The 53,357-nt window shown below is 37.3% G+C and overlaps 1 protein-coding gene across 1 annotated transcript; it reads right to left on the bottom strand.

Moving 5' to 3' along the window:
- Window positions 1–5,832: 5,832 nt before the first annotated feature.
- On the bottom strand, window positions 5,833–52,654 carry LOC5577560 (carcinine transporter). Its single transcript, XM_021846265.1, has 6 exons — window positions 51,796–52,654; window positions 31,219–31,443; window positions 17,524–17,697; window positions 16,619–17,469; window positions 16,337–16,556; window positions 5,833–7,587 (listed from the first exon to the last, which is right to left on the bottom strand). Exons 1-6 carry the CDS (start codon window positions 51,853–51,855, stop codon window positions 7,129–7,131), a joined length of 1,989 nt encoding a protein of 662 aa, XP_021701957.1. The 5' UTR covers window positions 51,856–52,654; the 3' UTR covers window positions 5,833–7,128.
- Between the last annotated feature and the right edge of the window lie 703 nt (window positions 52,655–53,357).

The raw sequence follows: 53,357 nt of genomic DNA, 5'->3' as shown, positions 1-53,357 counted from the left end.
AAAAAATAGCAAATTTTTACGGAATTCGGTGACCCACTACATCGGTTTTTCATGGAATGGCTGATGTGCTCATATATCAAGTATGAAGTGACTTTTTCAGAGTAAAACCAATGGATTTTCATTACTTCAAAATCATGAGATGTAATCTTGTAATAGGGTCCTAAAGCTATGTCCCAAATAAAGTGCCAAACGCTCAAATTTAGGCCAAAAACACAAGTTTACTCAATTTTTAAATGTTTTTCGTTGGTTCAAATCTAAAAAAAAACTTTTTTTCTGGTTCTTGAGATTTTGTTACACCCCTTGGTTTAAACTCAAATTTTGGATGTATTCTGTTTTCCCTGTCTTCCCTGGCGGGAGTATTTTCCATCAGCAAATTTGGCTAGTATTTGTGATAGCGCTCGGCGAAAGCTCAATTGAAAAGGTTTTTAATAGTTTCGGAGTTGATTTTCACTGGTGAATCTGAAAATGAAATAATCTCAGTACCTTTGTTTTTACTCAATATCACGATGGAGGAAATATTTTAGCATTTTTTTTCGCTTAAATAACGGATGATTCATGAAGACAAAATACTGGATCAAAATTTCAACCTTGACGTTAATTTCATCGACATAACCCTCAATGGACCTTTGCACGAATTCACTCGTTGGCGTTTTAGCGGTGCCGTGTTATTTACGTGACTATGGCAACGAGTGAATTTGGCACTGCTCAAAGGTCAGATTAGTGAACTCGTGCATCGGTCCATGGACAATGCCCGAGTTCACCAATTTGACGTTTAAGCTAAGTATGCTGTTTCGCTCAAGAAAAGTAAAGAAATTCCTTGACTGAAAGGGTCAAGAAATTTCCTACAGAAAGCCCCCTTTGAAGTGACATTTCGTCTCAACTGCGTACTGCGATCAGAAAAAAAGTGATTTTCTTGACCATTTCTTGGGAGAAATTTTTCACGCATCGAGATAGGCGATTCCTTTACTTGTCAGTAGCAAACCGGCCTTTAAGCGGTGCCGGATTCACTCGTTGCCATAGTCACGTAAATAACACGGCACCGCTCAAACGTCAAATAATGAACTCATGCAACGGTTCATGGGGTTTAAGCCGTCATTCATTTTGGCAGCCATGATAACTTTGCAGCTCACAGTTTCAAAGTAATGAAACTAAATCCACGTAGTTGCTCACATACAGAAGATATGCTGATACTTTATAGAATTTTTATTACTTTCAGCGGCAAAACACCCTTTATTGCGATCCATTTTTACAAAAAATAAACGATTTCGTTATAAATTCATCCACTCAATGCTCATCCGGAGAACATTCGTGCACTGGATGTTGATCTGGATGTCATTTTATGGCCCGCATTCAGAGCGTAAAAGAAAAAGAAAGTTGACAATAGAGGTCTACAAGCAACATACACAAGTCGATTCCCTCAGAATGAAAACGTATCGATGTTTGTTTGACGTCATTTAAGCTTTCGGTCAACGGCAGTCCAACAAGGAAGTGAATGCTCGGCAGCAATTCTGTTTCTCACAGCAAACAGAAGCAATGTTGTGACAGTCTCACAGCAAACAAAGAAAAATTTGTTCACATTGCACTACTACGCAGGCAATTGGATTGGTCTATAAAACGAGGTCGTGGATAAGTCCATATGTCATTTCAAATAGTACACGGAAAACAAAATTCCGCCAGAATTTGAGTCTAGAAAGAATAATATGTTTCATGGACTAGAAACAATGAAGAACGTTTGGAAATTGACTTAGAATTCGTTTTTCTGGTCAATTTTCCAGCGTAAGCTGAAGCATTTGGTACAGAAACTACGACATTTCTTTAGTACCTTACATGCTAAACTCATTTTACAGATATCGACGAGAGTAACCTTAAAATGTTCAAGATTCCGCTGATTTTTTCATCGAGATCTGTTACCTTTTTCTGTATCTCATCAATCCATATTACCTTTCAGCTGTTGAGATTTTGGTAAGCTTCGTCAGAATCCATAAAATTAGTGAAGCGCGTATTACAGTAAACTAATATGGTCAATTTAAAGCTTTTTCATAAGAAACACTTCCTCATTTTTCTGGTTAACCCTTCTACCGGGAGCTTCACTTTTTCACCACTAACAAATTTTCAAACAGCGATAACTTTTTTTGGTTTTTTGATGTCTTCGCATCATGGCCCTTAAAAAACTCTTCTATTTCACAAGCCCTTAAAAAAACCCTTCTATTTCACTGCGGAACACGTTTTTGTCTCAAGCACCAAAATACCGCTATCTACTAAATTAAGTTAAGAGTCCATTGCCGTTTTCAGAAATATCATGGCACGTCCTGTTTTAGAGATATTGATTGTTCAAAATACAAAATTAGACTGTTTCAGCCAACTTGCATGCAAGTTTTCCAGCTTGAACGGCAATTTATTTGCTTAATTTGTCACAGAATTCGAACTTCATGTGTAAAACATTAATTATCAACAAAGTTCATAATATTTTCGATGGTAAAGTGATATTTTTTGGTGTTTGAGAAAATTATTGTATATTGCCATATAAGAGAAACAAAGAATTCTATATGAAGACTGCAAGCATGTTGAAAAATTCGATTTAAACTAAATTTTATCGTGAAATTTCAACTATATTGCATCTTGATTGAAAGTTCAAGTCCTATTTAGCATGTTTGGTAGATTATATCACAAAAATATTTGATGAATCATACTTTAAATTTCATTTATCAATAAAACCTTTGGTGACCTGAACCTAAAAATTGTGACGTGCGGAAAAATTTCCGAGAATGGCATCAGATTCAGCGACCCAAAATCTAATAGAGACACAAAATTTGATCCTTGAGACACGTAAAAATGTCATTTTTGTTACGCTGTGTTTTCAGAATCTGTGATGGTATTGATCATTGGTTATCTGGTTCAGGAGATATTCCAACATTTCTTGGGGGACCGACGTTTTTCCATAACCCACGTAAATATCTCAGGCTATAGAATTTTTCTCATGTTGGATCATTCGCTTCTCGTAACAATACTTCAATGATAGTCTGCTGTGAAAAAATGAAGCTAATTGGTGCAACAGTTTTGGAGCAATGAACATGTTTGTTGCTGGTACCAATTTGGCCATATAAAGATCTTGAAATCTTAAAATTACATCATATCTCGAAGACAACTCAACCGATTATCATGTTTTTTTTTTTCAGAAAAGCTCTTTAAACCTGACATTGTATAGACCACATTTTAGTTTTTTGGCAAATTTACTGAAAAACAAAGATTTTTTATATGAGGAAAGTATTTAAATATCTTCAAAACTATATGACCAACGATCAATATTGACACAGATTCTAAAAATAGAAGAGATTTTTGAGGGCTTGTGGAAAAATGGTGCATATATCGAAAAACAAAACAGTTATTGCTGTTTGAATTTTTTTTTTTGGTAAAAAAATGAAGCTGCCGGTAGAGGGGTTAAAAGCTGGACATTGAGCAAATTTCAACCCATCAATATTGAGAAAAGAGTTCAAAAACTAAATAAACAAAAATTGTTTTCATATTTCCATGGTAACCACTCACTGTTCCACCGCTGACATCCACCATCAGAACCGTTTTTTGAGGTTAAGCACTAAGCATTCGTTAATTGTTTCTCCTCCAACTATTAGAATAAGACAGATGAAACAAACCAGCTCCCGTGAAACATTTCGTTTAATTTTGCCTGTCCATCTATTCCGTCGAATCCCAACCTTGCACACAAACCAGAGACAAACGGACGGAATACTTTCGGAAGTATTTGATAAAATCTATAAAGTGGTCATGTTCCATGAAAAACTGTTTTGTAAAACAACTCCTGAAGATGGCACTATTTCGTGAGTATTGCGTCTGAGTGTCTGTGCACAAACTATAAGAATGAGTAAGTCGTCGTTAAATGAAATAAATTCAGAATACTCTTTAAGACTTCACGTTAAGAATGTAAATAGTAACGTAAGCATTTAATGAGTAAGCAACAAACAGATCATGTCTCTATTGATAAGATGTATTTATGAACCAGACAGAAATGATGTGTGCAAAAGTAAGTGCGGAGATTTGTATAGTAACAAAAATACATTTGTAAACTCCTTCTTATTAATTTCATACACAAAGCTGACGATGAAGCAACGAAAGTGCTTATCAAACAAAGTGGACGTAAAGAATGAGGCAACGAATCGTAACAAAAAAAAAATAAATGAGAGGATTGAGAACTGGTAGTACAAATTTTAAAATAAATACAAAAAAAAAATCATTAAATCGATTCTTTTGTGTGCAAAACACACGAGGGAAGCGATTGTAAACAGACACCCGTACTTTCATACACCTAGAAGATTGTGACGATGAAATTTTTAGGTTAAGTTCAATGGACGTTCAAAAACCCCTGTATTTAGTTCCCTTATTACCGATGTAAGAAACGTTTTAACGTAAGAAAAAATGCACTTCCCCCTGTACATGTGGATTCCCCGATATATAACTAGAAAAAAAGAAGGAAGAACATTGCGATATTTTTATGCTAGTCCATTATGTGTTAAACGAGAATCATTTGACGGAATATATATTCGATTGGATTGCTTGGATGGATGTCCATCAACTCGTGTAAATTGTTTTGAACCTTCCTCCTCCCCATATGGATGCAGAGCGAGTTTTTCCAGTAATAGCGACGAAAAGAATACTCAAACACCAGTGAGCACAAATTTTCTACTTGCCAGTTAGCTTCTAAGTTCGTCTTCTGTTAGTTCTATTTGTAAGAATAACAAATTTTACGTTACCAGAACTTGCCATTGATCTTATTTTGTTAAACGATATTATATATGTATTACGTTTTTGTTTTGTTTGATTTTAATAAGGAGTAATCGCGTACTTACCTTCTATAAGTAATAGATGTATACAATCACACGAACAGAAACAAACGTCGAAACAATGATAAATAAAACCAAAATGACGACAGAATAGAGAAAAAAAATACATGCTTGAACTGCCATTTCAATCTAAACCTGTAGTTAGATGGCACCACTTTCAACCAGCCCCAGTCTCCACTATAGTGAACAAAAGTATACAGACGTCACATCGATCCATTTTGTTGTGTAAACAGAACAGAAACGACACTCGTGCCTATAGAAACCAAACAATGTAAATGAATACCGTCCGGTCGCCTACTGCGATTGGTTAGCATCTCCTCTGTCCTTCGAACGCTTGACAACCCCCGAAAATACCCGGACCAACAGCCCACTGCGATGGGATTATGATAGCATTTTTAAGCAGCACAATAGAACAGAGGTCCCCTCCCCGGGCGCCTATTTGTATGTGACCCGCCTTCTCCCCCTTTATCTATGACAGCCGTGCAAATATGCACGGTAATACAAACCTACCTGAAAGTGCCATTCGAATCCAGAACAGAAGATTTTACCCAAACAAAATTTGGAGTTGACTTTTTTAGAGAGAGAACCGAGAGACAAGGGAAAAGAGCAGGAAATTTTTAAAGGAACGGTATGCCTTTTAGATAAAACTAAAACTCATTAAACAACAACAAATCAGTGACATTAATCTGAGGAGTATGACTCTCTTTCCGGTTGCAACAACCGGCAACGCATTTTGGAAAAGATTTTTTCCATTTGATCGAAATTTCTAGATTTTCGGAAAACAAACGAAACCAAGCTTAAGTTCTTTTTCGGACATCGAAATTTTAGTAGTGATAACAAGTTTCCTTCTTTACTGTGTAGGGTACATTTGTGATATAACATTAGAAATTTAGTTCCAACCTTTTCCGAAATTCTCAGTGTGACTTCGAACGACAATTTGCGTTGGAATGTGATCATATTAGTATACAGAACAAATCTATCCTGCTGATCTTTTCATAGTTTATTTTCAACAAATTTACAATCGGATATTTACAATAACGGAATTTTAATCTATAGACTATTAACTATACACTGATGACTCTAGTAATGAACGATTAGGCTCTCTAGATAAGCATGAATCCAACTATGTTATCAATCGACTTACATCGTTTTTGTGTATCACAGAACGGCCAATTCGGTTCGATAGGAATATAAACACAAACAGAAAAAAAAGAAACATAAAAAGAGCAAGATTCGATCCATCACTTGCCAAATAATCTAATTCAAACATCAACATAAAAGACATTTTAACTAACAACACTTTGTGTCATCTATCTAACCTAGAAATACGCGAATGAGTAAACAGACACACATACACACTTTGAGAGATAACGAAGACAACTGATCGCCGTCCCAACAAGATAACGAAATCTCTCGAAAAAAAAACTATGGCGTAAAAAGCGAACCCAATCGTACTTATTTTGATTTCTTCCTAGGATTTTACAACATCGTTTTTTATCCCTGTCAACCGACATGCACTATCCTAACCATTTTACGCAAACAACTAGAGACATACAAATAAACGGTAACTTATTTAGCTAGAGTAATTTGATTCCTTAGTACAAAGTAGTTGAAAGCGAGAGACATTTTGATTTCCCAAACTAGAACCGTCACCCACACAACGATTACCAATCTGTACTCGTACAATCGTCAAACCTTCTTTCCTATAATTATAACAAACCAAGCATAGCAAAATGTGCACGTGAATGAGAAACTCTTAAGAAACATATCCTTAGAAATGCCTATACATCATGAGAATGCTTCTCGCGACGAAACACAAGCATGGAAGTAGTTTAAGTTCAATGATTCGCCATCGAAATGATGGAGAATGACAGAAATACAATCGATTGTTTCATGTAACCTACCAGAAATCTGTTTAAGAAAAATCTCGAGACAAATACTTGCAAATACTGTAAAGAACAAATATGTTAAATGATAAAATCAACTCCATCGTGAATGAAACAACCAATCTATCCCTTAAAACAGAAAAAAGTAAGAAAAACAACTAGAATACGTTGAAGCTAAATACAACCAGAAAACTTTAGTTTTATATAAGTGAATGTTGTCAATGCACATTATTATTATAGAAAATGCAGAACAAATCAGAAAAGGAACCGAAAATATACATATACGTATTTCTTTATTGTTAAAATATGTTCAAAAAATAAAAACCGCTCGTTTTCATTTTCCGAAACACACAATACTGACTGTGACTGCGTCCCCAACTCACCCCCCCTCAGAACCAATACGTCAACTGCATGGCTCCGTCCGCCGTTTTCTGGGTGTCCATGGTGCTGGCCTGCCTGACCAGCCGTTTCATCGACTGCCGCCTCAATCGCGCAATCTCCAGCGGTGTCTTCTCCGTCGAGCTGGGCCCTTCATAACCCGCGCCGGACCCAGCAGCGCCGCCACCCGAACCTCGACAGCCGTTCACAAGCGGTACGGCACTGTTCAGCTCCAGGGCCGTGTCCGATGGTTGATGCGAGAGGTTTTCGTACGATCCGGCGGGCGACTTCTTCACCGGAATGCACCGGAAGCAATCGTCGAAGGTCCAGTCCTGGCCGAACAGTTCGCCCTCTTCCAGCGTTTGCGGCAGTCGGTTGTGGAGGGTTTCCGGCAGGCGCAGACCGGTGAAGCCGCCGGCCACCGACACGCAGCCCATGATGACCAGCGGGAGGACGAGGTTCTCCTTGCCCTGGAATGGAAGGCGAATGGATCAGAATCTATTTCCCAGGAACGTTATAATAACAACTTATCCAGCCAAAATTTACTTAATGATTTGTTCAATATCAGCAACTTATCAAGATATTTTGTGGAAAAATCTTTTGGTATTTTTGTTAGATTGTGTCATGAATTTCACCAACAATTTTGATATTAACATATCCAGAGATTCCTCCGAAATTTTGTTCGGAAACACCGAAAACACCTTGGAAAACTTTTCCAGAGATTCTCTCAGAAATTCTCGCAGGCATTTCTGCAGGAATTTCTACAAATTTCCCAAAACAAAATCACCAGAATGTTTTCAAGTTGGATTTTTGCAGGGGTTTTGATGAATTAACCTAATTTTGAGTTAATGCGGTTGAAGTTGTTTTCGATTAAAGCCATGCGAAAAACATACCTATTGGCTAAGTTCTTTTCACTCAATAGGCAGATCAAATCACTCAACTTTTAGTGCCATGCCACTTACTCCAATTTGAAGTAACCTAACGTACTAAGGTTCGGTTTTTGGGTTGGTTTGCTCTTCGCTCTCTGGCAACAATAGAAGCAACAAATGAACCAGTGAAAGAAAAATAACTCAAATATAAATTAAAAAAATACTTGAATATTAAATATTCATTTTATCCGTGTAGATTCGGTTTCAAATCAAGTACTGGAATTTGTCATAGTGGAGGGGGCTTTCTTAGCCTAGTGGTTAGAGTCTGCGGCTACAAAGCAAAGCCATGCTGAAGGTGTCTGGTTCGATTCCCGGTCGGTTCAGTGTCTTTTCGTAAAAGGAAATTTCCTTGACTTCGCTGGGCATAGAGTATCATCGAATGCAAAAAATGGCAACATTGGCAAAGATAGCTCTCAGTTAATATTGTGGAAGTGCTCATTAGAACACTGAGCTGAGGTGCAGGCTCAGTCCCAATGAGGACGTAATGTCAAGAAGAAGAATCTGTTGGAGTCCTGTTCAAAATTTCACAAGAATCCTCCTCCAAATTCTGTTGAATGTCCTCCTGGAATGATGCAAAATTTCTGACTATCTAGGGTTTTGTAAAAAAAATGTCCCAGTTCCAGATTCCACATATTTTGTGAAAGTTCTGCTCAGAATGTTGTCTATTTATTTTGTTAAAATCATTTCTGAGATACTGCGAGAATTCCGCTTAGGAATCTGAAATAGAATTTGAATTTGGGCTGCTCGTAAACACTTTTTTAAGCATAATTTGAATTCTGTGTTGTTTATCAAATTGTTTTTATTTTATTTATGTCAGAGTTATTTTTCATGTTATTCCACTTAAATTAATCTTAGCATTGATATAACACGATTTATTCTTATTCTGAATCAAGAACAGATCGTCGCAATTTAGATTTACTTATAGGTAAAACAATCCAAACGACTATTCAAACTCTAAATAAAGAGATACCAATTCAATAAATAGTCTTGGTGTAATCTATTCCTAAATTGGCAAACGGGCCAGATATGAGAAGATTCTTCAAACCGTACGTTTGGCAGTCCTGCTCTGCCATTCTACGCCTACTATTCCCATGTTCTATGAAGCTTATAGACCGCGGGACAAATATGCGTAGAACGGCAGTGCTGCAAGTAGACAAAAAGAACAGACGCACAAGTTCAATGTAAAAACTGAATAAGGAATTAGGGTAACGGTCGTATTTTGGACCCCCTAAGGAAGTGATTTTAGTTTTGTGTCCCAAATAATCAATTGCACAGCGTACCCAAGTCAAAGAACACGTCAAAATGTAGAGAAAAACTTCCTCTACGAGATAAAAATGCCCAAACGGTCATGTAGGATCCAAAAAAACGTCGAAAATAATTAAATTGTGATGCACTGTTTTTCATTATTTTGGACACACCAATACATTTTGGACCCTCATGGTATATATTTTGGACCCCCGGCATTTTTTATCGTTTGGCGACAAAGTGCATGACACTGGATGTATAATATGCTTGCCCATAGTCTAATCAATCGATCGACAATGGAAAACCGAACAAATTCTACGCTTTTTGTCCAGAAATTTGAAAAAAGTTTTTGTTTACATTTGAAAAATTTCTGACGGCTTCAATTTATGTGTGTAACGTGTTGTAACGGTTGCATGGATGCACCAATTAAATTAAATTAATTTCAGATAGAATAAACACATTTTCTTTGTAAAAACGGTTGATGCAAGTGCGGAATAGTCCTATCTTTCCAAATGGCATGCAAATTGAGTTGGTCTTTCGATTTAAACTGGGAAATTTGCAGGAAAATGGCCATGGGGGTCCAAAATATATTGGTTACCCTAAACAGTCATTTCTCTTTTGCGTGACGACTCGACTTCCGAGTTTCTGTATTTTTCCAATAACCCCAGCAAACACAAAATCATACATGATAGTGCATAAAAGTACAGATGTGGAGGCGATATACGAGCATACGCCATAAGGCTGCATGCAATATGTACGTATATCGCCTCCACTTTTGTACTTAGATACATCATAAACGATCTTGTGTTTACTGGGAGGTCATCGAGCATAGATATACATGTAGTGGATGAATTAACGAATTTCATGAAAAATATCTAGAGTAACGCATGGGGGCACCATTGATGAAGTTTTCGATCAAAATTTCAAAGAAACCTTTGAAAAAATTCTTGAGAATTAATCGAAGAAAAAAACAATTATATGTTCAGAAAATTCGAAACGAACGAGGTCAGAACGACAACAATAACACTGCGGAACACGTTTTCGTCTCCAGCACCAAAATACCGCTACTAACTTAATTAAGGGTTGCTGAATCCATTGCCATTTTCAGAAATATCATAGCACGTCTAGTTTTTGAGATATTGGCTGTTGAAAATGCAACAAATGACTGTTTCAGCCAACTTGCATGAAAGTTTGCCAGCTTGTTTTTTTTGGCTAAATTTGCCACAGAATTCAAACTTTATGTGTATAACAGCACTTATCATCAAAGTTTGTAATACTTTCGATGCGGAAATAGTAGTTTACGGAACAAGTTGCAGAATGATGATTCTCGTTGCAGAATGGCAAGCCTCGTAGGATAATTTTACGACTCGTGCTGTAAAAATCGAGTTCTGCAACGAGTTACGTACAACATTTTTTGCAATTTCGTAAAAGACCACTTGAGGGTATCAGAAATTATGTCGGAATGCATTCACCATTATTTCACAATTTCTGAAAAATTGTTGTGTTATGATTCATTACGCAACCCAAAACAGTTACGTAATGAGAAAGCGTTGCGTAATGAATCATTACAGCACTGGTTTCAGTTAGGTAATGACTATTCCCGCACTGCTACTTCAGTGCAGGAAAGTAGGCCGTTTCATGACAAATTGGCGTGATGAAAAACAGCCTATTACGATGAGAAATTGCAAAAAGTTATTTTTTTATTTAGAGAATTGTTGTATTTTGTCATATAGAGGAAACGAAGAATTTAGTATTGAAAAAATCGGTTTAATCGAAATTTAATAATGCAATTTCAATCAAATTATATCTGAAATGAAAGTTCAAGTTCTATTTTGCATGTTTGGTGGATTAGATTACAAAAAAGTTTGATAAATGTTACTTCAAATTTCATGTAAACATGAATAAAACCAGTGTTTGATACAACTTTAGCGACCTGTAGCCAAAAATTGTGACGTGCTGGAACATTTCTGAGAATGGCACCAGATTCAGCAACCCCAAATCTACTAGAGACACATAAATTAATCCTTGAGACACGCAGAAATGTCATTTTTGTTACGCTGTGTAAGTATCAATTTAATAAGGTTAACGACACTTCAATATAAATTTGTATCTGAAGATGTTGAATGTATATAAGGATAAGTTATCGACTAAAAAATATGGTGAAGCCCAAATTTACAAGGTTTTGGTGGCAATGAATTAGTTGAGTTATGAAGCAAAAATTCAGGTTTTTGGACATATGCAGCTTTCATGCAGGGCAATATTTTTATTTTAAAGTCTTGTATGTATTTTTTCTGCTTTAACCTACTATATCAGGTGAATGTTTGACTTTTTTCAACTAAAAATTTAGTTTGGAAATTGGGCATTTGCCAGCTATTTGAAAATCTGGACCTACGTACAGTGGGGCAAAAGTCCATTTAAGTCAATTTAAATATTTTGATACAAGCTGGTTCCCTGCGTGATATTTATTTATTTTTGACTGTTATAGTTTTTCTGGAAATATCTATTAGTCCAGTAAGGTCAAATTTTTCCCCCACCTTACTCTATACCTAACATCATAAAATTAGATTCCCGTAGCTATAACTTATTTTTAAAAAATCATTGAAAGAAACTTGAAAATAAGGGCTTTTTATATTGTCACTTTTAAGGAGTGGATAAATACTATTTTGAAATCTCACATTTGTGTCCAACATATCAATTATTATTGGAAAACTCTAGAAAACTTTAGCGTAAGAAGATTGTATTGATTTATTTTCATTGCGTATCATTTCTAGTTCGTTTGACCCAATGGGGAAGGGAATTTGGCTAATTTTCATACGTTTCCCAATGAAAAAAAATGAACTTTTTTTCAATTGCTTGTTTTTACATGACGTAATATCACATTCAGTAGAACATTTTAGGTTAAATTGAAAAAGTTGTATAAAAACAAAACAGGACTTTCTTACCTATCCCGTTTGGCATAATGAGTGATTTAAAATGAACAGATTCAAATACAATATATGGATCATATATAATTAGTGATTTCTTTTGCACCTTTGAAATACAGTCCTAAAGCCCTGTCTCAATTTCAGTACCAAACGTTTAAGTTTAGGCCAGAAACACATGTATACTCAATTTTTGAAAGTTTTTCGTTGGTTTTACAGCCATAAAACATTTTTTACTGATTTTTTAGATTTTGTCACACCCCTTGGTTTAAACTGTTGGTTGGGTGTATTTTGTTTTCTGTGCCCCTTCCGAAATGTCAAATAGGAACAATCCCAGTGTTAAAAATTTGAGCCCCTGTGGCCTTTTGTCGACTGAATGTCAAACATGATCAAAAGTGCTATGGTTCAAATTTGAAGCTATATTTTGAATTATATTTTGAATGTGATAAAGCCGTTTTTGGAATAGGAAAATATGCTAAAGTGGTTAAAACACTGATTTATTATTTTTTTTTTAGTATCGGAATCTATTGAAGCTTTTTACCGAGATTGGCACCACCGACCACATAGCAAAAATGTCTGACTAGGGTGTTTTATGTATCTTGGAGAGAGCGTTACGCGTATATAATTTGGCCACCTACATTTGATTTTGCCGTAAATGGCCAAATTATAAACGCGAAACGGTCTGTCCAAATTACTTTGATCACCATCATCCAAATTGCTTTAATCACCATCATTTTATTTCCTTAAAATATTGTAACAATAATTCTAACAAGGATACATTAGAGAACACTTCCAAAAATTTTGCGGGACTTCATCCTATGTTTCCTTCGGTTATTACTTTTATAATTTATTTATGAATATCATCAAGAACACTACCAGATAAATTTCTCAAGATATTACTTCTTGGATTCCAAAAATGGCTGCAAGGGATACTCTTGAATAAAACATTCTAGATAAATCCTTAAAGAAATTCGTAATGATTCTCCTGGGTGATTTTGTTCAGAAATTATTGGGAAAATTTATACAGAAATTTCTGAATAAAATTCTAGTGGAAATAATTAAATAGGAGGAAATGAAAAAAAACCATACACGCTTTGACAACTTGCCAATTATGCTATAGTCTCTGTGCTATATGCTATAGGGTATCCTCAAGCGAAAATTTTGCAAACACCATAGTAAAATTACCATGATATGGGAAGGCAAGGCAGTATGGTCATACGGGTTATGGGTATTGAGCTCAAAAACCCGATTTAGATCCCGATAACCTTAAGACCTCATAAAGTATGCTTCAATTAGCTACCACCGTAAAAACCGTGCAAAAATCTTATTTTATACGTCATTTATTCATGAAAGTCTGAAATGTTTATGCTACTACGAAAATCTTGTAAGATTTTGGATGTAAAAATAAGCTTTGCATAAAGTTTTATCTATTGTTTTCAATTTTTTTCACAGCAGTTCATTCTTCCACTTCACTATCTATAGGCATGATGTTCACGAAATTGTATAGATTCTTAAATACATTTTCAATGAAGACAGAACAAATATAAAACATATAGGAACGGGACAATATAGTCATAGCCAGTCAAAGCAATCTTAAAGACAATCAATACATGCCATTTTTTGCAGTTTCCTTGTAATATTATATAACCGCTCGTGATTTTGAATAAAATTAGAATTTTCAACTGGTTAAACTTGTTTGAACAACAATGTTTGAAAAATGAAAGTCTTAGAACCGTAATTTATTGAACTGTCAGCAAAACATACAATTTCATGATTCAAATCAGACTTTAACCCAGTTTTTGTACAAAACCCTTTTATACATATTGTCTTTATCTACATTATGTCTTGGACACGACATTGCACTATGGTCCAGGAATCAGTTTTACGCGGAAAGATGCATTTTGAGCTTTAGAATGAAACATTAGACAAAAACGGTCTTCTACAAAGTTGTTTGTATTAGTTGAGCCCTTTGTTTGGTTTTATTGAAAATTAGGGTGGACCACATTTTCATAGAAATTGTGTAACTAACTTTCTTATTTGTAGAAATTTTATTATACATGCTTGAGCAAAGTTGTAGACCATTCAATTTCAAGCAACTTTGCAAAAAAAAGTTTTTTTGTATCTCTTAAATTGACCGATTTAGAGCTTTTTTCCTACGGTGACATAGGGTGGTCCGAACAAAACTGGTTTTCTGGCTCTACAGTTTTCAATTCAAATTTCTCATCAAAGTAGTCTATGAAACACTTTTAGAGCTATGAAAAATGCGTAATTTGGTGAGTGAAGATACTCGCTATCTCCTTCCGTTTAGGAGTTATTGTTGTTTTTCTCTCAAAAACATGCCTACTTTGATTGTGAATATCTCTGATTGGGGCAAACATAAAAAAATATCTTTTGATAGCGTTCAAAAGACAAAATAAAATTGTATATTATATCAAAAAATCCCGTCTTGAAAGTCAAATATTTTTTATCACAAAAACTTTAATAACTTTTGAAATAAAATAGATATCAACAATCTTTTTGCATGAAAATTTGCGTTTTGTTAAGTTCTTAAAGTCGTTCATAGACCGCTTTGACGAGAAATCTGAAATAAGAAAGATAGGGCTCTAAAACTATTTTGAAGATTTTCATAGTATGTATTTCGTTATTATTTTGCATTTTGAGCATGAAAATAAAATTTTTGGTTTTCTACAAAATTGTTTCTAAAAATGTAAGCTTTCATACTGTGTCATTTTAAACTAGGGTGGACCACAATATCACTTATATCATAAAATCTACTTTTTTATTTGAAAAAATACTGATATATGCTCTTAGGCAAAGCGGTGGAACTTGAAATTTTGATCAGCTTTGCCAAAAAAGTTTTTCTGTAGCTCAAAATTTGACCAATCTAGAGCATTTTTTCCTAATCATCGAAGGGTGGTCCAACAAAAATAAGTTTTTCAACTCTAGTTTTTTTAAATATTATTTTCTCGTCAAAGTCGTCTATGAACGACTTTTAGAACTTAACAAAACGCAAATTTTCATGCAAAAAGATTGTTGATATCTATTTTAGTTCAAAAGTTATTAAAGTTTTTATGATAAAAAATATTTGACTTTCAAGACGTTTTATTAGAGTTACAAAAATAACACATCTTTATTTTTTTGATATAATATACAATTTTATTTTGTCTTTTGAACGCCGTCAAAAGATATTTTTTATGTTTGCCCCAATCAGAGATATTCACAATCAAAGTAGGCATGTTTTTGAGAGAAAAACAACAATAACTTTCAAACGGAAGGAGATAGCGAGTTTCTTCACTTACCAAATTACGCATTTTTTAAAACTCTAAAAGTGTTTAATAGACTAATTTGATGAGAAATTTGAATTGAAAACTGTAGAGCCAGAAAACCAGTTTTGTTCGGACCACCCTATGTCACTGCAGGAAAAAAGCTCTAAATCGGTCAATTTAAGAGATACAAAAAAACTTTTTTTTGCAAAGTTGCTTGAATTTGAATGGTCTACAACTTTGCTGAAGTATGTATAATAACATTTCTACAAATAAGAAAGTTAGTTACACAATTTCTATGAAAATGTGGTCCACCCTAATTTTCAATAAAACCAAACAAAGGGCTTAATTCATTCTAAAGCTCAAAATGCAACTTTCCGCGTAAAACTGATTCCTGGACCACTGTGCATTGTTCATTGTAACTCAAATTAATGGATAGGGAGCCGGATCCTATTCTTGGGACTTTTGATTCACTTTGGCAGAGGTTTTTTTTTATAGCTACTGAGCTCATTTTTGGCCACAATATGCGTCGTATGGAAGTGTTCCTTATTGTTTCATACGATTCGGCCAAGAAAAAAACCCCATGCCAAAGTGAATCACGGAAGTTCCATGCCCGGCGACGATTTCAGAAAGACTATTTAGTTCAAAAAATCTGAATAAGATCACCTAAGAAACGGAGGTCTTGGCTGCTCTTAAAGAGCAGTGAGACATCGAAAACGAAGACTGACGAAGCGGTGTGTCAACCATACTTAATTTGTTTGTAATTTACTTCTAACAAAACTAATAGTTCAAATTGCTATGACCACAACTATTCAAAACTATTTTTAGGAAGCGCAACTTTAACAACAATGTTTAACTCACCAAATACGTGATGAATGGAATAACAATAAGTCCCAAGCCGCCGATGTAGCTTGACGTACCAATTCCAACTCCTCGCACCTGTGTCGGGTACAACTCTCCCGCGAACGGGTAGATTATAAGGAATGACGCCGAGATCATTGATTTTGACAAGAGGTATAGGAACAACGTTTCCATCACTGCATCATCCGGTAGGACCACCGTCGCCACGCAACTAATACCGCTGAAATACACAAGCATAAGATTAACATAAAGGGTTTTGCTAAGATCGTGTGGAAACTGTACCCAAGAATCATCAGCATACACATGGGCCACCGCCGGCCATACCGATCCATTATAATCCAACACACCACATAGCTGGGAATCTCCACCAGCGACGATAGGAAGAAGCTTAGATATTGGTTCTCCCCGAGAGATGGCCCGTAGTAGCTCAGGCCCAAGTAGACCGTCTCGTTGACGAACCAATTCAGCGTAATAAGTATTGTTTTCAGTCTCATGTTTGGCGTCCGGCAGAGATCGAACGCCCCGATTGTAACTTCCTCCCGTTTCACGGTTCTGTCCTTCTCGGCTTGGACCCGCTTCTGAAGCTTGTTCTTGAACGCCACTGGAAACTGCTTACCATTGACTTTGGCCATTTTTTCGAGGACTTGTAGCGCTTCTTCGAGTTTACCCTTCATCAGAAGCCATCGTGGCGATTCGGGCATTATGAACAGGTACAGGAAATACAACAGGAAAGGTACCGAGGTGTAGAGAGTAAGTTCCACCCAGTCCCGTATCAGGTAAGTTACTCCAGCGAGCATCATCAGGCCAAACGTGTAGAACGTGCAGGTCATTACGGTAACGAACGATCGGTAGTTCGGTCCAACCAGTTCCAGTGCGATGATAAATGGAATTTGGTACACTGCTGGGATGGTGAGACCCACGATCACTCTACTGAAGGCCCACATCCAGAAGCTGCTGCTGGCCGCAGTGATAAAACTGCCGAAAAGCAGTGTTGCCAAACAGCAGAAGTAGGCCATTCGTCGACCGGCGCGATCATTGAGCATCCCGAATAGATACACACCGATCGGCCCCCCGGTGTTCAGAGCTACCAGTCCCAATGTGGGATAAATGTCGTACTCGCAGACTAGATTGTACTAGAATCGAAAAGAATATTAAATTTAGACGCATAACAACCGGTTCGTACTTACATCAATCACAATAGAAGACATCACGATCGAACTGTTGTAGTCCCAGCCATCGCGACAGAGCTCCACAGGCCAGGAGCTATTGGGGGCAATCGTTGACGGGTCGTTTTCGGCCAGTAACGCTTTCCAGTCTACCGCATAGCGGGTACACTTGCTGAACTCTTCCGCTCCGTCTCGCTGCAAGATGAATAAGATGAAGAAAACCTTGTTTATTTAGAGAAATTTTAACACATCTGATTATCATATTCTTTGAAACCTTTGTTTAGTGATTCAAATATTGAGTGTTTGTGGATGACCCTAAGAGGGAGTATCATAACCACTTCTATGAGATTTCGTAGCAGTTACGTTGTCGAGGTAACCTTCTAAATGCGATTTCCGTACTTGTGGATACTCCGACGCCAATCCAACTTGAATAGTTTATCTAATCATAAGTAACCCTGTTCCACCTGATTCAATATGCTCGCCAATGTGGCCTTTTGGGTAATCCGATTAAAATATTTATTGCTTTCATTACGAAATCGTGAAGCAATGCGTGCTTTGCATAATGTGACTTGTCAGTTATGTGTACTGAGTGTCTCTGAGAAACCGGAAGTATGCTATAGGTGCCATGAGTACGGTCATCTTGCTCGATTCTGCAAGGGGCCTGACCTGCGTTAACGGCGAGAGTAACAACCACATTTCAGGAGGCATGCAATGCCCAGCCTTCATAAAGGCGACTGCAACTAAAACACAGTGGAGGTAATGCAAATTAACCTCAACCACTGTGACACAACACAGCACTTGCTGTGGCGGAGTCCAAGTGCGATGTGGCTATCATATCGGAGCCATGCCGTGTGCCGGTCGGTGAAGGGAACTGGATAGCAAACAACGCAAAATCAGTGGCGATATGGACTGTAGGAAGATATCCTTTCCAAGAAGTGGTACATCGGGCAGATGAATGCATTGTTATAGCCAAAATTAACGGAGTCTTCTTCTGTAGCAGCTACGCACCTCCACGATGGACTATTGATCAATTCAACGAGATGCCCAATATGCTGACTGAAGAGCTCACGGGCCATAGAATGGGGCAGTCGCTTCACCAACCCAAGAGGGAGCAGTTTACTGGAGGCCTTAGCAAGGCTTAACGTAGATGTTGCCAATGATGGTACCACCAGCACATACCGTGGGAATGACTGAGAATCAATTATTGATGCCCTAGGCTGTCAGAAAGTTTCAATTGGGGAATGAGTGAGGAGTATACCCGCAGCGGAGCGTTAATGATTAATCATAAATTTAATCACAATTTGTGATTAAAAATTGTGATTAATTTGCTGCAAAGAAGTCCAGAAGCTTTCTTTGTGAGATTTTTCGTTAATCATGAGTAATATTCATCATATTCTAGTATATAACCTATTCGTTGCATACTTCAAGGCGTTCAGTGCATATTTTTGGGCATTTAATCACTGGCCAATGAATGATTAATCATTAATCATTGATTCATCATAAAAGCAGTGATTAAATGACTTTGGAGATGCCCTGAACGCCTTGAAGTATGCAACAAATGTGTCATACAGTTGAAAATTATTAGCTTTACCCATGATTAAAGAAAAAAATCCAAATGATAAAGCTTTTTGCATGATTAACCGTTTAATCATCAAATTTTTAATCGTGATTAATTTAACGCTCTGACCCGCAGTGACCACCAAGCGGCTCGGTACAGTATTGGTAGCGGACGGCAGTTGGAAGCGTATGTGACTCAATCAAAGGAGCGGAGGTGGAAAACGTCGCAGTTTGTCAAGAATGTGTTCATTGAGGCGTTGAGATTTTAGCGCAATTCTCAGCAGTTTACTGCAAACGAGTTGATAGCGGCAGGCGTGCGAGGAAGGGTCGCCGAGACATAGTCGCCACCCAGCATACTGGTGCAACTCGACGATAGCCAATCAGCGTACAAGTTGTCTTCGAGCTAGGAGAAGGATACAGAGAGCCCGCAACGACGCAGAAAGGTCAGATCAAAGACTGTAGGGTAACGTCTACAGAGTTGCAATGGCGAAGTTAAGGGACCCAGCTGATCCACCCGATAGGCGTCCGGAGAAGATGAAGACTATCATTGAAGCGGTATTCACGCAGCGCGAACTGATAAGCTGGCCGTCTATACCATATGGAGCTCAGGATCGCGATTAAGAAGAAGCTTAAGTAACGAACGAACAGTTGATCGCGGTAGCGAAACCAGGAAGGCTCCGAAACCAGACGGAATCCCCAACGTAGACAAGCCTCGAACCTTAAGATCACTAATCATCCACGCTACTACAGCACTACGCAATCTTTGTTGCAGGAATTGGTCTTTTAGCAAATATAAATGGAACACTGTAGAGCACTATGTTTAAATGTTACCGAACTTAGTTGTCAATTGTCATTTGGCAAATGAGCAAGCCCGTGCAACACTGAAGGTTTTATGTTTTTATCAAATTAACATGTGCTGTTGAAACGAAGTGCAGCAATTCATTAAAGACATCGTACGAAAATACTTATGCAAAGTGATGACATTGTGTTTCTGTTGAACGGTGATGGTCTTTTAACCGGTAAGTTAATATGTTCGTGATTTCCACTTCGGCGGTCTTGCCCTGTCTGATTTCATATATACATCAGATGGACTCATATGTAATCTCAAATTGATGATTATAATAGAGTCAGCCCAGATAGCCGTAGCGGTAAACGCGCAGCTATTCAGCATGACCAAGCTGAGGGTCGTGGGTTCGAATCCCACCGGTCGAGGATCTTTTCGGGTTGGAAATTTTCTCGACTTCCCAGGGCATAGAGTATCTTCGTACCTGCCACACGATATACACATGCAAAAATGGTCATTGGCATAGTAAGCTCTCAGTTAATAACTGTGGAAGTGCTCATAAGAACACTAAGCTGAGAAGCAGGCTCTGTCCCAGTGGGGACGTAACGCCTGAAAGAAGAAGAAGAATAGAGTCATACCAAGTGAAAAGAAATCGTAATGCAATGACAGTTCGAAGTTACATATTTGGTCAAAACAAATTCCAACGGAAATTGTACATTTATACAATTTGAAATGAACATCCTTACATGATCTCTGGTTTGCTGGGTGAGCTTCAAAAGCCATGTCGCCATGTGAGAAAGCCGTGAAGGTGATATCAGCTCTATCCTGGATCATGCACAACAACTCAGCGATCAGCAGCAGCAAGAAGCGACAACTGGCGAACGTGTCAACATCGATACTTAGATACGCTGGCCCCGTGTGGGTTACAGCACTGCAGACGAAGAGAAACCGCTACCGGCTGAACAGTACGTTCAGACTGATGGCCATGCGTGTGTCGAGTGCGTATCGTACGATATCATCGGAAGCAGGCTATGTGATAGCAAGATTGATCCATATAAGCCTTCAACTCGAAGAGAACAGTGGGTGCACACGGGAAATTCGGAAAAGAGCCAGAGATGAAACCGTGAGGCAATGGCAACAGCAGTGGGATAGCGCTGACAATGAGAACTGTTGATGGACCCACCGACTCATTCCGTGCCTGTCTATGTGGGTGAACAGACAACACGAAGCAGTGAATTTCCACTTGAAGTCGTTTTTATCTGATGCTGCTGCTTCAAGAAATATCTAAAATGGTTTGGACATGCAAATTCACTGTTATGCACTGGGTGCAGCGATGTTGAGAAGATCACTGAACACGTAGTCTTTGAATGTCCGAGTTTCGAACTTTAGCGAGCTTGCAACCGTTCAGTTCCAAGATTTACTTGTTGGCTCCACCGACAGACACTATTTGCTGCAAATTCTTCACCTCAACTGTCTGCACATTATTGTTCAGTGTTGCCAGTTTCACAGAAAATTTCACCACAACAACCGTACAAAGCAGGCAAGATGTGATATATATTCGAGCAGTTTGAGATCGGGCAAAATAATCACAGCCCTGTTAGCGTTGTTTTCACTCACAGAGGGTGCTGAATATAACATTATGTGCAAACATGAAAGCAAAAACATAGATGTCAGTTAAACAATTATGCGAAACGGCATTCTATATAAGAAGCCGTTTGCAGAGATCCAGTCACTTTTAACAAACAGTGATCCTTGAAGGAAGTAGAATGCGCGCGCGTGTAAATAGTACATTTAATAGTGATAATTTTTCTTCAATGGTGATGTTCTTTTTAATTCTGTGTTGTTTCTTTTCGTAAAATAGGTTATTATAAAAATGGTATTCGTTTAAGCAGTGAATGGTAGTCGATAAAAAATGTGTTAGTAAAAATAGTATGGAAGAATATGGATTAAAAACCAGTTAGTATGGTTGATATTGTAGTATCTGAAATCTAACCTAATATAAAAATTAATTAACAATTATAGTTGAACTAGCCACGAACAGTGATACAAACAAATAACGAATACAACAAACAATAGAAAAAGGTAATTATCAGTGAAATAGCGGAAAAGTATAGGTTAGGTAGTGACGTAGCAGGCTGATTCTTGGTGTCCAGGTCCACGTCAAGCCAGCTTCCGTTGAACTCGATGATGTGACCGTTGGAGAGTGTTACAACTCGGGTGCGCCATTGTCTTTGGCCGCCAAGAATAGCGTCACCGTCGTCAGCCATCGCGATCCTGCCACCCTCCACACCAACCCACCAACACCATTAGCAAAACTCCGGATCCGTGAGAACACCTAAAAGCTAAGTACCCAAGAAATTGAGACGTCACAAATAAATTGTTGTAAAATGTTGAAGCCTTAGGTGTAGCTAAATCCGTAGTGAAGCCAGCCCTGAATTCTAAAGGCCTTTCTCCAAGTTCTCTTTATGTCGTTCTCTGGGTTCAAAAGGAAGCATTCAAGAACCAGCGATTCTACAGCTCGATCCAGCGATTTCGATACAATGGTGCTGCGACGATTTGAGCCGGTGGACGGGAAAATGGAATACTCAGAATAGTGCCCGTCGAAGATTTTCCCGACGGCGTGGTGGAAGATCTCCCGAAACGATACTATCTGGCCAGTAGCCAAGGTTGGTCTTGCGCTTCCAGTGGAAGGAACCTACAGGTGACCAGGTACCTCGACTACTGTTTACCGGTGCTCTTTCGCAATCTACTCTGCTAGTCCCCGGCTAGATCCTTCGCCTACTCCGGTCGCGCTCGTTGTTCTAACGGTTTCGGTTTTCCTACGCTGGTGAAGGCTAGCTCCACCGTCGGCAACTACGTCGAATAGCACCGATCAGTGAAATAGCAGCAGTCGCAGAAGCGATTAGTAGAAGCTACTGGAGAGGATCATCCTTAATAGGCTGACGGCATTTACAGAAGGCGAAAATGGACTGTCGGCGATGCAGTTCGGATTTTGGAGAGTGAAGTCAGCGATAGGTGCAATCAAAAGGGTGGTGGATGCAGTCGACATAGCAAGGACGACAAAAGAACGAGTAAACCGCTTGTGTGCAGTCGCTACGATCGATGTGAAGAACGCATTTAACAGCGCAAGCTGAGAAGCCATTACTGCAGCGCTGCATAAGATGAAGGTTCCTGGCTACCTGTGCAGGATTCTTGAAAGTTATTTTGACAATCAAACACTTAGCTACAATACTAGGACAGACGAATATTATGAGGGCGTGCCCCAGGGCTCTATTTTGGATCCGACATTGAGGAACGCAATGTACGATGGAGTGCTGACCCTGAAGCTACCAAGAGGCGTCGAAATCGTGAGATGAGCATACGACATAACGCTGGGGGTGGTTGGCGAATCACTGGAAAGAGTGGAGATGCTTGCCACAGAGGAACGCAATGTACCACTGGGCACTCAGGCTGATGGGCATGCGGGTATCGAGTGCCTGCGGCACCATATCTTTGAAGGCATGATCCCTATCGGCTACGTTTTTGAAGAAGATTGTGAGTGCTACGAGGCCACGGGCACTAGAGGAGTTCGGAAGATTGCAAGAATCAACACAATGAGGAAGTGGCAGCAGGAATGGGATACCGCTGCGAATGGAAGGTGGACCTATCGTCTTACCCCAAACAGGTCGAAATGGGTGAACACTGAACAGGACACACGAAGAAGTCAGGTTCCATATGACGCAGTTCCTATCAGGCCACGGCTGTAGTGTAGTGACCAAAATATCTAGAATGCGGTGAATACAGCGGTGGTTAGGGGGGTCTGTAGCCTTGAGGTTACGCTTCCGCTTCATAAGCGGAAGGTCATGGGTTCGATTCCCAGCCCCTCCACAAAAAAACCCGTCCAGCCACCAGAAGACGCCTCACGGAGCACATCCCATCCTCCGTCAGTATCAGATGGTGACTGAGACAAACTGACCCTCTTCGCAGGCAGCTAGCCTCACTAACAGCAGAGCTCTCTCCTACCTGCTCGGTGTGAGAAAGAGTAGGAGAGAGTGAAACTAGATGTAAATATAGATAAGTTGAAAATAGATCTGTATCGATAAAGCAGCTACAGATCAACTGAGTCCGGCACAGTAGTGGCCACGAGCACGGAGTGCCTATAAATAAAAAAAAAAAAATAAAAAATAAAAAAAAAAAAATACAGCGGTGGTAAAGATAATGTCGTTTCTCCAGCGGAAATGGAGAGAACAGCAAACGAGAGATCCTCCAGCAGGGACTATCCAAGTAAAGCGTGGAAAGTTCGGAGGCTAAATGGCTCACGGTCGGTTTCGCAGTGAATTCCTTCGGAATAAGACAGACTCACCGACGAGGACTGCCAGAATAGAACACGATGAACGCGAGAGCCAACGGGCAGTCGCTGTTGGAAACTTCACCACAGTGGAAACACAAACAGTGGGACGAGAAAGGAACTTTACGGACCGGAAAAAGAGCAAAACACTTGTGTACGCTTTAACGACACTCGAACGAATCATATTTATTTCCAATATTAAAAACAATAACAAATCGATTCGACAACACAACATAACCATGGTGTGTCCATAAAACATACAAGTTATCTCGAGTGCGAGAGGTGTCGATTGAACACACTGAAACAAATATATTCAACAGTCGCATGGTAACACTGGAGCGTGACATGACACGCGGTCGATTTTCGGAAGATCTTCCAACGGCGTGGAACTTTCGGACGGAGTGGGCTAGATCCGCCGCCGGGGATTATCCGAATAGAGTCGAAAAGTTCGAGAGCTAAATGGCTCACGGTCGGTGTGGGGGGAAATTTCTTCGTTGAGAACCAACTGGTTCCAAGATGGGTGGCTGAATGGCGACAGTTGAACAAAGTAGGTTATGCTAACAGGATCTCTGAATGGCGAAATTATAGCATGTTACCGACAATAGGCCTATTCACATGACGCACAGTGCGTTGCTCCATAGACAAAAATCAAATTTCAAGTTATTTTATCCGGCGATGATAAGCATCCACGATTGTTTATAGATACCATCCGTTATTGAAACAAGTATTGATAACCTATACAAAGCACAAAAGCTACTACAACAAGCGTCGAAAGTGACAGTCGTCGGAGTAGCAGAAAAACTAAATTTTGTCGCATGTTTTCATCATTCCTTTCAACTAGTACGGAAACAGTTGAAACCAATCTATTCAATCAAAATTTGAAAGAGAACATGTCTGAAGGTTGTTAAAGTATATTTGATGGGATAAGAACACAAATCTTAGCTTTGAATATGAGAAATCGGCACGTTGAGTTGGCTATGAAATCAAACTTATGAAATACTAACAAGTAGGGGGAGATCCCCCAGTGCCGGACAGCACCCAATACCGGACAAAGTCGAAACATTGAGAAATCATGGTCCAATCAAGATGGTGTATTTGTAGAAAAGAAAGCTATTATGTAGACTAATGTTTGCGTAGAATAACACATCCTTGAAATATGCATGCCTTTTTAAAAAAGTAGAAAAGTTTGAAAATCTTTAAAAAATTGACGTATTCTCTTAATTTTGAGCCTATTTAGTAATTATTTTGAATATGAAAAAATACTTTGGATCACGCAAGCATGATCGAACATAATCCTTATTTGATAGTATGAATGTATTTTATACCATAATTGAACTAATATGGACAAATTACAATTTTCGTTAAGCACCTCCTGTCCCTCAGTTTCGGACAGTTTGATTTGTTATATGATATCTTTGTAATTATTGCGTCAGTGTCTCAAAATACTTTCATTTTTCATGGGTTCCATCGATCATGGTATCAAACATGCAATAAAATTAAGAAGAATGAACATTCAGAACAACATCGTAAAATGTGCTATTTTTCATCATATATGGAAGAGGTTTTTGATAAGCATCTTGCAAACTAAGAAAAACTCAAATTATTCTTTTAAATGTTGCAAATCCATTGAATTGGCAAATATATACTATTCCTATAATAAAAACATTCAATGATGTTCAAATTTACAGATTTTGAGGCATTTTCAGATTGTGTCCGATATTGGGTGCCACCTTTCGAGAAGGATCAATTTGGTACTAAAATACATCATCAAAATGCGATGTCGAAATTCATATTTATATTTTCAAATTTATTTTTGTAAACTATAAAAATGATAATATTTATCATAAATGGGTAACACGAGCCCATAAAATCAATAGTTTTCGAATTATGAACTTAGTGGCTTAAGTGTCCGGTACTGGGGGATCTCCCCCTAACTTTAAGTATCGATTCAAAAAAAGTTCCATCGAGTTCCACCCTAAATCACGCACAGACATGTTTCTTAGAGTGTCCTCTAAGAGGTCTGAAAGATACAGCTGCAACTCCCTGCAACTCTTCGAGATTTTTGAGTATTTTTAGGTATACCCCTTAATAAGCACAAGTATGAAAATGAGTTGTTTGTGATAGAAAATCCGGAAATCTTGCAACACTATGTGGTCTCGGCTCAATCAGAAATTACACCAGAGCAAGTCTATGCTTAGAATTATATATTTAGAATGTAGTTTCCAAGATTTTATTCAAATTTTTTATTAAAAACTTAAAAATTATAAAAAATGCGATTTTTTTGCATAAAGGCGTATAAGTCACTTTTGCAGCTACGAGTGAGAAAAGACATGTTTGCAAATAAGTGTTTACATCATTATGAACAATAAAAGAACAAATTGCAAGGTTTTTCTTGGAAAATAATGAAATTGGCGTTTGGGACACTTTTGCGATTATGCGTATATTATATGTCATTTATGCAAATTGTAGCTTTTTTGACCAGAAACCACTTTCTCTTCCATACCACGGTGTTCAAATGGCTTGATCTTCCAGTTTTGATTTTTGTCCCGCATCTATATACATTCAACGCACTGTGTGACGTCTCAAATCAGCTGATCGGGAAGCACTATGACAGTTCTTCTATGAAAATGATAGGCCCGTGTTAGCACCGGTCCTCCACCGATGTAAACAAATGCATAGACGGATCTGTCACATGAAAAGGCCTATATTGCTGTTTGCGTTTGACGTGCAAATCCATTCTAACTGGGTTTTAATGCGGTACCGTTTTGATTCATATTACGGACAGCTTCAAATTCCGGACACTCTACTTTGTATGGGAAACATTTCACACGAAATGTTTCAATTTTTGCCGTTTAAAAGTTCTCGATTTCAAGGCTCATTTTAGTAAGCATTTTCCATAAATATCTTTGAAAATTTATATTGCCCAACTACCTTAGATGTCTCTTTAGTGGTTTGACGTTATCAAATAATGATTTCACTGTTCCATTAATGATTATCATGAGCTGTCCGGAATTCGAATCAAAGTGTCCGGAATATAAAGCAAAAATGAGGAAACGTCCGGAATAAGAATCATGAAAAGGCCACACATTTTGATTTATTAAAAACTATTCAAGTTACGGAAGCGAATTCTTTATCCACCATTCGAAAGTTAAGGGCTTCCAACGCTTGATAATGCTAAAGAATCATACAGAATGATTTATTTTGTATGCTCTCTGCTGGGTTATACTTCACTGAGGCCTTAAGTGTCCGTAATATGAATCAAAACGGTAATTCAAAGTATCCACTTAGCAACCATGATCCATATCACCGCCAACCTAGCAAAGAAAACCGATCTTTGACTTCGCCTTCCTTGTTAAAAATCTTACCGCGTTTGGTGTTCCCGCATTTGGAATTTGCGTTTGAAACGCACACAGCAGTCAGTATTGCTGGAGCCAAAGTGCTTAGCATGATGAGCAAATGGCTTAATATGGTTCGTTGAATGGCGTAAAACGAGAGCATTATTAGCATCTAACAGGGGCAAAGGGTTTAGCATGATAATGATAGAATACGTCGAAATCGCAAACAGCACATAACACCTCTCCTTCGAAATAATCTCCCCGATCTGTACTGGTCTCATTGTAACGCAGTTCTTTCCATCTTTGATCAGCTTGATGACTCTGATTTTTTGGTTGTGCTAGGGGACTATAACCTTCCGCATCTCCGGTGGCGGTTTGATGAAGACCTCGCTTCATATCTACCTGTTAATGCTTCCTCTGAGCAAGAGTTAGCACTTCTAGAGTCACTCCCGGTGCATGGTTTGTCACAGGTTAACCGACTCACAAACATTAATGAGCGGTTACTTGACTTGGCGTTTGTCAACTCATCAGACGTAGTGGAGTTAGTTGACCCACCACAGTCGCTACTACCAGTGGATCCTCACCATAAACCATTTATTATGTTGTTGGATATGCATACTAGTATGGAAAAACAACGCGTAACTTCAATGGAGATGGACTTTAGGCATTGTAATTTTGATAATCTATGGACTTTAGGCATTGTAATTTTGATAATCTAAACGATGTGATTGCTTCCGTTGATTGGCAGTTTGGTGAGGGGGCTGTCGACTACAAAATATCATGCTTTTACTATCAGTTTAATGAAATATTCGATGCGCATGTCCCACGAGCTCGTCGCGTTTCCCATGGACCCTTGCGAAGACCTTGGTGGACGGCGGAACTCAGGAACACGAGGAACATGCTTCATTATTCGAGGAAACGGTTCTTCTTGACGAGGTCCTCGACCAACTATACAAATCTTCGAAATATGGAATCGTCTTACAAGAATTTGCAAGCCGTCACTTACAGAGAATATATTCAGAAGTTAGAGAGAGATCTGAAGCAAAACCCGATGTCATTCTGGAAATTGTACGAATGGAACGAATATTGTGTTTGGCGGAGTGAATTCGGATGCTGAAGCAGCAGGACTTTTCGCCAAGTTTTTTCAGTGTCTACAGCGCAGATGCGCCTACAGCCCACGCGGGATGCTTTGAAGAAGTACCAACGTACGATATCAATATTCCTGAACTAAGTTTTTCAGTAGATAATGTGCGGAAAGCTCTGGAAGATGTCGATGAATCAAAGGGTGCTGGTGTGGATGGTTTGCCTCCTTTGTTTCTGAAGAAATGTGCCTCCTCTTTGGCTTTGCCTATCGCTAGTCTCTTTAACCAGTCGCTCAGAGCTAGGACTTTTCCAAAAGCCTGGAAAACAGCTCGAATAGTACCTATACATAAATCGGGCAGCTCAAATCACGTCGAAAACTATCGAGGAATTTCTATTCTTTGCTCTCTCGGAAAAGTTTTTGAATCAATGGTTCGAGATGCACTGTATAGAACTATACATTCAGTGATTTCTGAACATCAACATGGTTTTGTAGAGCAAAGATCAACGACGACGAATCTTATGTGCTATTCCAGTGTGCTTTTCAAAGAGATTGAGCAGAGAAAGCAGGTTGATTCAATTTATGTTGACTTCTCTAAGGCTTTTGATGTTGTTCCACACATGTACGCCGTCGAAAAGCTGAAGCACATGGGATTTCCTGAACACATCACTGGGTGGCTTCTCTCATACCTGACGCATAGAAAAGCAGCAGTGTTCGTGAATTCAGCTTCATCAGATGAATTTCCCATACCGTCTGGCGTACCACAAGGAAGTGTACTTGGACCACTCATCTTAACTCTTTTCGTGAATGACGTGTACTAACGACTCAGGTCCCCGAAGCAATTGTTTGCAGATGATCTTAAGTTCTACAGAGTGATCGAATCAACAATAGACTGTCTTGCCCTGCAAAATGACATTGATGACCTTCTACTGTGGTGCAATCAGAACGGGATGCAAATCAACATATCGAAATGCCGAGTGATTTCGTTCACGCGTCGTCGCAATGTAACGAATTACCAGTACACCATCGGTAACCGCTCACTTGAACGGTCCGACACCATCCGTGACTTAGGTGTTACATTTGACTCGAAACTACGTTTTCATGAACATATTTCAAATATGACAGCCAAAGCATTTTCGGTTCTTGGATTCATTCGGAGCAACACATCAAATTTCACTGATGATTACACATTGAAAACGCTCTTCTGTTCGTTGGTTCGAAGCATTCTCGAGTATGCAGTACCAATATGGGCTCCTTACCAAGCAACGCACATCATCCGCATAGAGCGAGTTCAGCGGAAATTTATTCGATTCGCCTTGCGTCTACTTCCATGGAATGACCCTGTAAATTTACCGGACTATCAAGCGCGTTGCAGGCTTATTGGGCTGGAGACTTTGTCAGATCGACGGAAAACAGCCAACGATTGTTCGTTTTTGACGTTCTTGAGGGAAACACCGATTGTCCAGAGCTTTTGGAACAAACAAACTTTCAAGTTCCATCACGAAACCTGCGCAGCTATCCCGCGATTAGTGTACCATTCCATGGAACTAACTATGGACAGCACAGTAGCTACAGTTCTTGTTTAAGAGCATAGAATGAAGTAAGCAGATTACATGACTTTGGTATGTCCAAGACGCATTTTAAATCTTGGATAAGGAGAATAGAGTAAGAACAGTCTGTACAATTTTTATAATTGAAGACGAAGTACAAATACAAATACAAATAATACTGCAAGGTGGTGCCGGAGGGTGAATCAGGTGCAAGGGATCCTAGGAGAATTTTTTAGTGGGTAGGTCACCAGTGAATCCCACACAGCGCGAACCAAATTTGTACACTGGCATGTGCATGAACAATACACACAACAGGCAGGTCTTTAGAAGATTTTTAAACTCCTAGATGCACCAGTTTTTTTTTTTTTTTTTGTGTAGGTGATGCAACTTACAGACCTATTTTTAAAATCATGATAAGAAAATATTTTGAAGAATGTTCTGTATTGTTATTATAGTGTTGTCATGCCAAAAGTTGGTCACTTAGAATAAATTAAAGCCACATGGATTTTGAATATACCAATATCCATTCGATTTTCATTACCAAAAATCAAAACCATGCCCAATCTGCGAACATCTTCACTAGAAAATACTAATCTTCATGAAATAATTTTCGATTTGCCTCAATACCTCGTATGTGCATTGTAACTAGGTATCAGATTTTTCTTACTTAATTTATATATTGATGTGTGCGAAAAATTACGGGTGGTCATATCATTATGAAAAGCTATATATAAGTACGAACAAGGGTATTGAATATATATTAACCACTTTTTAACGCTTTTAAAAAATAAAAGCAAATTAAAGGTTGATTTAATACAATAAACATTAAATACTACTGAATTGAAGACCTGCAATTAATTAGATTAATTTATTGCCTCTATATAAATCAATACATCCACGCGTGTCAGCACGTTGAACTGTTAAGCTTCATTCATAAACCCTTCTAACCAGTAATTAAATCGGAATTGCAATTGAAACGCCCTATACCTATTTCGCGTCAGATTCAATTAACTCTACTGAATCATCTGAAACCGCCTCTCAACCGCCGGCGCTTCCACAGAACAATCAAAACGCAAACTTACCTCAACCGTTGGAATGCCGTACAGCTTCCGTTCCTCCACGCTGAAATTCTGCAACTCGGGTATCTTGCACCAGTAGTCCTCCGGAACGTCGGTCATGAACAGCTGGTTGAAGGCGCAAAATCCACACGGAATGCACGCCGGAAGGCATATCAGCCAGAGCAGCAGTTTCTGGTACCGCCCAAACTCGCCAATCGCCGGTAGGAGCTCATCCAAATCGAACGGTTCCTGTCGCACACAGTGGTCGCGCAAATGATACATCAAGCACGCAGCGGAAAACGTGGCAAATATAAAAGGGAGAAAGGATTAGTTACGCCAAGCGTTTCGCGGTTTAGTCAACCAGGGCACAGTGGGGAGAAATGGACTCTAAACGGCACCCAATTCATGTGAATGTGTAACACCCTCATCAACAAACTTCCAGATAGTAAATTATAATTCTAGATTGATATATTTAACAAATGTTTTCAGTTGGCATATTTTCCTGGCAAATGGAAAAATGCCAAGGTTATACCAATTTTTAAGGTGAAACAGTTTGGAGTCAACTTCTAATATTGCACTTAAACTTCAAAGGCACAAATCTAGCGAAAAAAGCATCCAACAACGGTGCACTTTTTATTTTGGCTTTGTGCACTGGCAGAAAGCTTAAAATAAGAAGATCAGAAACGTTTTCCAACTATTTCTCCAGTTTTGTGGTTTTGAAAACGTGAGTAGGGGCACAAATCGGCCATTGTGCCGACCATCTTTGGATTTCGAGATGTTTCACCTTAACCGGACAAAATGCTGCTGAAAATTCTAGCTATTGTTCAATCAGCTTGCATTCATCTATCGGTAAACTTTTTAAAGAGGTAATTTTGAACAGAATGATGGTCTACATCAACGAAAATTCAATTTTTGCCAATGAACAGTTTGAATTCCGACATGAAATCAAATTTTTTAGGACATTACGTGCTCTTTTAGTCATTGATAAATACCTAATGAAGTGCGCTCCATATTATTATCACAATCAACTGCATAAATAATGTGCCGTTTTGGGTCCATCTTTTCCCACTGTGTAGGGGTTTCAATACGCAGTCCTTTAATTATCAGACAGGAAGCTAGACTGAATAATAGACATATCCGTTCTTGACAATTTCACAGTGCAAACGATTGGCCATGGAACGTGGAAATTGGAGCAAATGGGAACTAACTTGGGTCGCTAAAAGTTTCCATTCGTTTACGGTGTGCAAACGGCAGTGGACCGTGCTGAAGTTATACTACATGTGGATGATTTGTTTAAACGGATTAACGCCTATTTGATGCTAAATACGCTGTGTATGGCAGGGTCGATTACGAAACGGCTCTACCACACACTACGCTATTGACGATGAAGGCCAATTTACTGATCGTCCTATTTCAATCAAGGTTCTGTTGTGGGGTGACTTTGTTTTGCTATATGATACCTCCGTGAGATGCAAGAGTAATCTTACGGCATTGGTGTTCAATTACACACTGCAACAGCGAAATAGGGGCCGTGACAGAATACAGCATGCAGCTTCAGTAAAGCTTGTCATAATGTGCCAATGGATTTTCTGATGATACAACGCCGCAGTAAGGTACAGTGGGGGAAGTGTAACAGTGGGGTAAGTGGATCATTTGTCCATATTAAGCATAATTACTTGAATATGTTGAATGTTCTTGCACCATTGCTTCGTTTTAGGTTATATTCTTCCGCCCACACTGATACTATTGCAAAACTGGTACTACACGTACACCAACACAATCAAACTTTTCAGCTGCAAAAATAAATTAATTTGAAAATTGTTTTCCATTCGTAAAAAATCATTGTATCTCTGTCTAAAATCGAATAATAGTAGTGTTTTCAACACGTGGTGAGCATTTCAGTTCCAAATGAATGAATCACAATGAAAAATATGTGATTTTTATAGATAAATACAGATATATTGGACATGGTACACTTACCCCTACATTTGAATGGGGTGGGGTAAGTGGATCAATTATTATTAACGTTTATTGGCAGACTGCTTACGAGAATTTGAATAAGTTTTAATATTCGCAAATGTTGTTTCCCTTCAACTTTTTTCATTCCTTGTTTAAATTTGTCAAATTGACCTAAGAGAATTTGAATTAATCCACCTAAAAGGTTTTTTTTTTCATTTTTCTGGTATAAAAATATATAAAAGAATGAATATTGCAAAATTCAAACAAAAATGTTCGTGGTTTATTTAAGCTGAGTTGCAAAAGAGCAAAATATACAATTTTTCCAATTGAAAACATATTATCTTACCTTATTTGATCATATAAACTATTCTAGAGAGATGATACAAATATAATCATAAATAGAATAAAATGATTTCAGTTGGTTGAAAAAAGTATATCTAATTAATATTTTCAAACAACGAATATTTTTTTTTTTTTTTGAAACATCGTTAGGAATAATCCTACAATCTTCTGTATAACTTTTAAGTATGAATGAATGAATTTACTCCAAATTATTCTAGTTATAATGCTTTTTTTTGTTCAAATTAGTGCGAACGCATGTATAAATATTTTTCATAATATTTTGATAAAATAAAGCTACTTTTTAGTTTTTAAAGTATCAAAATGCAACAAAACCAGCACTAAAAAGCACTAAAAGAACGAGAGTAATATAATTCTCACTATACATAATTACACCACATTTGTTTTGATAATAGATATTTTTTATTGGTGATCCACTTACCCCACCATGGTGGGGCAAGTGGATCAATCGACGCAAATTTTCAAGTCCCTCATACTCAATACATAAGAATCAGAAAAATCGAAATATGTGACGATTTGAAGTATATTAGTCCCTCATTTGTTATCCATAGAAAAAAGTTTGAGTTACATTATTCACGTTAGCTGTACATAACAATGAAGTTGACTATTGGTTTTTCTGTATCCACTTACCCCACGGTACCTTATAGCTATCTAACAAGACCAAGCAGAGGGTCATGGGTTCGAATCCCGCCGGTCGAGGATCTTTTCGGGTTGGAAATTTTCTCGACTTCCCAGGGTGTAACTTATGTTCGTACCTGCCACACGATATACACATGCAAAAATTGTCAATTGACAAAGAAGCTTTCAGTAAACCTTCTGTCTGTGCGAAAAAAAAGTTACATTGTCTGTGTTTTGGGGTCATATTGACCCCAAATTCTGATCGCGATAACTTCGCCAAATTTGAACAGGTTTTCGATTTTTCTGCAGCTCTGAAAAACAAATTTATTTAAGTTTTACTAAAAAAATATAATAAAATTCAAAACGGGAATGGTTCATCGCGGAGAGGAGTTATTATGAAAATAAGATCCGAAAACAGCGAATTTTTGAAACTTTCAACGCTTATATCTCAGGAGGAGTTCTATATAAAATTATACTCACTTCGATGAAGATTTTCAACATGGAAAGGGCTACTGTATTACCCATTGATTAGTTGGGGATTTCACCGCATGATGGCGCTAGCTAAAAAACATGGCGACTATGACGTATTGTAACAACATCATACGATGATGCTCAATTCTAATGATTTGAAGTACTGAAAAATGGGGTAACTTTGATAGTTTTTGGACGAAAATCAGTTTATTTCTGTTCTATGATCTCAGGATTTTTATTTTATATTTTCAAAAGCAAGTACTGGTATCTTAGTTATTGATTACAGTTCAAAGATTGCGTAACGATTTGTTTTGAATGCGCCAATATTTTTTGTTCATAAGAAAGTCGAGTTAACTTTGGTCATAGGTAGATAAACATATGGAAATCCACAACCAAACTACTGTTCGATATCATTGCAGTTAAAACTGGATTGTAGAATGTTTATAGCGAATGTGGATTACACTTTATTAATTGTATTACAGAATTTATAGAAATAAAATTACCTTCAAAGTGTTTTCAGTCAAAACAAACATGACATACACCATTATAAGTTGAAAATAATATGTATAAAATTATATCTCTGAAAAGATATCTATTGAAAATCTCTTATCGACATTGAACTTATCATAATTCACTCGTTTTTGGACTATAAGTAAGTATATTTTGTGCAAAATCGTATGAATTCTAGGCGTTTAACGTTATATGGAATTTTTTTACTTTGATTACCTAAACGATCCCAATTTTCAAAAGGATTTTTTCCTCCACAACTGCTTTTCGCTAAGAGATTTGTGACCAAATTCAACTTCTACTATAACTAGGCTATCAAGATTTGATGACAAGCTCATTACAATTTCATCAAATAGCGTTCGTAGAGCAGATTGTTTGTAAACGTTTCAAAAATGATAAAATCTCATTGATTATTGAATTTCGAGTATAAAGCCTCAAATGTACTCGATTCGAACAAAAATATCTCTGACATGAAGTGTCATATTAATATACTTTAATTTTGTATTCGTTTTGCATAGCTGATTGACAGAATTTATGTTATTTCGTTTAGTATGTTGCGAGCCCCGTACTATCAAAGTTACCCACATTATCGTTTTACGGTATCGATGTCTTCGACAAAGTTTCTCATTAGTCTAAAGACTATACACTACATGTTTGCTTTGCTCAACATTCTACCTCTATAAGGTACTGGTGGATACCATATATCTGCCAATGCAGATCAGTGAGAAGGTTGGTGGAATTCGTTTGCATTACCATATTTTCGTAATGCCAGATTAAGGAAAACCACACATGAACTCGATTAAATTCGGTAGTAGGTACAGCTTTCACGAAAGCATAAGTCTTCGAGATTGAGTTAAGAGGAAAATAACCATCATCGTCTTACAAATTTTCAAAACCAGTTTTGTAGCTCTAATTGAAGCAATATTCACGAAAATTTATCAATGTATTGCACTTGCGCTGTATATAATGCTAGATTTGTACAAAGGCCTTAGAAACTACAATCATTGATACTTACTTCAAATTTAAACAAAAAATCTGGTTTGCAATTTTCGATGATTGATTGATGGATTCTTGAACCTTAAGAATCTTGAGGCATATGAATTTGAATATTTGACGCTCATAAATGCCAACTAGCGACATTATTTAATATTTATCAGGTATGCTAATCATAGCTCTTGGCTTAACTAACAACTTTACTGAAAACACAGCCTGCTAGTTGGTCTGCATCCTTAAATATATAGGGGAAATCAGGGTAAAACCGACACTGTGGGTAAGATCGACACCCTTTGATTTTTCATGTTTTGAGCAAATTTCATGCAGTTTCCACCACACTCTATCTTTACTTGTGAAATGTTGTGTTTTGGATGAAATTATAACTAACGCTACCAATAAACTGCCAACATAAACAACACAATCCTATTGGATAACATAGAAGCAACAGCAGTTGCAATATTTCTTTGTTTTTCTTTAACTATTTCGCATGTGGAATTTTTAAAATGTCATTTGTTCTGTGTCTACATCTTCATTTACTATTATTACGTTCATGCAAAAGGAAGGAGAATTTAATTTTTGGTTTGTCGACAGCTGAAAACGCCATTGAAAAATAAATGTCCACTTGGGGGTAAGATCGACACTTTCATTTGGGGTAAAATCGACACCTTTCCTTGCTTCGTAATCTAACTTCAGGGAATCTTTCTTGTCGAAGTCTTCCTCTGTAGTTTATGTGAGCCTTTATTTTCAAATTCCAGTGAAGTTCATGGATGGCGATGTTGACATGTAACATATGATACTATATGACTTGCCACAAGCTATCATTGAGTATTATTGCTGTTTGCATTTGAGATGCAAATCTCAACAAAACGTCCTCCAAATGCGGTAACACAAAACGATCAAGGGACACCTAGCAACGATTATATAAATCACCGCCACCCTAGCAAGAAAAATGTTTCTTTGACATCTCATTTCTTGTGAAATATTTGCACTTCTGACGCACGCAGCAATAAAAAAATAGTTCTATGTTTCACGTTCAAACTTATTGGATAAAGAATTTGAAATGTTTTCACATAAATTAATCTTATTGTTTATTTACAAACCCTGAGGTTCGACAGTTTTCAATAACTAAAAATAATAACACTTTTCTGTCTTGAATCATTCATCACAACTTCATCACCGTAAACATTCCATGAACACAAATTAATCATTTCCATGTGTATTCACCCCAACTTTATAATCTTAGCATGGGACATTTGAAATTTTCACATATATTTAGTGGATCTTTGGCCTTTCCTCAATAATATACGTAATACAGTCAGGTCTCCTATTAGACACATGGTTGGGGGGCGTAATAGGAATCTGCGTTATAGGAGACCCAGGGCTTATGGGATTTCATCACTTTGGGGGTGTCGTTGAATATCTCGTATGGCAAAAGAGATAGCACAGTACTGTCTTCGGCGAAGTTTCAGTGCTAGGTACGATCTACCTTTAGAAGTTGAGGATCATCCTTTAAGTTGAGAACTTGGTCGATAGGGGCGCTTTTTCTGATTTGCACTATATGAACCATGAGGGATAAGAATGCAAAATTTTGTAACATATGATATCTCTGAATCCTGATGTTTTGGAAGGTTGGTGTCTTCGGAAAAGTTGTTCAGTAACTCAAGGGCTGACATGTGGTGGTCATTCTGATACGGAATTACGCCACCAGGCGGCGCTAGTGGGCATGGAATTTTTGTTTTGCGCATAGCTCAGTAGCCTGACCACTTATAAAGATGGCGTCTTCGGCAAAATTGCTCAGTATCACAAGGGCTAACATTATTTGAGCAGAAAGTTTCGAAATTTTGCCACTAGGCGGCGCTAGTGATGAAATAATTTTTGTTTCGCGGATAGCTCAGTAGCCTGACCACTTAGAACGATGGCGTCTTCGGCAAAGTTGCTCAGTATCCCAAGGGCTAACATTATTTGAGCCGAAAGTTTCGAAATTTTGCCACTAGGCGGCGCTAGTGAGCAAAGGATTTTTGTTTCGCGGATAGCTCAGTAGCCTGACCACTTAGAAAGATGGCGTCTTCGGCAAAGTTGCTCAGTATCACAAGGGCTAACATTATTTGAGCTGAAAGTTTCGAAATTTTGCCACTAGGCGGCGCTAGTGAGCAAAGAATTTTTGTTTTGCGCTTAGCTCAGTAGCCTGACCAAATTTGTTCAGTATGACACTAGGCTATCGATTTTCCTCGCATTGTCACGTTTAAGTAAAAGTGCCTGGAGGAAAATAAATACATTAGTTTTTACAATCCGATAAAAGTGTGGCTAGTATCCTAGTATTTTCGGCGGATTGGGAGAATTTTTGATGAATAATTTGATATGAGAATGAGTGAGGATCCGTTTACTACTCAAATAAGTGATCGTTAGCTTTTTGTATGAACCAAAGAAAAAAATATGTATGTTTATTTTTATTTCGTCATTGCATGAACTTCATTTCTTGAACATTTTTCAAGGTATGGTTTGGATAGAAATGAAGTTAAGTTGGAATATCAGTCATTACTAATAAATTGGGAAATCCATTCGCTAACAATCTTAATGAGATAACTACGACTGACCTTATCTCTTTAGTTACACGACACTCTTGTTTGAATATTTTTAAAATATAAATCATCTTTTTCATAACAATAATTCAATCCTATAAAAAACCTTTTTCTCCCGATTTCTACGTATATATAAAATCTCGAAACTCTCGGCTCAAATAATGTTAGCCCTTGTGATACTGAACAACTTTGCCGAAGACGCCATTTTTCTAAGTGGTCAGGCTGCTGAGCTACGCACAAAACAAATATTTTTGTTGACTAGCGCCGCCTAGTGGCAAAATTTTGATACTTTAGGCTCAAATAATGTTAATCCTTGTGATACTGAGCAACTTTGCCGAAGACGCCATCTTTCTAAGTGGTCAGGCTAGTGAGCTATGCGCAAAACAAAAATTCAATGCTCACTAGCGCCGCCTAGTGGCAAAATTTCGAAACTTTCGGCTCAAATAATGTTAGCCCTTGTGATACTGAGCAACTTTGCCGAAGACACCATCTTTCTAAGTAGTCAGGCTACTGAGCTATGCGCAAAACAAAAATTCTTTGCTCACTAGCGCCGCCTAGTGGCAAAATGTCGAATTTTTCGGCTCGAATAATGTTAGCCCTTGTGATACAGAGCAACTTTGCCGAAGACGCCATCGTTCTAAGTGGTCAGGCTAGTGAGCTATGCGCAAAACAAAAATTCAATGCTCACTAGCGCCGCCTAGTGGCAAAATTTCGAAACTTTCGGCTCAAATAATGTTAGCCCTTGCGATACTGAGCAACTTTGCCGAAGACGCCATTTTTCTAAGTGGTCAGGCTACAGAGCTATCCACGAAACAAAAGTTCTTTGCTTACTAACGCTGCCTAGTGGCGAAATTTCGAAACTTTCGGCTCAAATAATGTTAGCCCTTCTGATACTGAGCAACTTTACCGAAGACGCCATCTTTCTAAGTGGTCAGGCTACTGAGCTATCCGCGAAACAAAAATTATTTCATCTCTAGCGCCGCCTAGTGGCAAAATTTCGAAACTTTCGGCTTGTGATACTGAGCAACTTTGCCGAAGACGCCATCTTTCTAAGTAGTCAGGCAACTGAGCTATGCGCAAAACAAAAATTCCATGCCCACTAGCGCCGCATGGTGACGTAATTCCGTATCAGAATGATCACCGCATGTCAGCCCTTGAGCTACTGAACAACTTTTCCGAAGACACCAACCTTCCAAAACATCAAGATCTAGAGATATCACATGTTACAAAATTTTGCATTATTATCCCTGATGTGCAAATCAGAAAAAGCGCCCCTACCGGCCAAGTTCTCAACTAAAAGGATGATCCTCAACTCCTAAAGGTAGATCGTACTTAGCACTAAAACTTCGCCGAAGACAGTACTGTGCTATCTCTTTTGGCATACGAGATATTCAACAACACCCCCAAAGGATGAAATCCCACAAGCCCTGAGTCTCCTATAACGTTCTGGTGTGTCTTATAGGAGTGAGCGTAATAGGAGTGCACGTTATAGGAATGCGTTTAATAGGAGACCCGACTGTATGTGTATAATTCTTCAGAGGAAGGGGTCATAAAAATCGAAAGTCATGTTTAAAGCATTCTTTTTATTACACAGAAAAAAAAAATTGAATATTAAACGGATTGGAATTGCGGAAATCACAGAAAATTGAAAAATATGTAAAAATACACGCTTTCTAATGCACATGCATTTTGATCCATAGACGATAGAAAACTACAACATTGCCATTGAATGTCTGCGCTGAGCTTCGAAGATTCAGCAGAAAACGATTAATTTTACACGAATAGTGTGTGATTGCGACTAGCGCAGGTGCGGCCTCCGTAGTAGCAATCAGCCATATTGGAACTGTGTACTTTGCTTCGGTTAGATTGAATAGTGAAAACTCAAAGTTATTCTTAGTTTATTTTGTGGATTTTTGTTCAGCAATAATAATTCTAAGTTGATTATTACAGAGCCCTAAAATTATTGATTTGAAGGAGAAATAAATGCTGTTTTTATTCAAACTCGTGTGTTTTCTTTCTTTTCTATTGAAAAAGAAGTGTTATAGTGAAAAATGTTGTTGTCCTCTCGTACTGGTCGAATAATAATCGGTTCTTTCACCTGGATTCCTTTTCTGCTCGTTCATTTCTCTTGTCAAACATGAAGCATCAGAACCCAAACACAACAAGATGTAAATTTACGCGTTGATTAAAATTCACGTGTAGGGGAACTGTGGGTAAAATGAACAGGTTTGTGTTTTACAGTAATTATGATATAAATCTATGCAAAACATTGCACCATCAATAATCTTCAGACTAAGGAACTATTTCGACAACTCTAGCGCGATCTAGAACTGTCAAAAGCTGAAAAAGTAAACAAAAACAAAGTACGCCTCTCCGTTTTCTCATATGATGTAAATTTTCACTCCTGGAATTTAAGGTTTTTATGACTAAAACCATCAAAAATCTATTCAACTGCGTATCACATCATATCTTTAAAGTATTTATGATAAGTAGACGGAAATTGAAAGTATTTTTTTCTAATTTCTTAGAACACATGATTTGAAGATGTTGATCCATTGGGGGTAAAATGAACCACTCGAGATGGGGGTAATATGAACACCATCGCAGGGTGAATACTACCGGATTTTATTTCAGATGCCGAGAGTTTTCCGGAGAAAATACAAAGACATACATGGGCAGCCATCTAAATGGTCGCGGCTAAACGTTGCATCGATTCCGGATTGTCCGTGAAATATGGATTGAACATGTACTAGATGCCGAGCATCATGCGACAATCCGCTCAATTTGAATGGTGTTCATTTTACCCCCACTACATGTTCATTTTACCCCCAGCATGTGTTCATATTACCCCAATTGTATGTTCATTTTACCCCCAAGTATATGTTCATATTACCCCCGTTACATGTTCATTTTACCCACATGTTTGGAATACTGACTCTGTGGAAAGAAATTTTCAAAATTATAATAATGTTGATAAAATTCTATTTCCATCACAATATTTCAACTTGTTACATTGCATAAACATCCTTCTTCAATTCTGAGCAATTGAAAAAGGATCTGACAGCTTCATAAGCAAGAAAACATGAAAATTGTTTAGGGTGTTCATTTTACCCCCAGTTCCCCTACAACAAAATTAAAGCTTGAAAATTTAATTGCGAGCGTAATTTCACGCTATGTGTGGAATTCCCATCATGTGCATTGGAAATAGCTTAAATTAACATGGATTTTTAATACTGTGTATGCCATGTGATGGTGATGTTCACAACGTATAAATTCTACTCAAAGTGCATGTGTCGGTTTTACCCCAACAGGGTGTCGATCTTACCCGCACTCTCAATTGTTTCACCTAAAAATGGTATAATATCAACTTGATTTAAACCACTATTTAACCTTAAAATATCATCCAGCGATCGCAAGGATTGATAGATTTATGACAAATATGTGATTCTACAACAATTTTGGATTCGTTTAACAAGCAAAAGTACACAAACTTTATCAATAAGCTTAGGGTGTCGGTTTTACCCCGAAATCCCCTAATATATAACTAGGTTCTGGAACTTTTTTGGTGTGATTTTTTTATACAAGTGTAAAAGCACGGAGTAAAAGCGTACCTACATCATTTGTTGATAATTTTATACATAAAATGAATAGCAAAATGATTTTTGATGGACTATTTCACCTCCTATCATGACAATGGTCAATTGATTTTAGTTATTCTAAAAAAAACGTCATTTGAAAGTGTGTAAATTATTCACATGATTATCGCTGTATAATATTATTAGGCGTTAAAATTGCATAAATATTCATGACGAGCTCTTCGTAACATTTCAATGTAGCTTTTTCAAGGTGAAACCTCTAAATAATATTACCAACATCTACGCAGGTATCCTAACATTTTTATTACCTTATTCATTTAAATTTTCCTGAAAAAAAAAATGATTAGTTGGTCGCTATTTTGTGTGCCTATTTTAAATAAGTAAATATTCAAGCTACACCAGTGATTCCCAAAGTGGGCGAATTCGCCCCCTGGAGGCGATTTTCAGGTCAAGGGAGGCGAAAATTTGAAAATTGGAATATGGGGGGCGAAAATACTAGAAAGGGGGCGAAAGTAAGAGAAACTCAAAACTACGATTCATTTGGAGAAGAGGCTCAATAGTAGATTATACTCTAAAAATCTGAAGATACCACATCTGATTCTTTCTCTCTATTTGTATGTACAACATTTTAACATTTTTTTTTTCAGGATAGACAAAACTTGGACACACAATGTTGAGGACGATTTATGTTTGTAAAAGCAGCCGGTTTTATAAGCTTTAGTGTTAAATCTCGCTATGAATTATGAATTGGTAACTGAAATTTTCCGAAGACATAATGTATTCAGAACTATGTTATATATTTGTAATCAGAAGGAGCATTAAAAGTTTTTTTTTAATTATTAAACATTTTAAGATATTGGTTCAAATATCTAAATTTAATAATTAAATGTTTTATTTATAAATGAGCTTGACAATTGGCAAGCTAGTGTTATGAATATCAGCGTCCAGGTCCTCACAGGCAATGTTTTCGACAAAACTTGCTACTAACGTATAGCACAAACAATGGATCATTAAAGGTAGTTTTTGCAAGGGCTCACCGCATCAAAACAAAGGCGCCACTGTATATGGGATTTAACATTGTGACAGCATTACTGTTCTGTCAAACACACAAGGCTACGGTGGCGCTATCTATGCTTTCCATAGCGGCCGTTTTGGTTATTTTAATGATCCATTGAAAAAAATCAGTAAATTTTGTTAGCAAAAATTAGGTGCCAATGTTAAAACTAAAATTACCGACTAAAAATATATTTTAAGAATTATCGGATTAAAACATCCTGGTTTTGAGAAAAAAAAACGAAACCTTTTTTTACTTTACATTGCAGTAAACAAAGTAATGGATTTTTTTTTTTTGGATTCATCTTTTTTTAAGTTTTGGCGCTCTCAAAATTGTCAAATAATTTGAAAATAAAAAATAATCAATCAAATTAATAAGTTTCTAAATTTAGATCAGTAGCCTGTAATACACTTAGATTAGGTTAGCAAACAATACAAATTACTTACCAGTTCATCATTTCAATATGTTAATCACGGTGTACCAGAAACCGTTATTAACAGAAAAAAATGTCCAAGAATTTGACACCCACCATTCGAAAGATATATCAATCGAGCATCTTCTCCGTGAATTTTAAAATATTCTAACGAGGGAACCGAAAGTTATCGTGATTTGAAAGTTTTGAGCTATTTTGGAAGGGAAATTCACATACTTATGAACATTTCCCAACGGTGCATCATTATTAACTTGTAAACCAGCCAAATTATCACCAGCTTTGCATTAAGCATTCAAAACATGTGATATCCAAGCACCTTCTCTGCAAATTTGAAATCATTTGGTCGAGAAATTCTGAAGTTACAGTGATTTGTATTTTTATGATTATTTCTATGAAGTTTATATTAGAGCTGATTTGTATGCCTTTGTTATGAAAGTCTATAACAATGTCTATAGGACTGACCCTCGGCATTCAAAAGATACAGTAGTCAATTATCTTGGCAGTTAGTTTTAGAATATTTTATAAAAAGACAACATAACAAGAGTAGTTTGAAGTTTTGGAGTAATTAAGATTTTTTGTTTTTCAATCGTCTGAAATAGTGTTGGCAACACGCATTTAACAATATCAACACAAGTTAACTTAACAGATTTGCATTCAATTTGTATCTTTCATTGAAGAAATCCAATGCTTCATTAAATCACAAGCAAATGGGTTCGTTTTTGTAAATTTTGTTTCATTTCCGCGCGTTTGGCGGGGCAGTGTTTCGTTATGGCCCAAATAAGCACATTGGTGAAACTGAATAATTTGAAAGTGAAACCTTGTTGCTCAGTCGAGTTTGGATCATCAACTTGTGAGATCGTTTTATTCTAGTGTTTTAAATAAGCTAAATATGATGGTTCACATTTTATTCATGACAGGGAAGGAGATACGTTTATATAAGTGTTTGCTCAATTAATAGTCAGTAGGAGCTTATTGTAGAAATTAACCTCGTTTCATGTTTTGCAAAATATGTAAATGCAACAAGCCTTATATTTTGTTTGGTTTCTTGAATTATTCGATACTGTAAGTGTCGACTTTTCCTTCAGATACTGATAGATTATTTTTTGGATTGATTTGCTGAATGATTTGCATCATGCAAAATCTTTGAATGGTTCGTCATCAAAGGTATCGTAATATTGATTCTTCAGTCATGTTTTGGGCATAAAAAGGGCTACTTTTTATTTTATTATATTCATTATGTTGTTGACTTCATTATGTTTTGAGGGAGATATAACAGGGTATAACCAGAGAAAATGATGTGATGATCAGATCATGATCCCTGGGACTATTGTAATTAAGCGTTTTGTTAACCAAGACGAAACTTTAATATAACCCCTTCCAATTTTCCAAACTACATTGACTTATCGTGGAAGTGCAGAGGATTCCAACGGCTTCCTCAAAGATAGTAACACGTAAATATTTATTCAATTACCCCAATTGACCTGTATTCGGACGCAGCAGTACCGCGTCCTGCTTATTACAAGGAATGAGAACTCCATTACTTACACACTAAGAGTGGTGCGATTAATCCTAAGTAGCATCCGTTGGTTCCTTGTGCATGTATAGTTGCTCTTGTAATAACGGAGAAGCAACAGTAGGCGGTCATTCACGCTATTAAATCACATTGATCAACATATTGATATGAATTTGTTGCAATTAGTAGTGGTTGAAACATTGAACATGGTAATTTAATAATCGAAACATACTTCCAAAACTTCAAAGTACTCTAGTTATGTTGTCTCTAGATAAAGTATTCTCGGACTAGCTGCAAAGATGCTTGAATAATACATCTTTTAAATGCCGAGTGTCAGTCGTATGGACATTTTTATTTGTAAAATCTGTGCATTAATATAACAAAGCCATAGAAAAGCTCTAATTTAAACTTCATAGAAATAATGGTAAATATACATATCACTGTAACTTCTGGTTTTCTCAACGTAATGATTTCAAATTTACAAGGAAAATACTTCGATATCACATGTTTTGAATGCTTAATGCAAAGGTTACTTGGCTTGTTTACAAATTAATAATGATGCACCGTTGAGGAATATTTATAAGCATGTGAATATCCCTTCCGAAATAGCTCAAAACCTTCAAATCACTATAACTTTCGATTCCCTCGTTAGAATATTTTCAAATTCACGGAGAAGTTGCTTGAATACTATATCTTTCGAATTGTAGGTGCCAAATTCTTGGACATTTTTTTCTGTTAATAACGGTTTCTGGCACACCGTGTTAATATTTAAATATGATAGTATTAATTTAATTGCATAATAAGCTTCAAAGTCACATATGTTTAATATTTTTAAATATGTAATCTTGATAAATTAATCAATCTTCAATGACTTATGATAATTTATTGATTTGAATTTCAGCAAAGTAGAGCATCTAATACAAATATTTCAAAAACATGTCAGGGGGGCGATTCCAAAAATATATAGGCCTCGTTTGGGAAACAGTGAGCTACACCATGATATTTTTTGAGGATTTTATCACTGTAGTATTTTAAATAGTATCTCTATTGAAATATGTCTGGTGTATTTCACAAAAACTTGTATCTCCTACAAACTCGTAGGTATTTTGTAAAATAAAATTAAATTTAGCTTAGGCAAAGGGGCGCCAATATAGAGGTTCGCCAAGGGCCATGAGGCCACGCTACGGCTCTGGCTACCAGTGCTTCCTAGTAGCAGTTTGTTGAGCTGAACAGCGTATATCTCTTGATTCAATGAGCAACTTTGCTGAACGTTATAACAAATATATGAGCTGCAAAAATATAATTTTATATATAACTCTTAATTGATCACTGGGGTGTGTTTGATCAGGTCGGTACCAAATAGTATTTCCATGCAAGGATGCCTAATACTTGGTTTGCATCACAGATATCCCATATTTTCTAGCTTATAGATGTCTAATGATGGTTTTAAACTTTTTCCTTTTTTTAAGGTTAGTTTTGCATAGAAATACTTCAAGTTTTTGAAGGTGTTAGCAATACAGTTGAAAATGTCGGTACTAATCAATCCGCTGGTGATAAGCCTGCATGCAAACTTTGAGTGTTAAAAATGTTATGATAATATACACGAGCTGTAAGAATTTTGACAACATTTTCAGATTCAGGAGACCCAAATTTAGTAGATAGGGAAATTTTACATACTAAAATATGCTGTATTATAAAGTGATAAATTTCACCCCAATGTGTCATTTTCAATTTTAGATAACTAATTTAATGAAATGTTCAATTTTATTACATAAACTGATAGAGATCAATGAAGTACTGATTTTACCGAAATAAATTTGACAATATTTGAATTCTAAAGGATAATACGACAAAAAGTTGTGAAATAGTGATCAATTTACCCCCGGATTATGATACTGTTTTCATAGAAATTACTCTATAAAACTATTTTTCAAGATAATAAAAAAAAATCCTTGCGCGAGTCAAAAAGAACTCGTGTGGAAACGCAACAACGTATGAAAAAATCACAAATCGATTCACTAACAAAACAAGTTACAGTCCTTCAAAGTGCTATGTGCTCATATTGACCCCAAACACAGACAAACAGTTAATAATTATGGAAGTGCTCCTACAAATTTCAACAGTCTTGTGACAAAACTTATTCTGGTGCTTTAATTTTTAAAAGATTGTATTTGGATTTAATCCCAATTTCTATAAAGCAAAATCATTCTAATCGTGGATTTTGGGTGCAAAAAAAGTCTTGCTGAAGATTTTTAAGTTCTATTCCCTGTCAGTCCGATCACTTTTCGTAACTTCTCATAGCTTCTCTGCGCACAGAGTATCATTGTGCCTGCCAAACGATATACGAATGCACTATGGGGGATCAGGGGTCATAAATCGAAAAATTTTGTTTCCTAAATCATTTTTGTTTATTATTTACTTATTACTTCTTTTTTTTGGCATAACGTCCCCTACTGGGACAAAGCCGGCTTCTCAGCTTAGTGTTCTTATGAGCACTTCCACAGTTTCTTCTTTATCAAAGTTGCCATTTTCGCATTCGTATATCGTGTGGCAGGTACGATTATACTCTATGCCCAGGGAAGACAAGGAAATTTCCATTACGAAAAGATCCTGGATCGACCGGGATTCGAACCCAGACACCTTCAGCATGGATTTGCTTTGTAGCCGCGGACTTTAACCACTCGGCTAAGGAAGGCCCCAATTACTAACAACATTATTATGAAAAATCTGCTACTTGCTTTAGTTTCTGAGATACACAGCATCAAAGTAAAAAAATGATACAAAATATACACTTTCCAGCGAAAAAAACTTTTTTTTCAAGTTTATCAAACAATTACACTTTTCATGCCTTTATCTAAATACGTTCCCATAAAGGTTTTTACATAAGCTTTCTGCTGTTCTATTAAAATAATGTCATATCACTAATAGGAAAAATATTAATAATGAAATAAATCGAAAATTTTAGATAATAATGCCAAATTTGAACATTGATAGTCAAAAAAAAAATTCCTCACATTTCCCCACACTTCCGTTTATATAGAAATCAAGCTTGAAACTTCTACAAAGCTGTCCAGCAGATAAATTTTGAAACAAATTGCAACTTTTAAAGTTTTTTTAATTTCTCATTTGATTTTTTTTACCGTGCATGCGTCAAATATGTTGCCAAGAGGCCCGATCAATGGGGGCCCCCGAGAAGTGAAAAAAGTAAAAAAAACACTTCGATGGACTAAAGGCGAGTCTAGTACACGACACTGAAGACGGCCTTACAGTTGAGGTCGAAATACGCGTAAATGTTGAAAGAATCAAACTCTAGTGGATTTAAATTGATTGATTGATAGTGTATTTACGACACTTTACACCTAAGTGCATTCGTGTCGGAAGGAATTAAATAGTATATAGTACTAAATTCGGTTTTTGATCTACTTATAGGTATTACAATAAACAGCTCGAAGATTTATTATCGATAAACTATTGTTTACACTAATGAATTTTAGTTTGCAATGCATCGGTCATATCGATTTAAAATTAGCAGTATATTCCATACAATTGTTATCTGTTTTTTTTTTAGTTTCAATGGAAATCCTTCAATTTGTCAATGGAAACCATTATTTTTTATCAAAAGCATTAAAACTCTTCTCGGGTTAATATACAGCAAATGACTGCCTCCTGAAAGGAAACTGTTAAAATCCAGAATTGTAATGATCATGTATAAATAAAGGTACTCGGTAATGAATCATTAAAATAACAAAACGGCCGCAATGAAAAGCATAGATAGCGCCATCGTAGTCTTGTGTGTTTGACAGAACAGCAATGGTGCTACAATGTAGAATTTCATACACCGTAGCGCCTTCTATTTGATGCGGTGAGTGCCGAAAGAGTTATCATCAACGACCCATTTGTACATTTTCTTGACTTTATTAACAGAGACCTAAAACTACTATTTCATTACACATTTCTGAAATTCTACCGAAAATTCAATATTTCTATATTTATCCGTTACTCTTTTCCATTTGTGCCAGATTTTGGAATTTTTGTATTGAGGTGAAAAATCTCGAAATCTAAAGATGGCCGCTTGTGCCCCTACTCACGTTTTCAAAGGCACTAAACTGGCGAGATAAGTGCCTTTGAAGTTTTAGAATAATCTCAGAAGTTGGAATCCAAACTGTTTCCCCTTAATACTTTCAGGGTTAAAAAATTGCAATGTTACTAAGAGCTTTGTATTCATCATAGTTTTGATTAAAATCTACAGACTTTAAAATCAATTATATTTTCCACGATCCCTAAATTACTAGCTCAAAAGGATAGATTATCAAGGTAATTTTGCTATGATCTTCGCAAGATTCCCACTTGAGAGCTACTTATAGAGAGCATCATCTGCAAGTTCTTTAAGCGTATATGATTCTTCCAAACTTTTGTCAATATCTCGAACAGTAATAATAATGTAAGGGACTAAGACATGAGCCTTAAGGAAGGTTCATATAGCTAAATCTTAAAGTTTACTTTTCTGAAAGCAATTGTTCCTTGTCTTCGAAGACTAGTTGAATGTCTGATTAAAGTAGAGCTAGTTTGTTGATTCACCGTTACGGAAAACAAAATAAGTTTTTAAAAGATTATTGTTATATCCAGTCACAGGAATATATTTCATGATTTCGACAGGAAAATTTTTAGTTTTGAACTTAGTTGAGAAAGTTCTGGCTCATGCCGGTGATATAATAATTTACTCACCTGTACCTTTAGCTTCACTGGCTCAAAGGAGCTGCTAAATGCCATCATAATCTTTTGAAAAAAGTTAGGACTCACAATGCAAGAAAACGATCCAGAGAAGCCAACTTGCATGACGTTTTTCTTCGCGCTTTGCATGAGCCAGAACCATTTTTAAGTTCCATTTGGGCAACGAAACGAAAACAAAAGGATCGAGGATTCTAAATGCGATTTATCTGGTGACACCTTAGATGACTTTTTTCTTTGTTTATTTCAATATCATAAATGCAAATGCTTTAAAATCTAATCGAATATTTGTAATTTAACATGTTTTCATCAAATCTTCAAACCGCCACAACCGCTTAAGCCCCACGCGGCCCCACTTTTCTATCTTCCCGACAGTGAAACTAATGTTCTTGGCTAGTCATAGATAAAAAACAGCTACCGCCATCTACCGCTTCATGGGTTATCAAGGATTTTGTAAAAACCTGTTTTTGGGCTGGTTTTAGTAAAAGTATCTTTCGATTTAGGGGACGGACCTGGTGTAGTGGTTAGAACACACGCCTCTCACGCCGAGGACCTAGGATCGAATCCCATCCCTGAAATAGTCACAAAAAAATTTCAGTGACTTCCTTTGGAAGGGAAGTAAAGCTGTTGGTCCCGAGATGAACTAGCCCAGGGCTAAAAATCTCGTTAATAAAGATAGAAAAAAAGAAAAAAAATCTTTCGATTTGAAAATTTTGCTAGTATATGATGTAAATTGGCTTTGTTATTGTGAAACTTTGAAAACTTGATGACAAAATATTTTTAAACCATCTTATTGTATAAAAAATGGTCAAAAGCGATTTTTGACTGTTTTCACTAAAGTGTTAAGTATAGGTGTAAGTGTCTTCGTAAAAAATGTCAAAAATGCCTCAATGAACAACTTTGCAGAGCAAAGTTTTTTGCTAGAACGCTCCTATCAAACGATAAAACCGAAGAATTTGAAATGTAGTATAAATTACTAAGTCTAAAACACCAAACATCTACGATGCATATCCAGGGTACTAGGAGTTTGGCCGTTAACGTGTCCGATTCACAAACACGACACTGACCAAGAACCTTCTCGGCATGTCTAGAAGAAGTTCTTCTAAGTTCTGGGGAACCCTACCAAGCTTTCAAGACGCTTTAATCAATTTTTCTATTTATATGCACAATTTGTCAATCTGAGTTGACTCAAGAGCGGTCGTGTCCTAAACCATCGCCATTGTCATCTTACTTGTACCGTGTATCACAAGTGAGCTGTTTTCGTGATCCGTGTACATAGTACACTATGAGACCGGTTCTGCATTAGGTCAACTAATACTATCCTCATATTCATCACTGAATCATTGCAAATTTTAGTTGCGATGCGGTACGTAATTCGAACAAAGCTTATTTTTCACTATTATGCAACTCTTTTTACATTCTCCAAACATCTTCTTGTTTATTGCACTTCTCGTTAATACGCATACATTACGATCCACATTCATTCACATAATCCATTTGTTATCCAGAAGATCTTCATCTGCAGTAATTGCACCGCGGGGGCACCACCTCCAAGGTTGCGTCGTTTGCACTGTGAATTGTAGTCTGTTAATTTCCTTTTACGTTCACCACATAATGCAAAATTTATCTTCAACCCAATTCACTCATCCTGAGTGGCCATTCAAAAAAAAAAACACAAAAATTCCACCTGCCCTGAGGCGATCATCTTCGAAATAATTTCCCATTGTTAACGCACTGTGGCACACGCGTAATGCTGCACCTCATTTTGCGTAGATTTCGATCCTGCTTACTTCAGATTCGACGACTTTCTCGTGTTCTTCCTCCAGGGGATCGCTGCCTTTGGCGTCCATCTTTGCGTTCGCGCTCCTCCAACACTATACGGAAAACTTCCACCCGACCAGCTCGAGCTTGGTTATTCAATTAAAGTGCTGCACCGAATCGACGGCCTGTACCCTTTGCTGGAAACCTCCACGAACTAGCCAGCCAGCCAGTCACTAACGTATCGATTGAGTGTGCAAATTCTACGCTGAAATACCCAAGTGAAAACCCACTGCCATCGAGAATAACCGCACCACTCTCGTCTACACAAATCATCTGGCGAGTGAGTTCGCTCGAAAACCACAATAATTCAAACAACTATTTAAATACAGATCACACCGAGATATCACTGTTGAAGCCCCTTGCCGAACGCAGATCACGAGAAATCTGTTACGCAACAGCGCGAAAAACGTTGCCCTTAATTGGAGGCCATATTGATTCTTCAGCAGCGCCACATGGCCAACGAGGTGCAACGAATCGCGCAAAGTTACCACCGACGAACTGCAAGTCCCGAGCTCAACTGAAAGCAGGCTCACGATTCTAAGGAACCTGTTGGCCGATTGGGTTCTATTCTACAGTAGCAGAACTACAACGACGACCATCGAAGGGTTTTTCTCGGGGAAAAACGTTGAACCGAACCACTAATCCAATTACGCCAATCATAACAAAAATATAAACAACGCGCTTTTACGCGAAAAGAAAAGCGTACGCCAGGTGCTCCAGCAACGATAGACAACGATAAGACTAGAGTCGTCGTCGATGTCGCGCCAAATCATGACTCCCACTACCGAAGGAGCCTAGACACAAATTTAGTACGCATGTTCCAGACGCTGCTCGTGGAAACCTCCGCTGGAAACCAGAACCGCAACTAATACACATCTCTGCCGGATAAACGCATTTGTTGCAAATAATTATTCCTAACAATTTGATACAGTGTTTCTCAAGCTGAAGCTCGGTGATAATCCAAGGTTAATCCGATCAAATTTGAGAGATGTAAGAATGCCATTATTGTAAGGAGCCGTAGCGATAAACGCGCAAAACCAAGCTGAAAATAGTGAGATCGAATCCTGCCGGTCGAGGATCTTTTCGTAAAGGAAATTTTCTCGACTAAACAAACAGCAAAAACTTATGAATACTTAACACACAATTTAGAAACTTACATGAGCCTGCCACAAAATGAGCCCAGCCACATTTAATAATCATCCGGCCGAAAGGACTTTCCGCATTGTGAACTGCTCTGTACATCTCGATAAAATCGCCAACCATCGTAGCAATTCTGGAATAGAAGAAGAAGGGGTAAGAATAGAAGAAGCCCGCCTAAGGAATTTATTGGATGTGTCAAAATCAAAAATAAATCCTTTTCGACGCAGCATGTCGTGGTTTCAAGCCTTTGACATGATAAAAAATTATCATAAGTTTTGTATTTGTAAAAATATATTTATTTTTGTAAGAAGATTGAACTGAATGATGAATCATTTTTTCGATTAATTAATTTTTATAACTTAAATGTATAGGGAGCCGTATACTATTCTTG

The sequence above is a fragment of the Aedes aegypti genome, chromosome 2 (assembly GCF_002204515.2).
Source record: "Aedes aegypti strain LVP_AGWG chromosome 2, AaegL5.0 Primary Assembly, whole genome shotgun sequence".
NCBI lineage: Eukaryota > Metazoa > Arthropoda > Insecta > Diptera > Culicidae > Aedes > Aedes aegypti.
Note: the sequence above shows the minus strand (reverse complement) of the source record. Positions and strands in the feature narration are given on the sequence as shown.

Coding starts and splice junctions, on each gene's coding strand:
- LOC5577560 (XM_021846265.1), bottom strand. CDS start 51,855: ATGGACGCCAAAGGCAGCGATCCCCTGGAGGAAGAACACGAGAAAGTC. Junction 16,557..16,618: donor TGTATGCTGATGATTCTTGG/GTACAGTTTCCA, acceptor TGTGTATTTCAG/CGGTATTAGTTGCGTGGCGA. Junction 7,588..16,336: donor TTCCATTCATCACGTATTTG/GTGAGTTAAACA, acceptor CTTCCATTCCAG/GGCAAGGAGAACCTCGTCCT.